The 60,948-nt window shown below is 36.9% G+C and overlaps 1 protein-coding gene across 1 annotated transcript; it reads right to left on the bottom strand.

Moving 5' to 3' along the window:
- Positions 1-228: 228 nt before the first annotated feature.
- On the bottom strand, positions 229-48,391 carry SHOC1 (shortage in chiasmata 1). Its single transcript, XM_085213854.1, has 28 exons — positions 48,347-48,391; positions 43,450-43,579; positions 42,794-42,875; positions 40,852-41,033; positions 37,808-37,970; positions 37,300-37,399; positions 36,422-36,578; positions 35,321-35,425; positions 31,968-32,097; positions 31,001-31,095; positions 30,087-30,329; positions 27,795-28,247; positions 25,227-25,352; positions 22,598-22,774; positions 21,014-21,121; positions 19,239-19,426; positions 14,768-14,840; positions 13,510-13,579; positions 12,804-12,988; positions 12,188-12,293; positions 9,276-9,387; positions 8,183-8,304; positions 7,130-7,223; positions 6,003-6,134; positions 4,515-4,664; positions 3,407-3,578; positions 2,638-3,192; positions 229-329 (listed from the first exon to the last, which is right to left on the bottom strand). Exons 1-28 carry the CDS (start codon positions 48,389-48,391, stop codon positions 229-231), a joined length of 4,356 nt encoding a protein of 1,451 aa, XP_085069980.1.
- Positions 48,392-60,948: the final 12,557 nt, after the last annotated feature.

Below are 60,948 nucleotides of genomic sequence, written 5' to 3'. Positions count from 1 at the left end.
TGAACAAACAGTGAATTGCTCACATCAGTAATTCTCCCGCTTAGAGGAACTGGTTTGTTTAGTGAGAACTAAAAAAAGAAATCCTTACTTAGCCAGAAATCCCAAACACTATTTTCTCTTTAAAAATGAACAACAACAACAACAAAAATGTAATAAATTTCCACTCAAATGGTTTAAGGACTGGGAAGGAAACACAAAAAGAAAAGATGTGGCAAGTCACTATTCAATTCAAAAGAACTTAAGACGTGTTTGTCCATCTGCTCTTCCAGGTACTCTTTCATACATCAATCTCCTTTTTTTAATTCTCGGTACTTCTTCAGATCCCAAATCTGGCAAAGAAGTGGAAATTAAGTATCGGCATAACAAGGTAAAAATAAAACTCAGCTACATATTTCTCAGAAGCAGTAACATGCTTCAGTTTTAACAAGTATAGTTTGTATGAATAATATTAAGTACTGTAAAATTAAATACGTGCAGATATTAACTGCTGTTTACAATTACTGATCAGTTTGATGCATTTTACCCCATAATAATAGAACAGGACCTCATATATAAAATCAGCCTGCACTGTGCTTAACCAGAATATTTCAGTATAAGTTTTCAAACTTATTTCTATTTCATTAATACTACACCCAGTACAATTCAGTAATTACAAAAGCTAATTATTTTAAAACAGAGGCAGAAGTTGTTCAATTGTTTCTAAGTCAGTTTAAGAAAGTTTTTTATATTCTCAAGTATTTTTTACAATACAATATTTGAGAAGTCATTTTACAGTACACTTTAATGGAAAAAAATTCTGTTTAGGCCTTACAAAATCTACTACAATAGAACTTTAACACTTATTAGATAATTTCATCTGTGTCAATAAAAATAGCAGTTTAGTGTACAACCATTAATTGTTTGAGGTTTAATTAATATTTTTTTCTGAAAAGTACAGAAATCCTTGAAGGTTCCCAATGTGTCTTTCTAACTCGGTTCTGCATACATTTCCGAAATTTGAGATTTCAGAAAGCTTTCACTGTATTGAAGTGTTTTTTGCATTTTTTACACAGCTTAATTGGTTCTTCCCTTGGCTTATGGATGATAAAGTAAAACATGCCAGTTGTTCCAAAATATCTGGCAAATTCACTTACCCTTTTCTGATTTGATTCAGTTCTAAGTATACCTTTGCCATATCAGGCAAGAGTATCACAGAAAATTGAAAACACTGTGGTTAGAATTTTCTGCTGTCAGTGTCAATTACAGGTTACTGAAATACTGTTAACTATCCAGCTGCAGGTCACAATTGTTATTCCAATGGAGATGCAAAAGGTCTACTCATAATTTCACTTGAGTATTTTAATTTTCATAGGCTGAAAATTAAAAGCAGTTCACCATATGCAATTAACTTTTCCTCTATTTAGTGCCAGAATTGCCTTAAGCAGCCCATTAAGCACAATGGTATCAATTAGTTACATATGCTTTACATCAATGAGCCTGATCTAATTAGTGGAAGTATTTAATACTGCACTGACTTTGCTCTGTCACCATCAGTTTTAACTACAGATAGTAACAGAGAAAACACAAATTAAATTATCTATACTAGGGGTTAGGAGGTTTAGTTAAGAAGCTTAGCCTTACATTTTTTAAGAACTTGGCGTCTTGCTTTTTAAGATGTAGCAGATTTAAAAAATATGAAACAAAAACCTATAACATACAATAAAACAATATTTAGTCTAATAGGGACTAATGGTATTTTCTTACTTTCAAGGCTCCATGGATTCATACCATGCCTTGTAAAAAAAGCCTTAAGCTGTGTTTAGGATGGATAAGGAATTGTCTTTAGCCATGGATAAGAAAACAAAATAAACAAGCAAACAAAAACACTGCAAAAAAAAGAAAAAAGAAAAAAGAAAAAAGAAAAAAGAAAAAAATAAAAAAGAAGAAAGAAAAAAGAAAAAAGAAAAAAGAAAAAAAGAAAAAACCCAAACACAAAACCAAGCTTGAATTTTATATGTAAAAGCACACTAAGCTTTCTATTAGATGAAATATGCCTTGTAATAATTTCAGGATTCATAGTTTAGCCCTGTGAAGAAAATGCAAGGGAGACCTCGGTGCAGCCTTTCAGTGTTTAAAGGTAGCCTATTCTAAGAAAGACTGAGAGAGACATTTTACAAGGGCAAGTAGTGATTGGACTAGGAGTAATGATTTCAAAAAAGGAAGATTTAGATTAGATAGAAGGAAGAAATTTTTTACCCAGAGAGCACTGAGGCTGCCCAGAGAAGCTGTGGGTGCCCCATTTCTGAAGGCATTCACTGCCAGTTGGGATAGGGTGTTGGGCAGTCTGATCTAGTGGATGGCAACACTGTCCAGGGAAGGAGGTTTGAGCTGGGTGGGCTTTAAAGTCCCTTCCAATCCAAGCCATTCCATGATTTATATTTTAATTTCCTATTGCTCCAAACTGAACATAAATACTTAGAAATCTTATATTACACAGGAAAAATAAGTGCAAGTGTTTTGTATAAGAGGAAACTGAATATTGTTAGATTGGATTAAATAATTACTTAAAGAAAATATGAAACTGAGTTTTACAGATAATACTTTTTCCAATGAAGTTACAAATAAAATTTCAGCGAATTCGCCTCGCTTTGTACATACCTGATATTTTTTTTCCTTTTGCCCATAAGAGTAGTGGACTTCGCTTTCTCTTTCCTGAAAGTTCTTGACCTTGGTTTTGGAAAAACAGAGTTTGAATTTCATCTGGATCAACAGGGGAATCAGAGTGAATTAAGTTAGGTGCAAATGAACTCTGTGTCGAAGTGGATGAAAAGTCATTCCATGGAATCTCATAAACCTGAATTTCTGGGCTCTTAAATGCTGTGCCTCTAAATTCTTCCAGAAAAGCTGTAGAGCTGTCAGGAGGTACACAGTCACTGAAAGTTGTAAAGAAATCTTTTTCAGAATTCTTGGAGGAATGATCAGAGATACAGTGTGTCCTGAAAGCCTGACCTTTAACATAAAAAGAATTTGTAGCATTTAGATAAGCAAAATCTTCACAGCCCTTTGATACGACAAAGAAATTCTGTTTCCTCTCCGGAGCTACTTCTGAAAAACATGGTCTCTCATGCATATAGCTTGAAAGGTCGGAGTTGATAAAACCTTGATTATGTTTCAATGGAAGAAATGTGGCTTCAGAATTCACATGAAATGGCCCTGGTGGAGGAAAATTTGAATCATTCTCTTTGAAAAACGAAAAATTTGCATGTCTCTCTAAATTTTTCAGTAAAAAGAGGAAATCCATTGAGCATTAAAATACAGTCTGCCTGTCATAACAATTCATCTTTCAGTGGTTAGAAAATAAATATTCTAATATACTTAGACTTTCACCTGGTTTCAGAGATGATACTTTGACAGTAATTCAAATTACCTGTGCTGGTTTGTGCCTTAGGTAGCAACTCTAAAGACTGAGAATTTTGCTTATAATTTGGATAGAGTCTTTTAAAGGTATTCCAGTTTTCTGCAGGTGATGAACGTTTCACTGTTGTTTTCAGCGGCGCAGCAGCATTTGTGCAGTACGAAGAGGTAATGTCACTAAAATGCTGAAACCAAATAAAAGGATTTCAGCAGTGTTTATAGTGCAGGTCTACACTCTCAAATATGAAAGTCAAATCACTAGTAAGAATTCTGAAGTTTATACATAAATTTTTGTTTACTGTAAATAAAAATAGAAGACTTGGTAATATAAAGTCACTTATAGTAGACAATGTGCTGCCAGTCTTACATCTATAAACTGACTAAGTAATAAACAGCACATTACTTGAACCACGAGAAACCAGTATCGTAGTATATTCTCTATCATGAGATAGGACAGAAAAAAAGTGGCATCTGCAGTGCCTCCTCTTCCCCAGACTGAACAGACCCAGTTCCTTCAGTTGTTCCTTCTAGGGCATATTCTTCAAGCCGAGCTGACTATAATGAATCAGCAATTTTCTTGGACTGGGCCCAACTGAAAACAGTAGCAGCAAACAATTGCAGCTGCAGACAGAATTTCAAACACTTTAGCTGACAAAATTATTCCTCTTAAACTCAAGGGCTCCTTCAAATGATTCATGTGGTGAGTTTACAAGTGGTGGGTTATACTACAGTGCAAGCAGGAGGGAAGGGGAGGAAGACAGGAAAACAACTGGAAAACAATTCTTGTTTTATAGAGATGTATGTACACATATGCTCATAGAATACTTGATATGATAGAGCTTAGACCTTTTTCAATTTAATTTTTCAGAGTATTTTCCCAGTTAAGAAATTTTTCCAGTACTAATAATCTTCACAAAAACATAATGACGGCTCAACAAGAACTGCTGAGGATTAACAAGGACAATAATTTAAATATGAACAATACATTGAAGTTCTGAAAGTAATAAAACATTAATTCATTTTTAGATGACACTAGAAAATAGCCATGTAGTACCAGATTAAAAAAAAGAGGAAGAATGACAACTGTGCAAATAGTCCGAGATAAATTACTTTTGACTGACCTTTAGAACTTTTTTTGGAACCTCTGGTAATAATTCCTGAAGTTGATCAAAACTTGCCAGAAAGAGCTTGTTCAAAGAAGATTCCTTCTTTAACATCAGCTGAGCAACCAGAGGGTTGATACAAGGAAAAGCAAGCAAGCGTTTCTCCATCTGGAAATGGAAATAATTTTGTCAGACGTTTATTTTTCTTTCTTCAGTGACATTCCTATCAATAGGTCACATCACATAATTAGATCTATGAATCTGTGCAGTTTTGGGTAGGTGTTTTACGCCGGTCTCATGAATTTTATTTTTACTACTTTTTTAGCAGTGTACAATCCTTGTTAAAGAGTAAAATTTTGAAAATTAATTTGATAAAAAGGAAGTACATTAAAAAGATATTTCTGTACTATTTTTATAAAAAACAGTGAATCATTCAAACTTGATTTCTAAACACACTACCAGGTTTACTTTTATTCTCTGATAAGAATTTGATAAGATTTGATAAGATTACTTACGTCAAGATAAACCAGCAAAACTATTTTACTTTACAGAAGCTACATTTGTAAACAGCAATGAGACAAGTGCCAGAAAGAGGAATTACTAGGTGGAGACTGAGTGTCACACAAGGGGCAGTAACTTGAAAACTGTGGTATCTAAAGAACATCAGCTTCCAGTTCTTGACTTTCATAAAGCTCTGCATTCAACACATCAGGACCTAATGCCTTTATAACACAGATAAAATACAACCAATTACTTTTCTCAGTCTTTCCTTTTTTTTTTAAACAGTATCTTTAATCTCTAATTTGGAAGAGTTATAATCCAGTATTTTACATTTGAAAGACCACACCAAGGACTTATTCAAAATGCTTTTGAATTTTCAAGCTCTAAAAAGTATCCTGACTTTTTAATATTTCAGGCTTTTCATGTGAGATGACTAAATCTCCATTAGGTTTAATTTGGAAATCTCAACACACTAGATAACATCAATATTTAAACATAATTGATGGATGTGGTCCAGTAATATCTATTTCCAAATACTGCATGAGGAATTAAGCAAATTTTTATCAGCTTGTGGTAAAACAACTCTGTAAGCAACTTCACTGACTTCAGTAATGGATGATTATCAGTGAATTTGGCTTACTGCCCAAGTGAGCCACTATATCTTTATCTTTTACAGTGTGGATAGTTCTTCAAATGTAGTGCTGAAAGGATGTCAGTCACACATAACAGCCTAGAGGTGTGAAAGATAAATTTCTTTGACCTTTCTTTCTTTCACAAAAGAAATTTTCTTTCTTTTGTGAAAGCGTAGGGAAAATCCTAATTCTGCTAACAAAGATGACTGATGTCAGAAGCTTTCCATACACGTGTGTTTATGTATCTACAACATATATACATACATACACATATATGAAATGTATAAACTAATTAATATAACAACATAATGAAAAAATCACATAGAACTTGTCTGAGAAACAGGAAGAAAACAGTGTAATAAAGTTAAATAACCTCAGATGGCAAGACAGAAAGCCAAGATTTGTCCAGCCATTCATGAGGACTGAAACTAGATGCCATCAAAATGTTGTCAGCTATTTGACGAACTAGCAGTGCTGCCTCTTCAATCCCTGGTGTAAGAACTACCTGGAAGTAATAATAATAATTTTGGTTAAAGCTTATACTAAGGAATAAAACTCCAAATGTCTTAAGTATCATTAGTAGTTAGCAGATGGAAAAGTTTAACTGTGACCCTGAGCACAGTAGCTAGTAAGGTGGACTAACTAATCCAGATCTATGCTCATCATGAACTTCAACAACTGACCACAAATCTGGCTCCAAATTACACTACATATTTATACAAATAAATTTATACAAATCCAATGTAGGCAAAATTTAGTTTCTTCTACAGATCTCTTACATGTTATCAGATTTATTGGTATGAATTCGAAACAGGCAATTCTGAAATGTCCAGATTAGTTTAAGAAGATAGAGATGTGCAATCCTTTGAAAAGGCAGGCAATTTCCAAACAAGCTGTCAACTAAATTGCTGTATAAACAGGTTGAAAAAATCTTTAACTTAACCAGAAAATTTTGAAATAAGTATTATTTCAAAAAGTAAAAAAAAAAAGTTTTTTAAAATTGCCTAAAAAGGCTACTTCTTGCAAAAGGAAGACAGACAAAATTTTTGCCCCATTTTTAAAATGTGAATTATTCCAGATACCGCAATTTTTTTATTTATAAAGAATAAAAACATAATATTTATAATCATACAATAAAAATGCGGCACTTTCTTTTCCTCTACGTTAACAACAACAGTAACTCAGAACTTCAAATTAAGGCATTAATAGGGTAACAAGATTAATACACGCTCTAGTATTCATAAAATTAAAGGTATGAACTCATTCCACTTGTAAAATACTGTCTAGCCTCTGCACAAATCTGATCCAGCTTGTACTAGAGTCCATCAGTTTTTACTGACTTCAGAAGTACTGAACTGAAGTCCTTTATCTTATATTCTGAATTTTGAATTGTTTTGTTTCTGCTGTTCAGTGTGCACTTTAATACTTTAGAAATATCACATAGAAAAAATTAAAATAGAAGAACTGTTACAAAAAAAAAATAAAAAAGTAAAAAATTACCTTCACTTCAAAGTCTTCTGACTTCTTTGTAAATTCTATCAAAGTGGCATAAATTAAGACAAGGCTGAGAAGAGTATCTCCCCTGAGACTGTACCTGTAAGAACAGTTTGATTAGACCATTAATATTTTATATGCATGTAATAAACGTGATTTGTCTGTTCTCTGTGTTAATAAATTTCTGTTCCATTTCCTGGAATGCAGAACATTAGTACATTTTCTTGAACATTATTATCTGTGAAAAGATAACTAGGGTGTGTGAAATGACTGACTACTGAAGAAGACATTGTAAAGAAGAAAATGGAGCCAGCTTGCAGCAAAGAAAGCCTGGCCTGAAGCAAAAACGCTGAATCAGGGTCAGTCACTGGAGAAAAATTATACACAAAGGAAAAGTGAAGCATGAAAGATTAACCACTTCCTTAGAGAAAAAACCTTGCAATATGTAATGAAGGATTGCTTGAGAGCTATATCAATAAAAGTAGTACTTCCAGAGCAAAAAAGCCTACAGATATACTGGAAGAACACTTGAAGAATATCTCCCTCTTGGAAATGATATACAGTAATGCTAACATAAAAATAATTCATAACCATGTAATTATAGAGATTAATTTACTTCAAACACTTCAAAAGTATAGTTGCTGTTGGTAATATCTTTAATACCGTGAATGTTCTAGACCTACTGATTTGAAATATTTAATAAAACTTGCCCTGTACTAGAGTTACCTGCCTCAAAGACTCCTATTTTATTACAACAATTTCTTCAATTTTTTGTCTTGTGGAAGACTGGAAACAACATAACATATGGAAATCAACCTTGCTAGGTTTGAGGGGCTTCCACTGAGTTTTTTAGTGGAGCTCATGACAACAACGTAACAAGGTGAAAAGATTAGAGCATGTAAGAAATACAAGCCTAGAATATTCATATTCTTTGAAGAGAAATGTGTCCCTACAGAGAAATTAAAATAACAGAATTTTAGCTTGATCTGGCATGCAGCTTCCTTTAGCAATAGCTTTCTTTTAAAAATAATGAGACAGCAAAAGATTTTATTCACTTACTCCAAACTCAGTCTTTCTCTGGAGCAGAAAACAACCCAACAGCATGTATACTGGAGCGATAATGCTATCAGCTTTGATATTACACTGTCGCAGGACTTCTCATGATTTAATTCATCCATATTCTACCATGAAATTAATATAAAAAGTAAAAACTAGATAAACATATTACCATGGCTGTCACAACCTTTTCATATGCATTGCTGTATTATTACATGAGTTATATCAAACATGATCATGAGTTAGATCAAACATGTTTATAGGTAAATAATATAAATAACAAATCTGAGAATCATAAAGACTCTAATTAATTTCTTCATACCTTTTTATTTTTCCTATGGAACAGAGACATTACTTTTTAAGATGTTCTAAGATTTTTAGAAGTTTTAACAATGCAAAATACTGTTGCAAACCCCCACAGTAGTTAACATAACCTATATAAATCACATTATAATGAATTTATAAAGTACAGCACTGCTAATTGCATAAGCACTTGCAGTAAATAGCATGTAGGAATATCTATCTGCATTGAGCTTGCAGTCCTATTTGATTATTTTATTCCTTATCAGTAACTGCTCTTCTACACAATGAGGCATTTGTCTTGCTATGTAACAGAATTTACATACCATCCCATCACTTAAAGTATTTCTTAATTTTATAAAAAGCGGAATGAATTATTTTCTAAATTAATTCTAAATTAATAAATTTATTTTCTAAATTATTAACTATATGAAATGGGAAGAATTAACATGCAGAGTGGTACGGGAATATAACCACACTTAACTATGTTGGTTATTACAACATTCATGTATACAATCTTATCCTCAGCTACATATTTTAACCATATTTACACAATCAATTTGAAGTGAAATGTAATACTTCTGTGAAAAACGTCAGCAGGGAGAGGAGAACACTTTCAGCAAGTCAAGCTGGCATAGGCTTAATTTTGGAGTTACCAAATTTGGAAATAATTTGCGTCATGAGAAAATGCATGATTTTGATATTATTAAGGACAAAAGATACATTAGAAATGTGCAGACATGGTCAAGAAGAGATACATCCCACTGTAGAATTTGAACATAATTTCATTTTGTACCTGCAAGAAGATAGCAGTACGTTCATCTACTGTCAACACAACATATCGGTCTGTATCTCCAAGTAGCCTTAAGGAGTAACTGCAGCTTCTTTCAACAAAAGTAATGCTGTAGCTGAGTAAGTCAAATTCTGTTATTGAAGCTCAGTTAAATGAAATACTTAACTTTCTTAAAGGAAATGAATAGCATTCATCTCTTAATACAATTTTTACGGTTATGTGTTGTTTTAATATTGGGATCTTTTTCAAATGATCAGGGTAACTTTGAGGCACATTCACAGAATAAACAAAATTGTAGAAGTAACATATTGAAATACTACTAGGCTAAAACCTGTTGGACTCTTGAGCCAAGGGGCACAAGTTGGAATAAATGATCTCTGAGGTCTTTTCCAACATAGGTGATTCTAATTCAATTACACTGTTAGCCTCGAGGCATTGACCTTGACATTTGACAGTTGATGGCCCTGCATGTGGCAGGGGGTTGGAGATTCGTGATCCTTGAGGTTCCTTCCAACCCTGGCCATTCTGTGATTGTGTGATTCTGTGATTCTGTGACATACACTCTTTGAGATTATAAACAATGATATATTAAAGAACTAAGATAAATAAGTAAAGCAAATACTTACACTGGTGTTTATGGGACAATAATTAAAATCTCAACTTCTTTTGGAGTAATGGCATGTATATTGCATTTATTTCCTTCCTTTCACAATTGTGCAGCACAGGGAAAGCAAACTGGGTGAAAAATTACTGATTGCTCTTTGCATGATGCTAATTTTTTTCGACTGAAAGAAAACTGCCATTAGCATAATGTTGTTTTACAAGCAATGCCAGCAAAAATTCACTGAATGAGCACTGCGTGTTTAGAAATTTAGAGGAGTCTTGGCTGTCTGAGTTGGGAACAAGAGGAGAAACGATAGTCACATTAATTGGCCTCATCCCCAGGAAACACAAGGGACCAGAATCTGCTAGGAAAACTTGTATGGACAGTATATTATCCATGAGCTGAAAGGGGAACTGTAAGCATCCCTGAAACTACTTATTTATTTAGGTGAATGTGAAGAGGATCTGCTGGGAAACTACTGAAAATCATCTCTGAATATTTAGCTAGTGGCCAAGCTGAATAGTGAACTTGAACAGGTCCGTCTTCAAAAGTGTATTGCAAACTGAATGTTAAAATTTTGAACTTAAAGCATTATTTTTTCCTGTTAAACTGCAATTAGACAGATATCAAAAACTGGAAAGTCTCTTCAACAGCATGGTGAAATTAATGGCATGCATCCCTGGCACTAGGTTTAATAGATGACACTGTTATTTCTCTTCTTTCTTTCATTTTTTCTAATTTTCTGGGTAGAAGACTGTCTTAGTGTGTATTTATTACTAGGAAAATGAAAAGCAAGAAAATTATGTCAAAGAAAACAATACAAATGAGCAATGTTTTACAAATATGCAAATGTTCGTACAAGCTGAAGAGGTATTCAAAACCAAGAAAATATTAAATCTTAAATAAAAAATGAAAGTATTTACCTGTTCATTTTTAACTTAGCTTCTTCCAAAAGCTGTGATACATCAGAAAATGAAACTTTTACTTTATCTGCAGTATTTAGGTACTTAAAAATCCAAAAATACAAAGCAATTACTATGAAGAATTAATACTAACACTTTTCAAAGCATAAAAAAGTGTGGAAGCAAAAAATGTGTTTTGTTGTTGCCATTGTTATTTTCAGGAAAACAGACAACTAAAATAGTTGTTTTCATAAAAAGTTCCAGCTCATCTTAAAAATTAAAATGTCAACATATCCTTTGGTTGACATATGCATGAATCTATAGAACAAATGCTCTGACTTCAGTGGAAAAGCTATCTTATTGTCTCTTGCAGTGCTGATTCTCTAAATTTGATAATGTACCTTACACCTTTATCGATGATCCAGACAGTGGGATTGAGAGCACATTTGCTGATGACACTGAACTGAGTAGTGCAGTTGACACAATAGAAGAGAGAGCTGCAATCCAAAGGGACTTGGAGAAGCTTGAAAAGTGGGCCAGTGTGAACATAGGCCTAGAAGATGTGAACATCTCAAATATGATTCAAGAAGGCCAAGTGCAAAGCGTGGCATTTGAATTGGGGCAATTGCAGATATGAGTACAGACTGGGAGAACTCACTGGGAACAGCCCTGCTGAGAAGGCCTTTAGATATCTGTTAGCTGAAGAGCTGTTTGTGAGCCAGCAGTGTGTGCTTGGAGACCAGAAGGCCGACTAGATCCTGGGCTGCATTAAAAGAGGGTTGGCCGGCAGGGTAAGGGAAGTGATTGTCCCCTTCTGCTTTGCCCTCACAAGGTCCTTCCTGGAGTACTGTGTACACACCTGAGGTGCCCAACACAAAAAACATAAGGAGCTATTGGAGTGGGTCCAGAGGAGACCACAAGGATCACCAGAGGGCTGAAGCACCGCTCCTATGAAGACAAGCTGGGGGAGCTAGGCTTGTTTGGACAGATGATAACACTCTGAGGGAGACCTTACTGCAGCCCTCAAGTACTAAAAAGGAGTTTATAAACAGCAAGGAGAGCTACTTTTTGATGGTCTGATAATGATAGGACAAGGGGAAATGGTTTTAAAATAAAAGAGGACAGGTTTGGATTAGATGCTAGGAAGAACTTCTCTCAGAATGGAAGGGCACACACACAGGCTGAGGATGGCCCATCTGTGGAGGCATCCAAGGACAGATTGAATGGGTCCTGGGCAGCCTGATCCAGTGCCTTATTTAGTGGATGGCAACCCTGCCCATACCAGAGGGACTGATCCATAAGGTCCCTTCCAACCCAAAGAAGGGATCTATATCCTAGAAAACTGGTTCTCTACCCTGGAAAGCTGAAAGTAATTAGTCAGTAAGATTAAACAGGTCATTTTCACTCACTGAGATTCCAAAATCTGAAGAAAATCTGGCATATTAAGAAGACCTTCAGTGGTGAGAAACACGTAAGGAATCTGTACCTCCAGAAGAGAAGAAACACAGTGATTTCCTGAAACATTTTGCATACGTAAGATAATAGTTTAGTGAGCAAAAATTTCAATATATATTTCAGTATTTGAATTGATGTATGTTCAAAATATGCAGCTTTTATTCATCCCCATTATAATGCTTCTATTATATGCTATTTTTTCCCCCCAAAATTAAACTCTTCTGAACCCCTTCCAAACTAAGCTCTAGCTTAGATTTGTTCTTTTAGATTCACAGCAATATTCCATCAGCATGAGGAAGGCTAGATACAGCTTTTATCAACTGTCAACAAACTGTAAACTTGGCAGAAGTATTTTATAAGAGATCACCAACACTTACTACGACATTCTGTCCAAACATAATATCATATACCCAAGAAAAACATCTTCGTATCTTTCTGTATTATATAATCAGCAGTATTTGCCTAGTTTTATCCTGCATAATTTATGATTCATTCTCAGCCCACATATAAATGTAGCATTTCATAGAATAGAAAATACTTTTCTCAGTCAGTCCAATTGTTTGCACTTACCCATTTGTATTGTTTCAGGGAGGATGGTTTTAAAAGTCATGTATGTAATATTTAGATTTTCACACAGTTTTTTCCAGCAAGAGTTTTCAGAATAATCATATTCTATCACTAATGAGAAGAGTCTCCAGGGAAACTCAGCTCCAATGTTCTGATTTTGTATAATAACACAGGCATATCTACTGAGGATATTAAAAAAAAATAAATTAAAAATATGTTCAGGTACAACTACACTCAGAACAAAATAAACAAACACACTTCTACTTTGAAGAATTACAGCTGTTTGAGGTCTGTTCAAAAAAAGAACCTACCCTTCCTAAATTTAAAAACTGAAATTGCTTTAAAAAGTCATTTTAAAAGTTAAAGCTGCACTCCCCAATACTCCAATTATCTACTTAAACAATACCTATCTTCCTGCATACTCATACTTTGTCATTATTTCAGCCTTACACCTTTTATTTTACACACTGGAGAATTTTTCTAAAACACTTATGTGCAATTGCAAGGGGAGTTCCTCTGAGCCTTGCAACTAAGCATTTTGCTGAAGTTTGGACAAAATTCTCTCTTCTCAGAATGAAGCTGTAAATCCATATTCTGAAAATGTATCCAGAACAAGACACTACAGTGAAAATGAACAAAAGTTTTACTGAAGAAAACCATGAGAAAGGACTTTCTGGCTCCACTTTTTAAAATCTAGATTTTAACTTACTTGCTGATGATATCTTTATATCCCAGAATGTTTCCTTTTTTCTCAGAACTCAAATCAATGGCTTTTAAACCTGCATTAAAAATATTGTAATCTTAATCAAATAAATTGTCTTCTGCTAGTACAAAGCTAGTACAGAATGAAGCATTTTTTGCCATTAAGTTTTAAATTCCTGTATGCTTTTTGTATGCTCTAGGTTTTGCAAACATGACTGGAAGATGCAGTTAAGAAAACTGTTATTTGTGTAACATGAAGGCTTCTTTTGAAAAGTTTAAGTTAGTTGTATTGTCTTGTGTTTGAAATCAAGTCTTAAGAAGTGGAAACAAATCAAACACTTAAAAGTAAACATTATTATAATTAGTAAAAACATTGTGAATGTCTCCCTCCTTTAAAATATTCTGAAAGATAAGCTGTCATTTTTTTAAAGAGCAAAGGAAATTCAACTTTATTTTAAAAAGCAGAAGAATGGTACAATACATGACATTGTTAACATTTAAGCAAAAAGTCACAAAAGTATGTTTTAAGAAACAACATGAAAAGAATCAGTAGCTTGCCCTATGCATAAGTACAGGCTTGAATATCAATCTTCTGAAACATTTTTTTCTATCAAATGAATCTCCTATGTTGAAAAAGCTTGTATAATGATTACACAAAAGTAAAATGATGACAGTGTTGCTTTATCAGTGGGACTGGGAGAGAGGAAATCCATGTTTTTTTCTTGATCGTAATAGTTTGTTATTGATGATGCTCATGTATTTAGCCAATTAACATACAAGGTCAGTAACAGGTGGTGAACAGAATTCATGACCTACACCAAAATACTCATTTAAAGTCTTACGTTAGAAAGTTTACTTAAGATTTCTAAATTATCCTTAAACGTGGCATAGAAGGAAGAATACTTCTGACCCACAACCAACTACAGATAATCTGAGCAACTGATACAATTATATTAGGCAATGGGTGTCACATATACTTTGTGTTCTGTTAATTACATTTTTGACCTGACACATGAACTCTCATTCTTTTGTAACAAGGCATTATATCAGAAGTCTCAAAGAGGTGAAAATAAACATTAGAAATGGGGGGGGGGAGGGGAAAGGAAGATTTATAGAAGAATTTGGAAACAGAACGAAGTGAGAAAAGTACATAAAAATGTTTCAATGAAGAGAAGACGAGAGACATCTGAAAACAAAGAGGAAAATAACTAAGCACAGAATGCACAAACTTTATCTTTCAAAAATAGATTAAAATAATTATTTACCTTCTAGTCTAGATACAGTGTGAATGAGAGCTGCTTTTTCTCTCTCAGAGTCCATTCTTAATATGATTAGTATCTGGAAGATAAGTTAGACAAGTTAAAGAAGTAAAAACAAACCTTTTAGTCTACTTAGTATCTTTCTTTCTCTTTTGGGAAAAGAAAAAAAAAAAGGAAGAGATTGACTAAATGTGGAAAAAATGGAAATATCAGAATTTTCCAAAATTATAAGTACATGCAAATATTACTACCATATTTGAAAAATGACACTATGGAGGACGCCAGTACTGTAATTCAGTTTTATGGACTGATCTCTTCCAATAGAAGTCTGAAATCTGAATTTTTGAATCGAAGTTAAAAAAAAGGTAGTAAGACTAACTACATTATTACTGTTGCACTAGACAGAGTATTACTGTCACATTAGAGATGTTATCCCTACGAAGGCAAAGCTTAAACTGAAGATATTTAGAATTAAGGTGGCGATGTACTGGAGGGAGGCACTACATTCTGCCATAACAATTAGAAAGATTTTCAAGACTGTAAGGAGTGCTTTGAAGTATTACTTCTAAAGCCAGATTACCTTTGGTAGTTGCTAAGCACTGCTGAAGATGGAAACACTGAAAAGATTAGAATCCAGCAAATAACCATACTCTGGTCACTACTGGAAAATATGTTTACCTTATCCAAAATTTTGGAAGGTACAAACTGAATTTGTATTAAATAATCAAAACATTTAAATAAGAATGTGTAACCAGCATTACTTGCCTAGTTTTATCCTGTATAATGTATGATTCATTCTCAGGACTTACACCAGACCTTCAGCTTCAGAGAGGATGATATCTGAACTGGTATGAAATTTTGTATGCACTTTTCTTGGGACAAACAAGATAAGACTTTAAAGAAGGCTCATCACTAGTCTAACTCTAAGACCTAAGGTGCACAAGATAATTATATACGTAAATGTCAAAACTCTATCAGACCTTTTTAGAAAATAACTTCTGGACATCTATCCACTGGACAACCTTAAAAAAGACAAATTTCCACATGCTGCTGAAGAGAACAGCCACCTGACAACTCAGTGGTTCCTTTCAAAACAGATTTGAATATCTGCACCTTAAAATGCAGATCTGCTTTTTAACTACACCATCGAACAACATACTCAGGACATCCTGTTTGAGCTAGATTAGATATTTTTAGTGATATCCTACATAATCATGAGTAGAAATGAAACAAAGTGAAACAGAAAGATCAGAAATTCATTTCAAATTTGTTACTTTTCTTTTGTTAGTATCTTATTTTTACAGAGATTTCCTGTTCTGTAACCACCAATAATAAATTTGGCTCATTAAAGGCTAACTAGATTATCATGTTTCATACTGTACTAACAGAGTGACTAACTGATGTGATATGACAGAATAGGAAATGGCTTATGTAATACAGCTTTCACTTTGCATTAAAGCCAGAATACTTCTGTCTCTTCTGTTTGACTGAGACCTGTCACTGAATGTCAGTGAAGCATAAATGATAATTGTGAATAAAGTCATGTATACTCTGAAATTCTGCAGACATAAATTTAAGTCAAACTGGCAAGTCATTACTCAGTTATATTTCAAAACTTTAAAAATCTAGTGGAGTTCATCAGAAAAGCAAAATTGTCAATGAGCTGACATTAAGATGACAAAGTTGTCATATGTCTCCCAGTACAGCATGATCTTAGTAACAGAAAGCAAAATGCATTATGATTAACAATAAAATGATAATGAAATCAACATACAGTTACTACTGAAAGATGAGCACCAAAACAATTAATAATATTTTGTTTTAGGTGCTTCATATCCAATTTAAATTCTAATAAAACAGCTTGTTGGACTTAGCACACCTATGGTGGGGGCAATCCCAAGAGCAAGTCAAGTGCAGGTTGGGCAATAAGTGCATTGAGAGCAGCTGAAGGGGCCTATAGAAAAGGTGGAGGGATTATTAGGGATTGTGGAAGCAGGACAAGGGGGATTGGTTTTAAATTAAAAGAAGTAAATTTTGGTAAGATATTTGAAAGAAATTCTTCATTGTGAAGATGCTGAAGCAGAGACCCTGTCACAGCTCGCCCAGAGAAGCTGTGGAAGCCCTAGAGACATTAAGGCCAGGATGGGCAGGGCTCCAGGAAATCTGATCTGCTGGGTGGCATTCTTGTCCACAGCATTGGGTTTGGAACTGAATGGGCTTTAATACTCCTTCCAACCCACTCCGTGATTCCATGATTCTATACTTTTCTTTTCATGAAAGTTAAATCGTGACATGTTCTCTTAACAGAGTCAAAAGAAGAAGTGAAGCATGAGAAAGAACTAAAATAAATGAAAATAAGCTTAAAGATTTGGGGATTTTTTCAGCTGTGTCTTCAGTAGCATAAATTTTATTGCAAAATGTCAAGATTTTTAAGTATATATATAGTATATATGTATTTTTTTTTCATTTCTGTTTTATTATGTGAGAAGTGTTCTGTAAGTAAATAATAAATAATATATAAATAAAAATGGTATTATTCCCTGCATGGAATCACTCAGAATATTCAGATTTCCAGAAAACAAACAAACAAGAACCCTAAAACTAATTTATTCCACAGTTCTATTATCAGTGCTATAACCATGCCTCACAGGTATTTACTCATATAAATGCAATATGAGGAGTTTGGGCAGATACATTTGTCAAGCAGAGACTATGGATAACAACCATACATTCCATAGCGTCTGTGCTCTGAGCACCATTGCACAAATAACAGCTCTGACTTGTGCCGTGAGTTTCTGCTCCAGAAGAAGATAAGAAGATTGAAGCTGCCAAGTAAAAGGTTATGATGCAATTTACAGTAATTGATATGACACAATATATTTATCAGAGGAACAAATACCATCTGCAAAAAACCAAAGCTCTTATAATTTTAAAACTTCTATGCATGTTGTTTTACTCTTGCAGAAGGGGAGATCCAAAGAAACACAAACCTGCATTACTCCTGATAGATGTCTTAAACTTTATGTTATCCTTAATTTTATGTTATGCCTCTCTCCATTGTACTTCAAAAGTCATGGCTGTCAGGCAAAGTCCCTGGTGATAAGAAAAAGGGAAACATCCCAGCCATTTTTAAGAAATGGAAAAAGGAACATCTGAGACAGCCAGCACAGCTTCACGAAGGATAGATCGTGCCCAACAATTCTGGTGGCCTTCTATGATGCAGTGGAGGATCTGTCTACCATCAGTAGACAATAGAAGGCAACTGCTGCCATTTACCTGGATTTCTGCAAGCTCTTTGATATAGTCCCACACCCCTTATCTCTAAATTGAACATATTGATATGGCTTTGAATTCCAGATTATTCAGTGGATAAAGAATTGGTTGGATGATTGCAGACAGAGGGATGTGGTAAATGGCTCTAAGTCCAGCTGGAATCTGGTCACAAATGGAGTCCCCCAGGGATGCATCTCGGAACTGCTGCTCAACATTTTTATCAATGACATGACAGTAGGATTGAGTGTATCTTCAGCAAGTTTGATGATGACACCAAGCTGAGTAGAGTAGTTGACACAAGAGAAGGAAGACATGCCATTCAAAGTGATCTGGAGAAGCTTGAAAACTGGACCAACATGAACCTAAAGAGATTCAACAAGGACAAGTGCAAGGTGTTGTGCTTGTGTTGGGGCAACTCCTGTGGAGCCCTGCAGAGAATGACTTCTGGTGGATGAAAAGCTATATATGAGCCAGCAGTGCATGCTACAAGCCCAGAAGGCCAAATTTATCCCAGACTGCATCAAGAGGGCCAGTAGGGTGAAGGAGGAGATTGATTCCTTCTGTTTTGCCCTCATTCCCCCACCCTGAATACTGAGTCCAAGTCTGAGGCCCCCAGCACAAGGACTTGGAGATGCTGGGGTGAATCCAGATGAGGGCTACACATGTGGTCAGGGGGCTGGAGCATCTCTCCTACAAAGAAAGATTTAAGAAGCTGGGCTTGTTCATCTTGGAGAAGAGAAGACTCTAGGGAGTCCTCATTACAACCTTTCAGTACTTGAGGAGAATATAAAAGTAAGAGGGAGGCTGACTTTTTACAGGGGCAGAAAGTGATGAACAAAGGAAAATGGCTTCAACCTAAATGAGAGAACATTTAGACTGGATATTAGGAAGTAATTCCTTAATCGAAGGGGGTTGAGACACTGCAACATGTTTCCCATAGAAGCTACAGATTCCTCATCCCTGGAGGAATTCAAAGTCAGACTGGCTGGGGCCTTGGGCAGACTGACCTAGGGGATGGAACTCTGCCTAAGGCAAGGATTTGGAATTGGATGATACTTACGCTCCATTCTAATCTAAGCCATTCTGTGATTCTGCGGTTTTCCTTATTTAACAGATACCATTTCTCATTTGAAGATGGTTTTACAATTATTAATATATTTTGGATGAATTTCATTTGCTTAGAGAGATAGTTTATATCGCTAACCTTAACACTCTGTTCCTCTGTGTAAGTCTGCATCCAATCGAACATTCGACACTGAAACTCTGCTAATCTGGGACTGGATTCATGCTTTTTCTGGCTGGTGTACTGTACAATCTTCATCTGCCTCCAGATATTATTCAAACAGGATTCTAAGATGTTTTTATAGATATCCTTTGCTTTAGACAAATATCCTGTTAACAAAAAAAGTAATTGCAGAGATGAAAGATATTTATTAATATTTGGATGTCTAATCTACATGTACACTAAAACATGTGAGACTATCTTGCACAAAAAAAGCTGAACATTTAATGGGTGAACAATAAGGAAGAATACTACAATCACTAAGACTGTATGTAACTGCCATTTATAAAATAACTATACCTCCTGTAATATCTATTACATGATTCCAGCTAGAGTTGGAACTTTGTTATATTTAATTGATCTGTATGGTTTATACTAAAGAAGTTCCACTGTTGAAAGCTTTACTTGTTCTGTGTTTTCACTATTCTGTTCCCTATTATAATTATTGCTCAGCTCTCGATGATGTCTTTTATACAAATGGTGAGCAATGCCAGGGTTACTAAAAAATGCACACAAAAAAAAAAGATCTAAGACACTTGTGCGATTAATCACACATCACTGCATAAGGTCATTACAGTAAGTGAGAACTACAGGGCCTATACAGAACTCAGTTTTCTAGTATCACTTTTACATGTGCAGTATCCTGAGGGAGGTGTTGCTGGGATAAGTGCTGATCAACATAACAGGGAGAAACTTCCCTTTTCTCTCCCTCCCATCCTCCTACTTTCGTCTACAATAACAACAGAAAACAACCTTTTTTTAGAACTGATATGTTCATTCTGAATTTTTCTCCCCATTTTTTATTGCTAAGAAATGGTTAGGCAAATACAAATTAATTATTTTTCCAACAGTTCAGTTTATGGCAGATATTTTCCATTTTACGTCATCTTTGAAGAAACAGTCTCCATGAAGGGATACTTGGGAATAACTGAAGTTTGAAACTCAACACTTTTTTCTCTCCTATAAACACAGAGGGAGTCTGATCTTAGGGCATCCAAAAAACCATTAATTAATTTATTCTGGTAGATCTTTCTGAAAATCACAGTACAATGGGAACTTGAGAAGCATGGCATTGTGACTTTAGGCATAAAATAAGATTATAATGAATTTTTCAGATCCCAAATCTGATCAGACTAACAGCAGAAAAACACAAAATTGTCACTGTGAGTCCAGTGCTAAGATCTGGATGGTAAATTCAAAACCCCAGCCTTATGATATGTTTGTTAAACAAAATCTTGTACTTAAGATTTTGTTTCAAATAGCCTTACTTTTAAGTACTTCATTTTCAATGAACCTAAGACTATTTAAGTGGAAATTGTTTCATTTCAGAATGTGAATTGTATACGAGAAAGAACCTGGCACTTTTGCATGTTCCTCAACTTTAACACAGATATTCGAATTAAAACTTGTTGTTTGGAAAGAAGTAAACACATTATGTATGTAGATGCTCATATCCACCTAATGACACAAACAATGGAACATTATTCAGGAACTGAGCACATGTAGCACCAAAGTACAGTCATTCATATCTAATAATGTAACAAAACAAGCAAGCAAAGGGATAAGAAAATGACATGGAAACTACGCTGGAGTTTACTGGTTGCCCGCTTACACAGTTTACAGACATGGAAGACTGTAGAACAAACACAAAAAAGCATGAAGATTCTAGGTATCATTGTTCACTATCAAAAACAGACCTAGTGCTGTGTCCAAGCCACATGTTAACAGAAGGTCTCGACATGTCACCAGTAGATGCACCAGAGCAGCATGCCTGAACAGCATGATCTCTTTCTCATCTAATTTACCTTTACAAAAAGAAGACACAGGTGTTATCGGTATAACATTTCAGAAATTACACAATACATATGCAAGCAATTTAAAAGAACTCAACATCTCAAAATTTTCCTTAAAACAGTTAAATAAGTACAAACTTGAAAAGCTGTTCAAGAAACAAAAGTCTTTGATATAGTCTAACTTTTTCATGTTATCTCATCCACAGCAAGCATCACATGAGAAAGCATTTCTGAAAGCTTTGTAGGCATAGACGGTATTTGCTGGAGGATGGGATAACAGTTCCTTAAGTCTGACATTAAATTCACACTGCCTTATTGGTTTTAGTAAGACAATTTTCAAACAGACACAGAAACATATAAATTTCCTATCTTTTGATCCTTCATATTATTGCCTCATCTGACAAATCAACAGCACGCTTTTGTATACTCTTCTCAGAAACGTCTTCCTTTCTGCAATTCACTGACATGGGTATAGATTTCAGTTTCTCCCTCATATACTGGTGAAGCTGATTGCTTTTCTTTTTGAAATTCCCTCAAATTAAGAGAACTCTGCTGATTATACTTTAATATGGTAATCCTATAAATCACAGGCTGTCATCTTGCAGAGACCACTAAAATAATTTTTATTTATCTTCTTGTTCATTTGCAATTTCATTGTCATTGCTTTTATTCTGAGAAAGATACATTAAGCCCAGAAAGCAATAAAGTTTGAACACTTGAAGTTTGTCACAGAGCTTGTGACATAGTATGCAGACTAGACAGGCAGTAGACTGCTTGCTGTATTATTCTACAGTTATAACCAGTAAAAGAAGTAAAAAACAAAAACAAACAACCACCCCCCCCAGAACAAAACAAAACAAAACAAAAAAAGCAGAATATTCAAAAGCTTTCTATATCTTTCTCAGTCCTTATTTTGCTGTGAAGTGTGCTGTCCCTCTTGTATCTGTAGCATAAAGATCTTCCTTGGTTGTTACAGATTTTTCTGGTTTTTTTTTTTGTTTTTTCTTTTTTTTTTTCTCCTGGTTCTTTGCACATACCAGAAATGAAGTTAGAAAGAAATGAAATCAATAAGATCTTTTTTTCCTTCTAATTTCTAGAATAGGCTTAGCATTATTCTTTTATTTTCCCTGTAGTCATGCAGATGTGAAAAAAAAAAAGCTACCAAGCTACCAAAAGAAACAACAAACACATACAGACAGCTTTTCACATTAAAATATCTAAAATGAAACAAATGACCGTTTGATATAGAAGCAACATTCTTTAATCATATCTAAAATATTTTAAAATGAAATTCAATTAGAATACTTTTTGTGTTACAATGTTCAAGTTAATAAATATAAGGCTAGGAAAGTAGGAAATATTTTAGAAATAAAATCATACAAGACGAACTGCTGAAACTTTGTTACTTAACAGCAACCTTGAGCTGTGTGTCACCAAATAAACCTATATTAGTACCGCAGAGAGAACACAGACTTTTAAAAAACATACCTTCTTTAAAATGATCACATATCACCTTCTTCTGTTGTTTTAGGAAAAATCTTGTGTGATCAAACTTAATGCTGTCAAAGCTCCAACTTACAGAAGCAAGTACACCCAGATGAGTCAAATCTTTTAAAACAGAAGTAGCTGCTCCCTTCAGCAGACAGTATGACTGGCACTGGCTTTCTGAATAAAAGAAAACACAATGGTAAAGTTTGGCTTCATGTACCAGACTATAATATTCAGAACACCTACCAAACACAAAGCTCTAACTTTAACAGAAAAACAAGTGTTCACTAAAGAGGCTGCTGGGTCATAGAATTAAGCTACTCCTCACAACAGGCAACTGCATTATTTCATCCATCTCATAAAGCGACCAAAATACATGATAGATAGGTAGGATTTTATGACTCCCACTAAGATTGAACTATTACTCCATTGTTTAATTATTTTCTTCTACTCTGTACTCTAAGCTTAGACTTAGCTGATTTAATTTCATTTGTTATGATAACTTCAATTTAAACAGCATTTCTCCTTACCTGGTATTCAACTTCTGATGTCTTTGCCTAGTGAAGCCAAAGAAACCAAGCTCTTAATGCTTTCATATTTTTATACTAATAGTCCTTAATAGCTTCTATGTGGCTGTTCTACAATTTCTTGTAAGTCATAACCACATTTTTGCAATTAGAATCCTTGATGGAGCTGATAATTGCTGACTGAGCTCAAAGGAATGAACTTTTTCACAGGAAAGATAGTGAAATTCTTTAATACCTATTATTTCAATATGTTCATCGTAATAGTTGAGTTGATCTTGTTAAGAAGATGAGAACTTAGTGAGTCTTCCAAGAATTTGAATTACTTTTCAAAGTATTTTCAGCTGACCTATACAAATCATGTAATTAAGCTAGCTGATGACCGACCTTTATTTGATCAGAGCATTATTTCCTAGCAATTAAGAACTCACTAAACATACTAAAAAGTACTATGAAGTCCAATTTTTCATTATGTGTGAAAACAGGCCAGATACTACAGAATTTTGGATGCTCATTGTATAATTTAATACAGATATTCCTGCACTGATGTATCATTTTATTCTTAAAGTATAATTCTAGTCATCTATCTTCATTGTTTCACTGTTAAAAAAAAAAAAAAAAAAAAAAAAAAGTGTAAGTGAATCTTTCTAACATCTATTTTGGCTATAGCTTATTTTTGAGAATGATTCCTTTCCATCGTATGCAAGGCCATCACAGAATGGATTGGGTTGGAAGGATTCCATCTGCGTGCTATGAACAGGGCTGCCACTCACTCGACTAGGCTGCTCAGGGCCCCACTCAACCTGTCCTTGAATGCCTCCAGGCACAGGGCATCCACAGCTTCATCACTCTCTGAGTAAGGAATTTCCTTTAAATATTTAATCTAAATCAAGATTTAGATTTACAGTTTAGAATTCTTATCCCTTGTTCTATCACTGCATGTGCTTGTAAATGTGTTTCTTCCTTATAAGCACCCTTTAAACACTGGAAGGCCATAATGAGGTCTCCTCTGAGCCCTCTCTTCTCCAGACAGAAAAAACTCAGCACTTTCGGTCTTCCTTCATAGGAGAAAGACTTCAGGTCTCTGCTCATTTTGTGATCCCTTCCAAATTTGCTCTTACCATGTCCTTCTTGTACTGGGAGCTTCAGAGTTAGATGCAGTACTGTAGGTAGGGCTTCACAAGAGCAGAGGAGGACATTTACTTCCCTCAATCTGCTGGTCATGCTTCTTTTGACACAGTCTGGTGTAGCATAGGGTTTCTGGACTGCATATGCACACTACCAGCTCATGTCCAATTTTTCATCCACCATTACCCACAAATCCTTCTTTGCAGGGCTGATCTCAATCCTTTAATCCCCAAATTTGTGACATTGTTTAGAATTGCCCCAATCCAGGTGCAGCATCCTGCACTTGGGTTTGTTGAAGCACAATGAAACACTCTCCATTTCAAGGACTGTGATGGAGTTGGACATGCTTTGAATGTGTTTACTTTGAGGCTGTAAAATATCTTGGATAAATATCCTTTTAATATTTATCTACCAGGAATGGCTCCTATCTACAACTCCTACTGTACGGCAAAAATGTAGTTCTCAGTGCATGTAGTTTTCATGCTCTTAAAAAAATAAAGAGCAGGAGTTCACTGAATAAGGCTCAGTTATGTACTAGATAAACTCAGGGCAAACTGCTATTGTGTGGATGTAGCACAGCTACTTTGTTGAACTGTATTTTATTAAAGACATTTTCACAGCTAATCCATCCTGCCTCCCATTCTCTCATTTACTTTATGGAAAAATTCACATTTGTAATTTGAGAATACTGATTAATCTGAAGAGATTTCATTTCAGCTGAGGGGTCAGACATAACTAAAAACCTGTATTTTTTTGTTTGCATGGGATTTGTCTTTGTCTTAAGTCGTAATTACATAGACTGTGCTCACACCAACGTACACAAATGCCCATCTCTTTCGCATGTCATCAATCACAAGGATGATAGCAAGCTTAATCATTTCCATATTTATCCAACTGGAATTTTTTAATAAAAAATGATAATATGCTGCAATGCTATGCATCTGTAGTGCTATAAAGTATATTAGAAATCAGTATACCTGATGCTTGAATTTTGACTATGACACTGCTGTAATTCTCTTGCTCTTTTTTCTCTGTTCTTGCAGGCTCACAAACAGAACTGTCTTCTTTGTGATCAGGTAAATGTAGTTCTTCAGGCTGTAGCACTGGGTCATTGAATCAGGGATAAAAATTTTTATACAAATGTAACAAAATCCTCTCAATGGTTAAGAAAATTGTTTTGTAAATGACTTTACATGCAAAAAGCTTTTCAAATTAAGTAGCTTGTATGATATATACGATGTTTTCTTTTCACAAACATCTCATTTACTACCGAAAAAAGCGTTGAGACACACCAAGATGTGGCAGTCTCAGGCTACACTTCCTAGGAATTGAGGTGCTAACAAGTTCTCAGCCATTGTGAGTGGAGATGCTAGATAATGAGCAAGTATGAGTAGAAAGGATTAGATAATAAAAGCAAACCAGAAAGAACATGGAAACAGCAAATGGCAGAAGAAAAATTTTCTTTGAACAATCACTTACATAAGATAACAATTTCTTCCTATCTTACAGCTATCTATTGCAAGTTACTAGTATTTAAATTTTTTGTTTTTGCTTTGCTCTTTATAGATGCTGATGCATGATCTCCATGCACTTCTGTTCACAAAGCTTCCTTTGTCAGTGCTATCTCTTATTTCAGAAATGGGTTCTGATTGGTTGTCTCCTACACACTGCCAATTATTTTCAGTTAAAAACTTCAGTCAACTCAAAAAACAAACTGATCAAAGAGAAATGAAAATATAATTAAAAAACCCTAAACTTCAAATTAAGTTTAAAAGCCTCCTTGTTTTAAAGAGCCAAATGTGAGTTAAATTGAATCAACAAATTGGTTTTACTTATTTTCTCTTGTATATTTTCTAAACTAAGTATTATGCAAAGTGGAATCTTTAAAAAGTAAGCTAAACAAGAAAAACAAAGGTGGAATAACCCTATGAATAGTGCAAGTATTTATTAAGCTAAATTTAGAATGACTTTTAATAAGGCTTTAATTATTACAAAAACATATACATTTACATCCACATTAATAACTATATATTTTTATGCATTGCTTTTACATCAGACATAACAGATCTGTTACACTGGGGTCTACCTGCTAGCACATATCTTTCTACAGTTTCATTAACCTAAACTTTCACAAGCTTACTACTCCCTGCTTAAAAGTGTAGAATTGACTGCTCGTCTTTCAAAACATTTTTATTTGTCTTCCCAGGAGATGCAGTTGTAGTCAGAATTCACTAGATGGTAGCATAAAGCTACACTTCTGATAACTTGCTCTAGTAGTTTTAAAAGTAAGATTGCTTCTAAATAAGGCCATGAAAGTTCAGTGTTTTTTGTTTGTTTGTTTGTTTGTTTTTTTGGGGGGGTGGGGGGCAGGGGGTGAGATGTTTACCAGAAACTGCAAAAAATGAATTTCACCCTGAATTAATTTGCCCTATAAGATTAAAAATAACTTGTAGTTAAACAAACATCCTAATTCAATTCCACAAGAATTACTGCTTAAAATTTTTATTTAACATTTTTTCAATGGTAAGACTTAACTGAAACACAATAAAAAGTTGGTGTCAAAAACTCTGGTACACAAGTCCAAAAAATGAAAAAAAAATATTTTTTTTGTATGATCGTCATGAAAATGAGCTTGGAAATATGTCACTGCCTCACAAACTACCCCACTTCTTTATTTTTTAAAACAGATAAGGACTTCCTCCTATTCTTTTTCCTCTTTTTTCAGTCCTGCAGTGCTCACTCTATAGCCTGAGCTTCTCTCATAAGCACTGTGAGAACAAAGCTGACAATAACTTCTTGTTTTCTCTGACACCTGTACTGTCTCATTATTTTCTGTGGCTTATAGAAACAAGAACAGTTCCAGCAGTTCTTTTGAGAGAACTTTATCTCTTGCTGATTGTCTAGGCTATGCTAACTCTACAAAGGCAAAAATAAAAGTAACTGATTTCTCCAAGGAACTTACTCAGGACATACAGAAAAAAAAGAGAATCCCAGTATGGCTGAGATATGCAGAAATCTCTGCATTTGCCTGTTCTAACACCTGTCCCAGCAGGAAGGCCCAGAGCAGGATGCCTAGGACCACATCCAGACCACTACAGGAATCTTCAGGCAGAAACTCCACAGCATCTGGGCAGCCTGTGCCAGGGCTCTAGCACTTACACAGTAAATAAGTGCTGCCTGATATTCAAATCTTCTGGAGTAAGTACAATTTAAAGTCACTCTTCAGCACAGGAATAAACTCATATATATTATAATAAAAACCAACCAACCAACCAGCAACAACAACAACAATAAAAAACAAACCAAAACAAAAAACCTCCAACAAAACTGAAAACAAACAAACAAACCAACCCAAAGAAATCTAAAGAACCAATGAAGTCAAGAATCTTAGATGAAAATTTAACTAAAGATTTTAAAAATTTTACCACTGAGCTGAGATTTTCCCCCCATAATTCTACAAACATGAAATACCAGCATCCATGGTAACTGGCATTAGAAAACAGTACTGCAAATGGAATAACAGCAGAATAAAATGATTCACATACCTTTCCCAGGATGATCTACACCATTTTTTTCCTGTCTTTGAGTGATTGTGTGTTTACATCTTAGCATTATAAAGTTGTTCAGATCAGAATCATCATTGTCCCATTTTGAATCAAGTGTGAACGATGTGAGCTTTTGACCCTCAGAAGAGTTGTGTTGTTTAAAGGGCATATCTTTACAACTGACAGACACAAGTGAAATGTCTGTCTTCTCTTCTCGATTTAAGGAATAAACAGGTTCTTCTATCTTTCTCTTTTGTATATTTCCTCCAGTAACATTTTCCAGAGATATATTTGTTTTGTCTATTTTGAGAGAAGATGCAGCATTTATAGGTAGGCCAAAGTGCTGCATCTTGGTCTGAGGTGACATGCAAAGATCAGTTACTTCATCTGTCTGATGTCTTTCACTAGAAAGCAATTCTTGATCTGTCATGGAATTCTTTTCTTCAGGCCATCCTAAAAAATAAAATTTGATTTCTCTGCTATAATGCAGATTTTTTTTTTTAATTGCTCCTAGTTGAAGTAAATTACTTTGGATTGAAAGCATTTTTGAATTTCTTCTTTCTGTCTTCCCAGATTGCTAGAATTTGATTTTAGAAAATTTGTACTGATTACTCCTCAGTCAAAATGTTCAATTCTGAGAATCAGAAGGCCATGCTACTGTTTTTGTTAAGTTTTCAAAAGTGATGCCTCCTGCTGTTAGGTTTCTAAGAAGTGGGATAACAACACATTTGATTGGGAAAATCCCTTACATCCAATCTAAATCTCTTTTAGTTTGAAGCCATTTCCCCTTACTCTATCACAACAGACCCTACTCAAGTGTCTGTCTCCTTTCTCATAGCTGCTCTTTAGGTACTCAAAGGCCACTATCAGGTCTCCCTGAAGCCTACTCTTCTCCAGGCTGAACAACTCCAGCTCTCTCAGCCTGTCCTCAGAGGAGAGGTGTTCCATCCCTCGGATCATTTCTGTATCCCTACTGTGGACACGCTCTATCAGGTCCAGGTCTCTCTTGTACTGAGGACTCCCCATTTGGATGCAGTACTCCAGGTGAGGTCACTACAGTGCAGAGCAGGGGAGCAAGATTACCTCCTTCACCCTGCTGGCCATGCCTCTTCTAATGTAGGGTACAGGATACAGACGGCCTGGGCAGTGAAGAAGGCACACTGCTGGCTCATGTCCAGCCTGCCATTTACCAGTACCTCTAACTTCTTTTTAGTAGGACTGTTCTCTATCCTAGTGTTTCACAGCTTATACTAGTGAGGGTTGCATGACTGAGGTGCAAGACTTTGCACTTGGATATGTTGAACCTGGGGTTCACCTGGGTCCATTGCTCATGCCTGTCTAGGCCTCTGTGAATGGCATGCCAAGTCTCAGGTGTGTCAACCACACCACACAGCTTGGTGTCATCCACAGACTTGTTGATGACAAAAAAGAAAAAAAAAATAATCAAAATATTCTAAACCAAAACTACTATTTCCAAAGGAATTCTTCCTTGTGAAATCATGGAATAATTATCTTAATGGAAAAGATCTCTAAGATCACCTAGTCCAACCACTACCCCATCACCAAAATGCCCACTAAACTATGTCCTTAAGTGCTATGTCTACAAATTCCTTGAGTACCTCCAGTGATGGTGACACTACTACTTCCCTGGGCAGTCTGTTCCAATATCTCAACACTCTTTCAGAGAAGAAATTTTTCCTAATATCCAAGCTGTACCTTCACTGGTGCAACTTGAGACTATTACTACTCATCCAATCTATCACTGACTATCACTGTCATCCAGGAGCAAAAGTCAACTCCCACCTTGCTACAACCTCCTTTCAACAAGTTGTAGAGTGCAATAAAGTCACTCCTGAGCATCCTCTTCTCCTGACTGAACAACCCGAGCTCCCTCAGCCACACCTCAAAGACTTGTGCTCCAGGCCCCTCCATTCTCTGAGCACACTCCAGTATCTGTTTTGAACCCAGCAAAGAGTACACTTGTTCAAGCAATGGGCTGCGATGTATGAAACCACTTAATTTAAAAGAACTATGGTTGACATTTCATCTGCATACTTTTAGAAAATATAACTGTGTATTTAAACATTTTTGTTACTGCAAGATGTTTTAAGTTTCTGAAAGTACGTCTTAACTACAGCAGTGTTTCTGCTTCACAGTGTTACAAAACTTGTTGAAAACAAAAAATCTTCCATTTCTGTCCTTGTTGGAAACATAATAATCATCCCTTTCTTTCACTTTCTCTGTATCTATCTTTGCCTTTTACCACTGATTTATTTTGAAGAAGATACTTACTTTCTAATTGATGTATAGAAAATTGTGTGAATGTTTCTACTTCTGTAGAAAGCAAACTGTTTGTATTACTGGAATCCCTGTTAAACTGCTCCAAAGGACCAACACAGACCAGATATAATCCCACATGAAGCCACCAGTCCTCCTCTAGTGAAATAAGCACTGGTGTTTCTACATCAACTGAGAGCATTTTCTTTAGTTCTGTGAGAGAATGGCGCCGATATTCAAGTTTAAAACTTTGATACTCTATAAAAACAGAAATCAACATATAATATCAATAATTTAGAAACGAAAATAAGCAGAATGTCATTTTGGAAATACCAAGTACTCATGACCCGTGTAGTACGCGTTTCCCTTGGTTTTATTTTTGTTTGTAAGCCAGTGCCCATTATGAGACTTAAAAGCAAAGCAGTAATGAGTATTCTGGTGCTGTCAGAAATCACCTGCAGCTTTTTGTTGTTGTTGTTGTTTTTTCTTAACATGAATTCAGCTCTTGTCAAGTTAAAAAATTATTTTCCATTTTCAGTACTTTTCCTACTGCCTGATAAACATTACTTTAGGTAAAATAGCATCCAAAATAGAATTACTTCAATAGATTTTAGTTTTATGCTCAGATTACCTCACTTCTTGAATACAGTTAGTAGTACTGAACAGAACATTTTGTAATGAAGTGAAACTCTTCATTCAAATTATCTCCACAGAAGAATACATGACATACTAAATTCTTTGTTGCCGTACTGATATTATTTATGCTTACTTTAAAAAGTCAGGTTATCCAAACCAGAGAGTTACATTAACAGGGTCAGCCTCAGTGGCTCAAAAGACATGCTCTGTATTACAACTTTATTTTTTCCACCTCATTTTCTCCATGTATGTAGAAGTGTTCAAAATCAGTTAGAAGTTCAGTATTTCCTTACCGACAAGTAAAAGAGAGCTCACATTATCCCAGTACTTCTCTGAATGCCATACCAAAGAGTCTAAGTATTCCCTAGAGGGCTCTGCAATCAAAATACTAAGAATATAAAAGAAGACTTAGAAGTGTGAAGTTTAACAGTATCATCTGTTGAATTTTAAAACTGGTTGATTTATTCAAAATTACTTCTAAAGATACACCATCTCTTCAAATTTCATGTTCATACAATCATTCATTAAAAATATTTTCTTGTGCATATAGGACATAATTTCATGCAACATCACTGTAAGAAGGAAGATGTGAGAGAAGATATCAAGTCTTTTTCCTGAAGCAAATTGGTGCTGCATGAGAATTCTCTCTAGATTGTGTTCTCTTCCAAAAAAGGTATTTAAAGCCTTTCTGCATATGCAGAAGAGACAGCAAAACAAAAAATGCTAGTCTTCCAGCAGAATAAAAAGGAAAGGATGAAGCCATCCTGATTCTATGTCAGTATGAAAAGGCTCGAATTCCACTGCTGTGTACCCCCACACCACAGAAAACACTTTCTTACTTTCTCCAGGAATCTCTTCTGGTAGGTGATACGTGGTAAATGTATATATTTGATATATATACATGCTATTATATACATATTTACTGTTGCCTATTCAAAAAATGAGAATGGATTTTTCAGTCTATCAAGTCTCCCAGGAGACTTTCTGGTTTACAATAGAAACTGTGGTTTCTTTTTTCAAGCTCTGTTAAAAAAGGCCACACATAGAGATTATTCACATTGCAAACCTTTTTGTTTCACATTGTAAACCTTTTTCACTTACAATAGAAACTGTGGTTTCTTTTATACCATGAGATTATACGTATAACTGTCTCAGTCATCACCAATTCACAAACACACCAAAGCAATTTTTCCACTAATTTTAAGTATTTATGATTTAGAGTATTTATGACATAATTTATTACTATAAAGTGTTCATTACCTGTTACCAAAAAGAGGATTAAGTTCTTCTTGAAGTCCTACGCAGAGAAAATTCACCTGTGATCTTTGTTGTTTGCATGAAGGAGTTAAAGGTACTTCCATTTCATCTTTCAGATATGAGATGTGATGGGCTAGAAAATGTATAAAACCCCACCCCACCCAAACAAAAATCTAATACAGTTCACAAGGCTTCATGTGAATGAAGCATAAAAACTTACAAATTTTATAATGATGATGTTCTTCACTAACATTCCTGATGTCTTAATGGGATAATCCACCACTTCAGCAATAAAAAACAAATAGGCTTCATATTTAATTCCCAGACAGTTTGGAGATAAAAGAGATTACATTTCCTTATTCATTCTGTAACGTAATTCACGCTACCTATTCTCCCATGTAAAGTTATGCTTAGAATTAAATCACCACGTATTATGAGTTAGGTCTGATATTAGCTGATGACCACTGTTGGCTTTCTTAGTTCATACATAAATGAAACTATTCGGATTAGAGAGATGAGACAATTTTTGTGGAGACTTTAACAGTGCTCGTGCAACTGTATAGAACTGGAAAATTCAGGAACAAAGTTCAGACTTATAAAGATGGAATTATATTCCCAAATAGAGTTAGTTCTCGTTTCAATTTATAGGTGTGAACACTGAAGTGAATCACAGTTTTAAAGTTGTATTAAAGTATATGGACAAACATGCTTGTTACTATTACATGTCAGTCATTTTTCACAACCTTTTTTTGCTAATCACATTAAATGTGAATATTTTAATGGATTATTTCTTTCCATTAAAATCTTATGCAGAATTTGCAACTTGGTGGGTTTTTGGTATAATTCCATAAAAACTGCAAGTCTATATGATTGGCCTGGTGTTCATCTCTCCAGTACTCTTCCAATAGTCTTGAAAGTTAAGTTTGACGAGAAAGCAGAGGTCACAAAAAACAAATAAACAGTTCTTCCATGTTCTCAGAAAACTAACAGCCAGAAAAATTAGAATTAAATTAGTGCCTCCATAAGGAAAAACATTTGTAACAAATTCCCTATTCATTTTAACAGGCTGTAAGCAGCTGCAATCACCATAAGCACATTGTTAGGCCAACTGGCACTCAGTAAGCTCAGACACCTGCCCAGCTGCTTGCAGCTGCTCCTTGTCCAAACTAACAAGCAGATTTTAGGGCAGGAAGGATACAGGAGAGTGTTAGGAAGCCAGAGAATAAACCGTATATGTGGAAAAACAAGAAATTAAAATTGTACAAAAGAAAAGAGCACATTTCCAAATAGTAAAATTTCTTTCTCACTTAGAACTAAAAAATGCTCAGTGAACTTCAGCTGTGAACTTCAGATTCCCTAATATGTTTTTCATGTCAAGAAACAAATTTCATGATTTTTTTTGGACAAGATCAGAGCTTATCTCAGGACCGCAAAATTCCGGAATAAAGAACAATTATTTCTCCTTTAGTAATGTTGTTCATATTCATTCACATCTAATTATTCTGTCCTTGAGACTGGAACATTTTGACCCACTACAGTAGCTAAACATTGCCTCCACTTAGAGAATTATTCACTTCCTAATTACATAAAAACCTGAGTGGCTTCTCTTGACTCTCCTTTATCAAAAAATAACCCCCATAGCTAGCAGGAAAGGTTGGTAAACAACGAATGTTGATTAAAAATGCCATTATTTTCAGACTGATTCTTCTTGGAGTCTCAGCAAATATGTTGTGCTTCTGTTAACTCACACACAGCAAAATTAAGAAAGAGATGGAGAATACTAAGGTTCCCTGTTGAAATTCGATTCGATATAGGAACTTCCATTAGAAACCGTGTCTTAGTAACATAGTTGGGTTTGCAGATGTCAAGCCTACAGATCTGTGAACATCTTTAGAAGAAAGAAAAAAATAAAAGAAAGATATGTAAGCTGTCTGTGCCCTAGTGACTGAATCTTATTCAGTTCAATAGCAGATCTCAGCCAGAAAATTCACAACAGAGATTAATGATGTCACTTTCTTTTAAAAAATAATTCAAGATGTCTTGCCTACTCATCTGTATTGGAAGAATGGACAAGATCCTAGGTAAGGCCATAGCCAACTTGTATACATAAGAGTCCCAAATTTCTCAAACAAACTGTACTTCAACTCCTCCTGCTTATCATAAGTATTTCAAGTAAAGAGCAGGCAGCTAGTTTAGTGGATTCAGATTAAAGTTAATCTTGTGAGGCAATAATCTCCAGAGGGAAATTAGGTTTAACTTTCTCTTCAGGGGAAAACACAAAGCTTAAGGCAAACTGAACATACACCAGACACTTTGAGAAGGTATGATTGCTCCCATCAAAATTCCACTACAGCTCAATGTCAGGAACATGATACTATTAGTCTGAAAGAGAAAGACATCAGTCTTCTTTAAATCATATTAAAACTGAGATTAAAAAAGGGTTTTTGATCTGAAAAAAACACAGTATTACTCTATAATTTTTAGAAATGCTGGATGGAAAATTATCAAGTGAACATGTGCTGTAGGAGAACACTGCTATTGCCCAATACAAAAATGGGTAGACTTTCTGCAAGATAGAACATACATTAGAGGGAGAAATTACAGAATCATGGAATCACTAGCGTTGGAAAAGACTTCTGAGATCATCTAGTCCAACTGGCCTAATAGTTATTCATCTAAATGCTGTTTAATAAAGTATTGCCACTTTTCCCAGGAAACAATGAATTTCAAATGTAGCTTTCTGTCCAGGCTTTTCAGAATGAAATTTCCTGATTTCAGCATAGGAAAAGGAAGGATTTAACTCACATGTTTCAGCACCTCAACATTTTCAGTTTATTTCTGCGGAAAACAGATTCGATGGCTGTTTGAATTCATTCCACACAGCGTTACTGAACCCCTTGCAAGCCAAAATGATTGTGCAGTAGTTTTGTACCTCTGGAAGACCTGATCTTGGTACTTCTCCCAGAATAGTCCTCCAACACCATTCTTTGAAAGTATTTGCATAAGTACTTAAACTTTAAACTGCACTCTTTCACTCCAAAACCATCATCAGCTTGACTTCACTTTCCTCTGCCCTCCGTGAGTAGAGAGGTTGCAAGATTAAAAAAAACAAACAAACAAAAACTAAATATGAAAGTTACAGGCACCATCTTTAGCCGAAAGAAATGTAAAGAACCTAAAGCTGTTTGCTGTTAGCTTTCAGCACTCTTGAAAGGAGCATGGCACTTCTACCCATCTATGGTGAAAGTACAAAATAGATTACCCAAGCCAAATGCTCTCAAGTAAATGAGGCACATAAGGGACAAACATCTGAAGAATTTATTTGAAGTATCAGTATTGGGTGTAGGTCTTCTTACCTGAGTCAGAGATTCCCAACATACTTATGCTGTTACTGGAGCTAACCACTGAAGTAGGACAGTATTTGGCAACTTCCATTTTGTTCGCAAGTTTTTCTTTGAGAGCTGAAAATGGGTTTTAAAGGATGCCATAAATTAACCATTTACTGAACGTTCCTGTCAAAACAATTAAAAAAAATCTCCTTGGTGGATCTCCATAATTTATCAGTATGAAAAATTTTTGTTATGCTTAGTAACACAAAGTGCCATAAATCAGTGATTTACAGACCAGAACAGTGTCCAGTCTTGTCCCTTGGACTTGCTGGAAAACAACTGAAATGCACTGTAGTTGCCATTTGAACCACTCAGCCTTTTTACGTCTACAGTGATGTGATTTCTGCAATAAGTGGGTAGCCAAAATGAAGTTTACTAAGTGCTTGTGCATGCAGGTTCTCTTTCTACTGAAGAGGATTAAAATAAATGTCAATTTATTCCTTTTTATTCTATATACAAAATCCTCAAACATCTGCACTGGAGGCCAGGTCATTTTACTTGATACCGGAATATGACATGTATAATTTAATATACTAAATGTATCAGAGAAGTGAATATTAAACTGCCCTGTGCAAATGTTGTTTTAAAGTCTTGCTCCTACCTTCAATAAGCAACAGTTTTACTCTAATTTGCATCTCCCCAAAAGAAGCAGTTTTCCTCACTTGTTTGATAAAACTAATGCAAGTTAATTTATAATTTATTTTTGAGCTCAAAGTAAAGAGTCCCAGGCAGTATCTTTTTCTTTTAACTACACAAAATAATTCCACATAGTAACAGAAAACCAGATATGGTTATGAATAAACCTCCTGTTTATTTTCAAGTTTACAGCATAACTGGGGACTAAACCAAATGGCAGACCAGCCATTTCCCCTTGGCCATTTAATGATACATTTCTAATACTCTGAAATTTGTGTATGGCATAGTTCATGGTTTCATGTACAGAAATTCTAGTTTGATACAGTCTGAAATAAATTCTAAGTGAATTGAATGTAAAAGAGCTAGATCATGTTAAGCCTGTAAAAACAAAAAGGAAAACTGGGTAAAGCATTTAAGGAAACCAGCTCTCACCTTCTTTGATTACCTCTTCACACGTATTTTCATAAGCCATATTTTCTAGAGCTAAATTTAATAACTCCTTTAATTCCAAATATGATGGAATCTTACTGGAATTTGATTTGCTGTTGCTGCTTTTGCAGAATTCTAACTCAAAAGGCAACATGAAATACTGAAAAATATTAATCATCACAGAATGTTTAGTAAACTTTAAATTTTCTTTGACAATACTGTACAGTCTTAACTTGGAAAAAATTAAGTAGTTAATTAAGTTAAATGAATTCTAACCTGATCTCAGAGCTTTTAAGAAAGAAGACACATGAAATATACATGGCAGACACAAAGTTTAGTTCAATACATAGAAAAATGACAGTGTACAATATTTCAAAATGAACCAGTGCAATAAAAAGAGTGGATCTAAACAGATATTTCTGAACCAAGTAAAATCTCCATTTGTTTAACTGAATGTTTGCTTTTTATAGAACATTAAAATATGGAGAAAGAGACAAATTTGATTTTCATTTTGTTCCCTCAGAAAAGAAGCCTGGTTCCAGAGCATGCATTAGAACTTTCTCTTTTCCATAGACACACCATGGCTTTCTATTCCAATTCATTTTTACTCTTAGTGCAACATTATCTACATAAATATGCCAACATGTCAGGTTTCAGAGGAACAATATAACAGAGTGAAGATTCTTACCAGCTTTATTGAAAAATTAAAAATAGGCAAATAATACCAGTGTTTTTCTAACCACAGAAACAAGAAGCTTTAAATATTTACAAAATATATATTAAAAAAAAAACCTCCATAAAATGACCTGCATATGAACAAGCATTAATGCACATAAAACAATCACTAATAAAATAACTGGGTAGAAACAACATCATGATACCTCTTTATCTTCTAATGTTGTTTTACAGAAGTCCTCAATTCCTTGAAATTCATTTTTACTCTCCTGCATTTCTATTTCATTTCGGAAAGTCAAACATTCCCTTTAAAAGACCAGAAAATAAAGCAAGTGATTACTTCATATCTAAGACTGAAAATCTTAGTAGTAGATTTGACAGCTACATACGTGGAAAAAGGTTTTTTTTTTTCTAAGTAATAGAAATTCATACTTGGCAGTTCCAAGGGATGTTTTAACGAAACATAACAATTATAAGCAATTGTTTTTCAAGAAACAGTACATTAGGTGCAGAGTAGTATCTCTTATTTGGATCATTTATGCATCTGTTTTAAACAGCATCTGTAAATTTCATCCTGATTTTTTTTCTACTGGAGAAGCTGAAATCTTTACCCGTTGAATTTGTTAAAAAGTTAATATATAAAATCTGTTAACCTGTTGAAAGCTTTACTCATAAGTTATTATTTATTCTTAATGTTATTCAATTTGTAGATACCTAAAAATGTTCTCTTCTGTTAAATTCTTTCCTTCAGAAACTAAAAAAGGATCTCTCACACAAAAAAATTTAAGTCTGCTCAGAAGTATAGATAAATTAGGAAGTTTTTTATGATAGTTTTTCAGATTATCAACAAAAACAAATTCATCTTCAACGTGTAGATCTGAAGAAAAATAAGAAAAAGAATGATCAGAAGAATTATCAAGTGATATTCCATGCTACAAACAAGTGATATTCCACATGCTACAAACATCAGTAAAACAATAATTATTTCTTAGTTTAAAGATTTTATGGTTTTAAAGTTTTAAATGTAACTTAGTCTAGAATTCCAGAGGTCTAACCAATAAGCTCTCTTTTTCTTTAGCTTTTTTCTTTTCTTTCACGTAACACTTGTTAGAAGGAAAAGCTGCTTTCATTCCCTTCTTTGCATTATCAAGTAGCATAAGGACCTTTTGCAGTAAGTTTAGGCTGAATAACTTAGCCAAACGCAATTTGTAACAGGCTCATACATTTCAGCAGGTAGTAATGAAGAAATGTGTGTATTACATCTAAAAGTAAAATGTGGATTCACTAATTCTGCAACAATGATAAACTTTCTGGAAAAAGACAAAAATAGAGGAGTTGACAAATGATGATGATTTCAATAAAAAAGAAATACTTTGATACACACAGGCTAGTAGAAAAAAAAACCAACAACAATATATAGCAATATATCTAGAATTAAATTTTAATCTTCTTCTATTTGAAATACAGTTAAAAAATATCATTTCAAATTCTCTAGCATGCTCTTTCTTAATTTGGCATTATTCACTTTTTCAAATCACATTGTACAACTTTTAACATTCCAGTTCTGATAACATTTACCTATCAAGTAAATGTCTATGTTTCGTCATTCACTATTCACATCTTCATGCTTTTTCTGAAAGTTGGTTTTATGCTGCCAACAGATTAGTCAGAGTCAACTACCAAGTCTTCAGCGACACTAAATAGCTTTACAATCTTTCAAAATAAGAGACATAAAAAATGTTCGAATCAATACTTCCCTCTAAGGTCAGCCTTTTGCTAAGATTTCCTTCTTTAATGCAACAGCACTTAAGAGAAATGGCTTGAAGTAACCGTGTTTGTGCTGATCAACAACTATTGATCTGTTAATTCAATAAGTTTGTCAAAAGACTAATGAATAGCTTGACGACTGTCATGATTTTAAGATTTTTGTTATCAGTATTCCACATCCTAACATCATGTAGAGCACTGGGACTTATAGAGTTAATGCTCCAGTTCTATGGATCGCCGACAATTCAGGTATACCTATCTCAGAAGAAAAGGAGAACTGCACATCTCAGAGGACTGTTCACTGTTCTGTTTCCATTTTCCGTTCAGAGAGAAAGATAAAACTGCTTGCAGGTCACAAGACTGTCCCTCTTCTGCTGCCCATGTCTGCATTGTGTGCTCTTTAGCCATCTCAGCTTCAGCATTAGACCAAGGCCTTTGGGTTTTGGACGCCCTCTCTCTTTTATTTGATTAGCTTCAATTACAATTACATTGTATTATATTGTGTTATCTTGCATTCTGATATCTCATATTTAGTACATTAGTTTTCCTCCTCAGACTGCTGCTGCTGTTTTGTTTTAGGCCTATCTCCTTACCCTTTCCCCTTTCCTGGGCTGTGGGTCCATGGGTTCCCCACCCCATTAGTCACAGAAAAGGGCTGAACCGACCCATAAACTATTGACAGTGTCCTCCCATAAAAAGAAAATCCAGTATTTTTAGCTTGCCTACTTACTTTTGTTTAAGTACAATAACTGTCTGTAAGTTCTCAAAAAACCAAAAACAAACAAAAAAAAAAAACCAAAAAAAACCCCACCTTCTCCTGCCCATGGAGGTTTACCTGTTTTGAGAGGTTGTTTCTAAAAAGGTATGAGCTATAGCATGGGAAAGCACACAAATTCTTTTTATTCTTTTTGTAAGTAAATATGAGGGCTGCTCTGAAAGTAATATCTCCTTTTTTACTACGTTGGCTCATGAGGTCAGAGGTGGATGATGGTGACACAGCAGTACATACAGGCTGAACCTTCTCGCCAATATTCTGTTACATTTTGTTTTCATGCACAGATAGCAGCAGAGGGGCACTCTGACAAAACGCTGCTTTGTAGCTCAGAGTTTTCTCTATTAAGCAGTGCTATTGCACTCTTTGTAGCTGTTTTAATTTCCATGGAAATTACAGGATATTTTGGGAGCAAACTACACAATATAGAGGACTTGACTAATGATTAAAACATTCAGCTATATTCTACATATGTGGATAAAAATCAGGTAATTGCTTTGGGAAATGAACTAAGACTACTTTCAATTACTAACTGTAGAACAGTTGTATTGTTGATAGTATGTTCCTAGTAAATATTATCTTGTACAGCCTCACAACAAGAACCACTTGTGCCCCCTACATTGCTGTTGAGCAGTCTGAACAAACGATTAAGTTACTTTGCTTGCCTAATGTAATCTAATTTACTGACAGACGAATAAACAACAATAACAAAAAAATAGTTCAGAATATTATGTCATAATTCAGTAAAATAAAAATTTTCTCTACATATTGTTCCTCAATCAGAATGAATTATACCCATTAGGGCTGTACTTTCCAAAACATTTTTGAAAACACAAACGAATGCTACCCAATTCAAAATACCTCAATCCCAGGAACAAAGTAGAAACTGCTTACCTTTTTTCCATCTTGATATGTTAAAAAACATATCAGGAATCTAACTTTATTGAAGTACAAAGGATTGTTAGCATTTTGACCAATGCCTAGCAAAATCTATTTACTGTGATCCTTTGGGTTCACTTTCTACCATATGCTACTACAACCCATTAAACCCTACTTCTCCATGGAAAAAAAATATCTCTTAAAATGGTTGTAACTTCTGCAATTGCAAGTAATGTGATCATACAAATGATCTCTTCAAAGATCCTTCAGTCATAAACAAAAAAATGTGGAAGTTTACAAGTTAAATTTTGTAAAATTTAGAAAAGAGTAAACATCTTACCTTGCCACTGTTCCTTAAGCTCAATAGCACAGTCGATCTTCAAATATTTCTCTTGAGTTGATGCTTCCTCACAAACAACTTTCTCAAGTAAATAATATGTTTCTGTGTCAATCTGAGAGATGGGATTTGAACTTGCTATTACTTCATTATTGACATAGAACCCTACAGAATTGATAGGTTTCCTAAAAAGCAGAAAAAACATTTGGATAGTTGAACAGCTGTAAGAAATTTTAATAACTTCTGTAACTCCTGAGTATATCAATGGCACACAAAAAGACAGCCTAAGAACTTTCATAGTCACTGTATTTGGTCAGAACAATTTGAAATTACAGACTTGTCTTCATTATTCAAATATAAACCCAAAATTCAACCTCTACTGCCAATTTACATATTTAATTTCCCAAGAGAAAACTCCTTAAATTTAATCTCAGCATTATGTTTAACAGAGGGCAATAGCTGGAAAAAAGCATCAAAATTATTGGTGTCATAACACTTCTCATCAAAAAAGCTGCTGGGTTAAATGTATACGTATCTTTCACATATCATGCAGAAATTATACGCAAAAAAAGGTGAAATATACTATAAACAAAGAAGCAAACACATTTCATTTTCTTGACACTTTTTGTGCTAATGTCAGTATTAGTAATATTTGCCAGGGAGAAAACCTGGTTACCAAATAAATAGCAAAGTCATTTGACAACAGATTTTTTTTAAGAAGTCATAGTTTTGGGTTAACCATACATTTGGATAAAATACTCATAATTTCTAATTAAAATATGGCCATTTTAATGCTACATTATCTATATAAATTGAACGAACAACAAACTGACATTTCTGAAGAACCAGTGTTTTCTGCTTATACATAATAACTGTTTCTAATATTCTAATTTCTGAGAACAGACTTCTCAATTGTTCATCCTATTGATTTATTCAGTATTCTAATAATATGTTGCACTACACAGTCCTGGTATTTGCCAACCATCTGGAGGTCAACCACATAAATGGCATCAGTATAGAGAACAGAGTGCATCTCTTAATTTCAACATAAACCTTCATGTTTAGTCAGTGATACTGGGGAATAACAGCTGCAATTTTTTAATAAAATATTTTACAAAGCAGCATAGCCTTAAAGTTGTTTTGCAACTACAAGTAGCATAGCTCATGAGCGAAAACTGTCTGGTATTGACAACAATAAATGCCCAAGGTTCAACAAGATGTGAGCCTTTGAAAATCCATAAAACTTCGAACACCGTGATAAATGAGAGCCGCATTTTGTTAAATCACAGCTAAGTGAGCTGTCGAGATGTGGTCATGGCTCTGTGTCCAGGTACAGGCCAGTCGCAAGTGGCACCCCACAGGGGTCCATCTTGGGACTACTGCTCTTCAATACTTTTATCAGTAATTTGAATAGTGGGATTGAGCGCACTCTCAGCAAGTTTGCTGATGAAATATACCAGCCACCCCTCACTGTGCTCATGCTCACATCCTCTGTTGGTCTCCATAAACATTCAGCAAGAGTGAAGGATACTGGTGGGTGCCATTTTTTTCTGCATGAAGGAAATCAGTTCCACACCTTCGCTTCATGCACACTTCCATCCCAGAAACCTTTCTGTCAGTGTCCCTCAGCTGCCATCTGTCACATAGCAACAACACATAGCAGAATGTTGGCAGAGGGTTCAGACTCTACTGTGATACCACCAACATCTATGCTATCCTGGGCCAAAATCATAAAACAGGAGGCATTACTTTCAGAGCTGCTCTCGTAGTACTACTTTTAGAAAAGAAGATATCTTTAAGCTGTCTCCTCAATCAGCTCCACAGCACTGTCCACTTTATACCATCAGAAGACATTTCCATATTCTATCATCACTAACTTATCACTCACGAAGTAGCTGAATGATATTAAAGGAATCGTATATACTTTAAAGATAAGGTCACTGACTTTTCCAGGAAATCCTCCACAGATAAACTTTTCTTCCATTGATCTAACACTGAAACAGCAATCATGTCCTGTGTTGAAGTAACTGAGATAGAAATGGACGAAAAAGAATCACATAAAAAATAATAAAATCATTTTTAAGTATAGATCAATCACTGCAGAAGTTAAACTGCAGCTAACATGTATAGAAGAGGCAAAGATTGTTGCTTCTACTGTTTTCAAGTGAATGAAAGTAAACCAGAAACATGCAAATATTTTTATCCATATTCACGTATCTTTACACCAATTTTTTCAAAAATTTCAGCATCACCTCCCAACTAAACAGATCTATTTTCATAACTTATATAGACCACTAGTTTTCTTGCACAATAGCATGTCTCCTGCCATGTTATACTGCATTTGACTAATTCAGCATGAAGTTTTACAGAGATGCCAACGACCTAATCAAATATTGCCCTAATTTGTGGTGCCAAACACAAATACCCAGTACTCATCTGTTTATGCTTAGGCAATGAATAAATCCTACCTTCACATGCTATAAGACTGCTACTTCTGGAAATACATTTTTTCCTATTAGACTACATCATATTATCAAACAGAATACTTTTCTGTCAATCCACAGTGAATTTAAACTAAACCTTAGGGACCAGACTACTCACTTTTTGTCCAGGGCCTCCTATACTTATCATGAGCAAAAAGTCCAGTCAGATGATACTTTTCATGTTGTCGTAAACAGGGAGGAAAGCAAAGTGATAGTCTGTGGATGGAATACTTTTGCCTTGCCATGCTCTGCACAAAAAAAAAAAAAAAAAAGGCATGTGATAGGATTATGAGACTTACAAAGACTTACATTTGTCTTTTTTTTTGTGCACTATGTCTTTTTATATTTAAGTTTTATATTTCTGTGAAATTAAGACACAGTCCAATCTAAGATAAGATACTCATGCTTGCCAAATTTGATATTTAACTTTTAATTTACAGTTCTGCACATGCAAAACTTGGCATACACTTAGCTATACCCACCTAAACTTAGTTTGCGCAGTCAGGGTGCTTATCATCATACTTGCACGGTTACATGTGTGCATAAGCTAAATAAAAAGAATTGAATGTGACTCCAACTACGGTTGCTTTCAGTGCTCAATTCGAAGTTTCTCAGTTTCTAAGCCTCTCAGTTTTCATGCGCCATTATGAAGTAACAAAAGGCCATTATGGCTTCATTAAATATAGCAGGGGGAACATGGTTGCAATCGACTAATTCTAGAATTTAACATGGCAACTCCACTGACATTTCATTTAGGACCACCTTCAATAAAATGTCCAGCAGTTATTTTGTCACAAATTTCTACATGTGTTACTACATAAATAGCACAAACTCCAGAAAAATCAATGATTTTAGGAAGCTGAGAAAAATAATACTTATGTAGGGGATTTGGATTTGACACATTAATAGTGTAGGAAGAAGTTACAACCCAAAATTCTGTGCTGTAAAAGGCATATTGGAAAGGACATCTAACTACAGAAGTGTGGAAAGTGTTGTGTGGGGGAAACCAGAAATCTCCGTCTATCTCATTAGTCATGGCCTGACTTCACTTCTGTTGCTTCAGGTCCAAGAGATGTTCACTGACTTGGATTCCCATCACAACTGTGCTGTCAGCCACACTTTTGGAAACTTTCCTGAACTGGCTAAGATAGATTGGAAGAAAAGAAAGTGAGAGGGAAAAGGAGGGGAAAAGACCTGGAACACAACATGAACACTCAATTATTCAGAGAACATAAAACTCAGTTATTCTGTCAAAGGTCATAATTATCAATTACACAGAATCACAGAATCACAGAATTGTAGGGGTTGGAAGGGACCTCTAGAGATCATCGAGACCAACCCCCCTGCCAAAGCAGGTTCCCTACACCAGGTCGCACAGGTAGGCGTCCAGGCGAGACTTGAATATCTCCAGAGAAGGAGACTCCACAACCTCCCTGGGCAGCCTGTTCCAGTGCTCCGTCACCCTCACCGTGAAGAAGTTCTTACGCACATTCGTGCCAAACTTCCTATGCTGCAGCTTATGTCCGTTTCCCCTCGTCCTGTCTCCACGTACCACTGAAAAGAGACTGGCCTCACCGCTATGGCCGCCACACCTCAGATATTTATGAACCTGGATCAGGTCCCCTCTCAGTCGTCTTTTCTCAAGGCTAAACAGAGCCAGTTCACTTAGCCTTTCTTCATAGGGGAGATGCTCCAGGCCCTTCACCATCTTTGTGGCCCTCTGCTGGACTCTTCCCAAGAGATGCCTGTCTTTTTTGTACTGGGGAGCCCAGAACTGGACACAGTACTCCAGATGAGGCCTTACCAGGGCAGAGTAGAGGGGGAGGATCACCTCCCTCGACCTGCTGGACACGCTCTTCTTAATGCACCTCAGAATGCCATTGGCCTTTTTGGCCACGAGGGCACACTGCTGGCTCATGGCCAACCTGTCGTCCACCAGGACGCCCAGGTCCCTCTCTGCAGAGCTCCTCTCCAGCAGCTCATCCCCCAGCCTGTATTGGTGCATGCAATTATTCCTCCCTAGGTGTAAGACCCTACACTTGCTTTTGTTGAACCTCATCCGGTTTCTTACTGCCCAGCTCTCCAGCCTGTCCAGGTCTCGCTGAATGGCAGCACAGCCTTCAGGCGTGTCAGCCAATCCTCCCAACTTCGTATCATCAGCAAACTTGCTGAGGGTGGCCGCTATCCCCTCATCAAGGTCATTGATGAAGATGTTGAACAAAACCGGACCCAGCACAGACCCCTGGGGGACACCACTGCTTACAGGTCTCCAGCCAGACTCTGCACCACCAACGATGACCCTCTGCGCTCTGCCAGTCAGCCAGTTCTCAACCCACCTCACTGTCCACTCGTCTATCCCACACTTCCTCAGCTTTGTTATAAGGATGTCGTGGGAGACAGTATCAAATGCCTTTCTAAAATCAAGGTAGATTACATCTACCGCTCTTCCCCCATCCACCCAGCATGTGACAGCATCATAGAAGGCCACCAAGTTGGTCGAGCACGACCTCCCCTTGGTGAACTCATGCTGACTAAATTCTTTTTCCTTTTTGGTTTAATCTTCTGTCAGATATTTAAAACTATCAGAATTGTTAATGACAGTTAATTTTAAGAAAAAGGAGACAAAAAAATTGCCATTATGCCATCTTCTTTAGAAAACCCTTGCAAAAATTGATAAGAGCCATATTGATGTAATAACAATTTTTTGTCTAAGGCAAAATACTATGTTTAGACAGGGATCTTCTCTACTAATCCTGATTATAACCTTTCTTGTCATTATAACAAGTTATAACAACCGTGACTGTGCTCTTGCAGTACTCTGAGTTTAAAAATAAATGGGCTGCAGAGTTCAGAAACTGCTGAACAAGTAAATGCAAGCAATAACATGCCAGGGATCGGAAGGACAATGTTAACACCAGTATGCAGTTTTGCAGCTAGTAGCTCAGTAGCCTAGAATTAAGCGTACTTTCAATCACTGATGTTTGTAAAGTGGAGCAAACGTGTCCTAGGGTTGTGCATACATATGGTGGCCTTTTAACAGGCAAGCTATACATTTTACAAAACATTTTAGACTGACTTGTTCTGAGTATAAAGGCTATAGTGAATTAGTTGAATTTATGAAGTCTGCTACAACATAACCTTTCTTGTCTTTCTCATATATATAAATGTTTTTTAAAAAGAGTATTAATGTTTAAATCATTTAGCCAATGAATATTTCCTACTATTTCTCAAGGAAGTTAGAGGTCTCTATAAATTTCTATTTTAAACAAAAGACATTATTTTTTTTTTACAGTCCTGTATGGCTTGCCTATATTGCCAGTTTATGATATACGAGAATACCAAACTTCTAAGATGACTCTGTAATCACACCTGCAATGCTCAGTAGCTTGAGGAACCTACCTGAAAGGCACCTTTCTTCAAGTATTTATTTAAACTGGGCAGTTGGAAGAACTATATCTGGGCTTTATAAAAAGAAAAGAACATCCAGAGAAGGATTCCTTACTGAGCTCAGCTAAACACTTGCAGGAATTAGAGTATAAGTCTCTCATCAAATTCCAGCATTTCCTACAACTGGAAGTATTAAGCAAGTGCATTCGATAAAACAAATCCCTGAAAAGTTCACTGAACTATTACATGCTCTCTAGCAGGATGGTAGAAACAAGAAACTGCAGTTTTAAGACAGTGTAACCTTCATACAGACAGATCCAGAATACCTTCACTTTTGTGACCACATCCACTAACTACTTCTGCTGATATTACAGAGCCAGCAGCCAGTCAGCAAGTTACCAAACACTAAACTTCTGCTTCTTTTCATTTATCCCACTATCAGGACTGCTTGACTCCTCAAAATTTAGGCAAGAAAAGGCACAAATCTAGTTATTTTCCTTTTCAAAATGGCCCTGTACATGTTTTGCCAACATACCTTATTTTTTTTATTCATAAATGCTACAGAATCATCTGAAGATCAAACTGAATAGAATTGCTGCTGGAAGGCTGAAATACAGATTGCATGCTGCTGGAATTACAACAGAAAAAGGTTTTCAGATGGTACATTCTAAGAAAGAAAGCACAAACAGAGATACTATGGAAAACACCTCCTGCACTATGAGGAAAGGGACATGAACAAGATGTTTCACAGTGTGGATTGTAGTTCCCCTGCAAATTTCTGTACAATCTTAGACTATCTCAGAGTTACATTTCTCCAGATATGTGCCAGGACTACTTGCGAGTGTATTTGCACTCCTCCTGAATCCTTGAAGGCAGCATGTCTCACTATCTCATTCTTCTACTTGTTCACTAGGAATATCCCCACTAGACAAAGCACCACCCTGCCAGAAAATTATTTAATATAGTTGTATCTTTTCTTTGAAAATGTGAATAAGTAAATCCTCAATTGGAAAAGACACTGCACCAAATGATAAGCAATGGATAACATGACACAGGTGTAGACAGGAAAGAAAGCGGAACTTTGTTAAGTTTTCCATGTTGTAACAGATCAACATCAATAAAGCCAGGAGATTCGTTGTAGACGACAAAAATATCTGCTTTGCAAAAATTTTAAATTTTAAATTTCATTCATAACAAAGAAATAACACTTCCCCATCGTTAGTAGGAATACAACGATTTGTAGTATTACCTAATGCATAATAAAGAAATCAGAAACTAAAACTAGTTCTTCAAAAAGGTAATTAATTGAATTGTATGCAATAGAAAGCACAGTACACACTCCAAAGGAAGCTCTGAGTAACAGGTTATGAAACACCTGTTTCACAATCATAAATGCAACAAACAATCAAAAAATAAATGCTCTTCTGTTTTGGTAAAATTGCACTTTAATTTTCTATAAAAAAAAGGTAATCAATAACCTTGTTGTTATACCAGCATCAGTGCAGTACAACAACCTCACACAAATATAATTTCTTAGAAATCAGTTCTCTACTTTTTAACATATACTGAATCTTTTAAATTACTGACATAGTTCGTTCAGAATAATAAGCGAAATAATAAAACTATACCTCATATAAATAGTCTGTTGAGTGATACTTTAAAGCTGCAAACATCTTTTTTGTTTTGTGATGTTTCCGACACTTGTCTAAAAGAAATTCAGAGAAAGGATAAGTTAAAAGTTTTTGTATAAAGGAGTTGAAAGCGCAGACTGAAATAAAGGCTAAACAAGAAAAATTTCTGAACTTCTTCTAACATATGCACTTTGAACTGAACTTTGTTTAGAAGTGTTTAGTATTCCTCCTTTGAAAGGATGTAACAAATGAACTAGAGACCACAGACATCTGATTACGCAAAAATGTCCTTTTCTCTCTTCTCCCTTTCCTCCCCTCTTCTGCCCCTTCCCTTTTCCCCTCCTCCTCCTCCTCTCCCCCTCCCTTCCCTCTGTGCCTCTTGCAGTTCACAGAAATCTTTCAATCCTTTTAAGTGAATGTAAGCAATCTGAGTTACCTCCCCTAAGCAATAATTCTCACAATTTAACAGATCTAATCGTTGAACTGATCGAACCGATTATTTCTCCTGGATTCTGATTCAAAAATTGTAGTTCAACTACTTAAGCCTAATCTTTCACTGACTAATGCATATATTAGGGCTTCTTTTTTTTTTTTTCCCACTCCTTCAGTTTTACAAGCAAAAAACAATTGTATGAGCTAGTTATAAGCAAGAGGTCCTGTTAGAACACCAAGTCTCTAAATTAATTAGGGACTCTGATGGAGTCAGGTGAGTAATGTACAAGACCGACGCTGCTCTGCCATCCAGCAGCTACCACAGACGGGGCCGCAGCGCATACCTCAGAAGTAACCCCAAGGCGGGAAGCGCGTCTGGCGCCTCTGATTGGCTGCCGCCGGCCCGCCGGCAGAGAGGCCCCGCCCCTCCCCCACCATTGGTCTCCACGCTGCGGCGGTGCCCCCATAGAGAGCTCTGACACGGCCCTGGTGGGACTGGGCGGTCAGGGAACCCCGGAATTGGATGCAGTACACCAGGTGGGGTATCACCTGAGAGCAGAATAGAGCAGAATCACCTCCCTTGACCTGCTGGTTACGCTTCTCTTGATGCATCCCAAGATTTGATTGGCTGCCTGGGCTGCAAGTGCATGTTGCCAGCTCATGTCTTTCATCAGCCAAGTCCTTCTCCTCAGGGCTGCTCTCAAGCCATTCTCCACGCAAGCTGTATCTGTGCTTGCGACTGCCCTGATCCAGGTGCAGGACCTGGCCCTTGGCCACGTTGAACTTCATGAGGATTAAGTGGGCATGGGCCCACTTCTTGGGCCTGTCCAGGTCCCTCTGGATAGCAACCCTTCCCTCTGGCATGTCAACTGCACCACTGAACTTGGTGTCATCTGCAAAATTTCTGAGCATGCACTCAGTCCCACTGTCCTTGTTGCCTACAAAGATGTTAAATACCATTGGCCCCAGAACTGATCCCGGCGGAGCACCACTTGCCATAACTTTCCTGTTCAAGCACTGGACAGACTGTCCAGAGGTGAAGCATTGCTGAATCTGGTGCTCACCAATGTGGAAGAGATGATTGAAGATAGGAAGATCGAAGACACTGTGGGCTGCAGCAGCCGTGCCCTGGTTGAGCTCATTATCTCAAGAAATGCAGGCTTGGCAAACAATGGAATCCGGATTCTGAACATCAGGAGAGCAAACTTCAAGTTGTAGAAGGAATTGTTGGGTGAGATCTCCAGGGAAGGAGTCTTAAGAGACAACTGAGTGAAACAAAGCTGGCTACTCTTTAAAGATGACCTTCTGAGTCTGAGCAGGAGCTCTCTGTCCTCCAGAATAAGAAAGCAGGCAGGGGATACAGGAAAACTGACGTGGCTTGGCAAGTACCTGCTGGTCAAACTGAGGGAAAAGAAGGGCAAGCACAGGCAGTGAAAAAAAGGACGTTTCTGTGACAGAATCATAGAATTGTAGGGGTTAGAAGGGACCTCAAGGGATTGAATCCAACCTCCCTGCTAAAGCAGGTGCCCTACAATAGATCACACATGTAGGTGTCCAGACAGGTCTTGAATATCTCCAGAGGAGACTCCACAACCTGTCTGCGCAATCTATTTCAGTTCTCAGTCATCCTCAGCATGAAAGTTCTTTTGCATATTGGTGCAGAGCTTCCTATGCTCTAGCTTATGGCCATTTCCCCCTGTGGTCCCCACAGACCACTAAAAAGAGGTTGACCATGTCCCTCTGTCTCCCATGCTTATGATACTTATAAACATTAATAAGATCCCCTTTCAGTCTTCTTTTGTCAAGTCTGAACAGGTGCAGATTGGTCAGCCTTTCCTCACTGGGGAGGTACTCCAGGCCCTTTATCATCTTTGTGGCCCTCTGCTGAACTCCTTCCAGGAGATCTTTGTCTTTTTTGTTCCAGCGAGCCTGGAACTGGACACAGTACAGTATCAGGTGTGGCTTGACCGGGACACAGTAGAGAGTGAGGATCACCTCCCTTGCTCTGCTGGCCACATTCCTTTTAGTGCACTTAAGGACTCCATTGGCCTTTTTGGCCACCAGGGCACACTGTTGGCTCATGGCCAACCCGCCATCCATCAGGACTGCCTGGTCCTTCTTTACAGAGCTCTTCTCCAGCAGGTCATCCCCCAGCCTGTACTGATACATGCGGTTATGCTTCCCCAGCTGCAAGACTCTACACTTGCTCTTGTTAAACCTCATCAAATTCCCCCCTGCCCAACTCTCCAGTCTGTCGAGATCTTGATGAATGGTAGCATAGCCTTCGTGCAGCCGCTCCTCCTGGTATAGCAGGTCCATAGGCCCACCAGCCCAGAAGAGAGAAGGAGAGGGGAGGGTATCAGCAGTTTATGGGCTGATTCAGCCCACTTCTGCAATTAATGGGGTGGGGGACCCATGTACCCACCCCCCGGGAAAGGAGAAAGGGGAGAAGGGGAAACGGTAGAGCGATGGGAGATGGGCCTATAAACAGAACAGTGGCAACGATCTGACGAGGAAAGTTAATTTACTAAGTATGATATCGAAATGCAAGAGCACCCAACATATAGTTGGAATTGAGGCTAATATATCAGATAAAGTGGGAGAGAGAAAGTATCTGAAACCGAAGCCCTTACTCTAAAATTGAAGGTGAGATGACTGGGGAGCACACATGCTGCCAGGCAGTGAGAAAATAAGAGAGTCCCATGACTTAGCAGGAACTTTATCTTCCCTTCTGAGCACAAAGTCCACTGGGGTATGTAGTTCTTCTCTTCTGAGAGCCAGGTATTCAGGAAATTGGCAGTCCATGGAACTGGAGTATTAACTCTTTAACTCCCAATGCTTTACATGATATTATGATGTGGAATACCAATAACAAAAATCATAAAACCATGGCACCAGCAAAACTTGCTGAGAGTGGACAGTATCCTTTCATCTGGGTCGCTGATGAAGATGCTGAACAAGACCAGAACCAGCACCAACCCCTGGGGAACACCACTAGTTACATGCCTCCAAACAGACTCTGTGCTGCTGATGAGCTCTGCCTGCCTGAGCTCTGCCAGTCTGCCAGTTCTCAATCCACTTCACCATCCACTCATCTATGCCACACTTCCTAAGTTTCATCACAAAGGGGGATAATGTGGGAGATGGTGTCAAATGCCTTGCTGAGTCAAGGTACACAACACCCACTGCCCTCCCCTCACCTACCCAGGCAGTGATGACATGGTTGAAGGCTACTTGGTTGGTCGAGCATGATTTCCCCTTAGCATGTTGACTATTGCTGATAACCTTCTCTTCCACTTGTTTGGAGATGGCACCTGGAAGAAGTTGTTCCATCACCTTTCCAGGGAAGGAGGTGAGGCTGACTGTCCCGTAGTTTCCTGGATCCTCTTTCTTGCCCTTTTTGAGTCCTGGAGTGACACCGGATTTGTATTCTTTGATTTTGGCTTGACACTCTCTGATCATCTCCTCCTCAACACTAGTGAAGCCTTCCATTCCCCAAACTCTCTCTTACCTCCAGGATCTGAGTTTCCCAAGGGACAGACATTGTAGTAAAGACTGAGCAAAGAAAGTATTCAGTATCTCTGTCTTCCCAGTATTCCCTGTTACCCGGGTTGTAATAAATAATAAAGCTTACATCTCTTGTGTTTCAGTGACGTTTTTTTGCAATACTGAGTTTTTAACAAGTGAGTCATAGTGATTCTGCTGTTTAATGAGTAGTTCTGAGGGTGCTTTATGGTTAGTATGTCTTCTAACTGAAAGAAAGAAGATCATTAAAAAGGTTTTATGCATGAAGTATATTATGAATGCATAATGAGATTGAAATACAACTAGAAGTAGAAGGTGGTGATTGCATCTAAGTGTTTTTATCCATTTCCTGCAGTAAAAGTTTTAGGATTCAACTTAAATTGGCTGAGGAAGACAAAAATAATACAATCTGCCAAGACCTGCACCTTCTGAAGGTCACTCAGAATGGCTTTTCATGAGCCTTCAACACATCTGAAGACTGCATTGCCTGAACTTGTTATTTTGTAGGCATGCTGTATTTCAACAACTCATTATTCAGCTGACAGTCCATTTCTCCTGATTTTACACTGAGCATATTTTATGCTTTTCCACAATTTCCTTTCTGACTTACAGATACGCAAGCACCCCTATGAGAGATCATTACATGGTAGCTACATTTCCACATGCATGTCTTACTTTTATTTTTAGTTTAGATTTATTTGCAGTTAGGTTAAAAGATGAACATAAGACAAGGAATGACATGTCCTTCTTCCAGAATGCGTACTGCACAATCCATCTATGTGCAAAACCAAACCAGTTTATTCTCTTCTAGGATATGTTATTGTGTGTCTATGTATTAGTCTGTATGTTTATGTCATTCTCCTTTCAAGAACAGGGAGGAGAGGCATGAATAGGTTGGTCTAAGTGCTGGATCATTTGATTTTAAAGATAGCAAGGAAAATTCCATGCAACATAGAGGCTCAAAAATGCTTCATTTTAACTGAGGAATCAATTAAGTGGATGGTCTGGTTTGTACAAGGTTATACCATCATTTCCCTAATGAAGAAGCGTTTTTTTGGCTCTGAAAAATCACTGTTTTAACTCATTGTCCAAACAAAAAAGAACAGCAATTTTTAAGCATCACTTTGCCTTATACCAAGAGAAATGTAGTTATTTTTGAGTTGTGATTCACTGAGGAAATTGGAAGAGTTTAGCTGGTAAACAAGAACTATGGAGCCTTTGGATTTTTAGTGGCACAGCTGCAGGGATTATATAAAGTACCTCTAAAGCTGATACCTCAATATGAAGAAATGCAGCTTAGTAAGATAATATTTATCCCACAGGTAATCATATTCTCTATTTTAAAATTTGTCATGGTTTGTTAAATTGGCATTTGTTTTGCAGCACTGCTCATGAGTGCAGTAGTATTTCAGTGTGTGCTTTTTAATTGGTACTTTGATTCAGATAATATCAATATCGATCTTATCATACACTTAATCATTTTAGTCACAAAGACACTGCCTCTTGTCATAACATCTCACCGAAAAGCCACATTTCTCCATAATGATGGTAATAATCTTCTCATGAAGATTAAAATTCCTGCTGATTGGCAAGAAGTCGTGTTACATTGGCAAAAAGCTTCATGAGTGAGAGAAAGACAAAATTGCTTTTATCTGCAGATGGTAAATGGAGAAAAATGTTAGCATCTTGATTAACCAGGACATGAAGTCGACATCTGTTTAAGGAGCATGAAAAATAAAGTAAGTTGGTCATTTCCATTCATCAGCAGTGTGTGTAGAGAAATACACATCCAAGTAAAGTAAATTCTGCAGTATTTGCTGAAGAGGTTTTGTGAACAGCTGCTGTGAACATATTCATGTTCCACTAGGGGTTGTTGTTGTCACATATCTTGGTAAACAGTTTCCACTTGCAAGTAGGCATGCCAATCTCTCAGGGAGTGAAACAGAAGAGTATTAGTTCTCTAGCTGTCTGTAATGCTAAGAATCTTTCCAGGAACCTAAGGGATCAGCTCTCCTGTGAGAATAAGGGAATCTTTAAAGGAGAAATGGCTTTGGTGATATATCCTGAAATAAAAATAGAATGGTTTCTTACAGTTTTGATGCATTTTTTTTTTTTTTTTTTTGCTTTTCCTTTAATTTGCTTCCAAATGAATAAGAAATGGAAGTCAGAGGCACCAAATATTTCATGAATACTGAAAATTAGTATTGTCTTTGAAAACTGTTGGTAGCATATATGGTATTTTTCATAACACTAAAGTTGGTTTTGCAAGCATTGTTGGGGAGAAAGTATCAGATGATGCTTTTAAGCAATTTTTTGGGGGGAGGGGGGTAGAAAAAATATTTCAATTACGGATGTCTCAACTAAGCAGTAAAAGAAGTTCAAATAACTGAATACTGCCATTCTCATATTAACAATAGTTTCTGAAGCACATTTGTAAACCCTGCCTTGTAGTGGACAAAGCAGATGTCGATATGGCAGTAGAAGTTGACTCCAATCCTGAGCCAGCAGCATGAAGGAGGTCACCCACTGGAAAGTGCGTAATCCTCTGAACACGTGCTAAGGCTGGACATCCCCAGAGACACAAAATCTTGAGCAAGGTGGAAGAAATGGTGTTGTTTCACTGATTTCTTCAAAACTGGAGTTTCACTATGGTTCATTTTAGAGATGGGACTAGGGCATTCTGTGGCATGGTAATGAAGAGTTACGCCGCAGTTAAGCTTGCCGTGGAACCTTGGTGCCAACACAGCATGCTTCCTCAGAAAATGTTTCTGCAGGCACAGATGTGTTTCCAGAGAACACTACAAAAGGAACAGCTGGATTTGCTTGCAATTCTCAGTGAAATCATGTGGAAGGAATAAATGGAAGGTTTGAAATTTGCGGCTAAGGATGGCCATTCATTAAATGCTGGAGCTCTCTCTTTAATCTAACTAATGAAACATAGAAGATGTTATCAACAGCTTTAGCGGTGCCTCTCCCAAAGTTCAAAGACTACCTTAGGAACATACATTTTTGGGCATTGACTGGAATACATACTCTTAGAATCTGTACCCCCAGAGAGTTCTGTTATTTATCTCTATTGGAGGCCTGCAAGTCCTTAAAGTCTGGGCTTACTGCCAACGTTCTGGGAACTTTCTAAACTCTTTTGAGTGCTGTGCCAGTATTTTGTTGTTGTTGTTGTTGTTTGTTTTGGCACCATGCCAACTTGTTTTTGTAAAGAAACATAGTGTTTGCTTTCTCATGTAAAACTGTTCTTCAAGGGACTACATTTCATCGTGTTCCTCCTTTTAATATTTAGAACGTAGTGGACTTCTTTAAGTCTGCCATTCTGCTCTACGGAGCTATATGTGTATATAATAAATTAAATATACTTGCCGCGGATAACGTCCTAATCAGGTTGTTCTCAAGCGGGCAAGCATGACAGTTACTCAATATGAGTGATCAAGCTTCACTTTATTGTTGCACACACAGAGTTTATATATGATTCTAATACACGTGTGTTCACCTACTATTGGAGCACAAGGTGGGTGTCTAGATGGGCTGCCTATCTTCAACCAATGCTCAGCCAGCATTCACACTTGCCACTGAGCTCATCCGCTTGTCGGCCTCCCACATATCCACAGAGCACAGCTGTGGATGTAGGCCTGCTGTTTATGGCCTGCTGTTTACAGGCTGCCCAAGGATGTTGTGCCTCCTATCTTAACTCCTAATGCTTTCTCATGAGAATGCACCCTGTGCTGCTGCACTAGTTATGCTCATACACAGCCTCATGTCCGCCCTGCTCTCGCAGCCATTCCCCAACACACTGATGGAGATATCTATCTGTTGTCTGCATGCAGTGTGGCATGAATTGGGCGTTGAAAGTTACATCTCAGAGAGAGTTGCTAATTATACAGAACATGTGATCTTTTAACAGGCTTGCAGTCTCTCCCCTGAATCCCTTGTGCATTTTTGAAATGCTCATCCAGTGATCATGTTGAGAATCTCCCTGAGATCAACCACCAAGCTGAACTTCTCCATGAAGGTGGTTGCTCCAGTTGCTGCGGGACATGGCAAAAGCCATAAGGACCCTGATCTGACTCACAGAACAATAAAGGTAACAGTTAGAGGGGCCCTGCCCCCAGCCAAGGTGTGGAAAAGGATAATAGAGTGTATTGGACTGTGCAAATTTGATGGCCTGGCACATCAGAACCACAGAAATATGAGACAGTGGTGAACATAGGTGCACAGTGCACTCCAATGCCCTGAAGTCACAAAGGGACAAAATCAGTTTATATTTCTGGGGTGGCTGGGGGTTCCCAAGAGTTGACTCTGTTGGAGGCCAAAATAAGCCTCACTGGTAAAGACTGGCAAAAGCACCTTATTGTGACTGGCCCAGGGGCTCCATGGAGACATTAAGCATTAATCAACAGACAACATTAAGCAGCTGTCTGTTTTGCCTGGCCTGTCAGAAGATCCGTCTGAGTGGAAGAACAGCAAGTACAAAAACGGTGCACAGATGGCAATACCGCACCAACAGGAATTCCTTGCTCCCCATTCACAAGTTAATTTGTCAACTAGAGAGTCAGGGAGTCATAAGCAAAACTCACTCACCTTTTAACAGCCCCATATGGCCAGTGCATAAAGCCAATGGAGAATAGAGGCTGACGGTGGACTAACGTGGCCTGAATGAAGTCACACCCACACTCAGTGCTGCTGTGCCGGACATGTTAGAGCTCCAATGTGAACTGGAGTCAAAAGCAGACAAGTGGTGTGCCACAACTCACATTGCTAATGCCTTTTCTTCATTCCTTTGGCCACAAAATGTAGGCTTTCACTTGGAGTGGCATTCAGTACACCTGGAATCATTTGCCCCAGGGATAGAAACACAGCCCTAGAATTTGCTGTGAGTTGATCCAAACTGCACTGGAACATTGCATTGCTTCCAAGCACCTGCAGTACCTTGCTAATATTATGATGTGGGGCAATACAGCAGAGGAAGTTTTCAAGAAAAGAGAGAGAATAATCCAGATCCTTCTGTAAGCTGCTTTCACTATTAAGTGGAGCAAAATGAAAGGACCTGCACAGGAAATAAAGATCCTAGGTGTAAAATGGCAAGATGGGCATTGTCACATTCCAGTGGATGTGATTAACAAAATTACTGCTGTGTCTCCACCCCCTAGTGTCCCGGTTCTGGACCAGTTCATCCTGGATCTGTGATGACCAGTGGGTGGGGGGACCCAGAGTCCCACACCCTGGTAAAAGGGGAAGGGGTTTAGGGAAAAAGGTAGGGAGGTGGGCCTAGAAACAAAATAGTGGCAAAGAGCTAAGGGAGAAAACTAATTTCCAAAAATGATAGCGGAATGCAAGAAAACACAATGTAATACGATATAATTGGAATTGAAGCTAATAAATAAAATGAGAGTCTCCAAAACCCAAAGGCCTTACTCTGATTCTGAAGGTGAGATGGCCAGGGAGCATACACTGCAAAGATGAACAGAAAAAAGAACTGTCTCATGACTCCCAAGTTAAATCTTTCCCCTCTGAATGGAAAATGGAAAAAGAACAAGTGAAGTCTTCTGGGAGGTGTAGTTCTTTTCTTCTGAAACACGTACCCAGAACTATCAACAATCCATGGGACTGCAGCATTAACTCTTTAACTCCTAGTGTGCTGCATGATGTTATGATGTGGAATATCGATAACAAAAATTATAAAACCATGACAACTAGTAAGAAAGAGATACAGTCTTTTCTGAACGTAGTGGATTTTTGGAGAATGCATATTCTGAACTATAGCCTCATTGTAAGCCCTCTTCATTGGGTGATGCAGAAGAAGAATAATTTTATGTGGAGCCCTGAGCAGCAGCAGGCTTTTGAACAAATTAAACAGGAGATGGCCTGTGCCGAGGCCCTGGAGTCAGTACGTATGGGACATAATGTAAAAAGCATCCTCCAGACTGCTGCTGGAGAGAAGCTCTTTCCCACTTGGAGTCTATGGCAAAGAGCCTCAGGAGAAATCTGAGGCCAACCCCCAGGATTCTGGAGTTGAGCATACAAAGGTCCAAAGGGTGCTACACTCCAGTTGAAAAGGAGATCTTAGCTGTGTATGAGGGGGTTTGGGCTTCCGAAGTAATTGGTACTGAAAAGCAGCTCCTTCTGGTACCTCGACTGCTGGTGCTCAACTGTATGTTTAAGGGAAAGGTTCCCTCCACCCGTCATGCCACTGATGTCACTTGGAGTAAGTGATTCTGTTGATTACTCAGCAAACTTGGATGGGAAACCTCAGCCATCCAGGAATGTTAGAAGTAATCATGGGCTGGCCTGAAGCTAAAAAGTTTGGAACAGAGAGGGTGATGGCAAAACTATAAATATGGAAAGATATGGCAGGTTTTTTATATCACCTTGACAAAAACCTGCAATGGTAGGTGTTATGTACTTAGCAAGATAGAGGAAACCACCGGGTGGCTGGAAACATACACAGTACCCCATGCTACCGAAACACCATATTAGGTCTCAAGATACAAGTCCTGTAGTGACATAGCACTCCAGGGAGAGTTGAGTCAGATAATGGGACTCATTTCAAAAATTCTCTTGTAAATACTTAGGCCAAAGGTCATGACATTGAGTGGATTTATCATATCCCCTATCATGCAGCAGCTTCTGGTACAATCAAATGATACAATGGACTGTTAAAAACTGTTTTGAAAGCAATGGGTGGTGGAACGTTTGAGCACTGAGAGAAGCGTTTGGCAGAAGCCACCTTGTTGGTCAATACCCAGGATCTATCAGTTGAGATTCACCTAACCTGGTCTAACTCCCTACATATTGTAGAGGGAGATAAGGTCCCTGTGGTACATGTAAAAAGCAAGCTGAAAAAAGCAGTTTGGGTCTTCGTGGCTTCAGGCAAGGGCAGATCTCTGTGGAATTATTTTTGCTCAGGGACATGGGTTCACTTGATAGGTAATGCAGAAAAATGGGAATGTTCAATGTGTACAACAAGGAAATCTGTGGCAAGCTGTTGGAGTCAGCTGAACTTTTAAGGTCCCTTCCAACCCAAGTCTTTCCATGGTTCTTCAGTAACCAACTCTCCTGTGGTATCCTTGTCAGGACATATGCACTAGAGCCTGTAGTAGTCATGGCTGACACGCTTGTGATCCTGTTGAGTCTGCAGGTATGTACAAATCTCCCCTAACCCATCAAGAACTTATTTTAAATTTTTGTCTCATTTGCACAACTCCTCCAATCTAATGTTGTGTTGTGGATTCTAGGAAAAATGTAAACAATGTGCATCATTCCATATTTACAAAGTTTTCCTTATTTTCTTCCATGCTCACAGACCGCTATGTGATTGACTATGAAGCTTACTTGAAATAATAGAAAGAAAAATTCATAACTTTTTGTTTATGATCTGTGGACTACTCATCTGCATTCCATTTTCATCCAGCATGGCTTGAGCTTCCATGACTCTAGACAATTATTTGTTAATCTTCCTCTTCTGTCCTTTTTGTAGGTCTGACAGAAAACAACTTTTCAGTCAGAGTCCTAGTCAGTCTGAGGTTTTCCATGCTAAGATAGCAATCCTCTCTATGTATTAGTTTGTCAATCTGTAGCATAGTAAGGGATAGCCTAACTGTGGTACCCTTCATTCTGAATCATCTTAATCATTTTTGCATTTTCAGCAGCTTAAACAAAAATTATAGTGGTGTTCATCCATCTTTACTTAGAAGGGAATTAGACTCATTATTTAATTTCTGGTATTTAGAATCAGGCTCCCTATATACTCAGTGATAGAGCTCTATACTTCAGTGCTCCAAATCATCTTGGGGAAGAGTACCACTCTTCCTTTCAGCTGCCATAGCTATCTCCTAGATATGTGCGAAGTACAAAGAGGGGTGGTGCAGGGCTGATACTCCTGGCACTGGTGAGTTAACTTTCCGTCTTAGAAACACCATTCTGCAGTGAGCATCTACCATCAGAAGCATTGTTCAAATGCATGTCTGCCTGGTTGTACTGCCTTGCTCATGTCATGCTGCTATTCGTGTCTTCACCGTCTTCAAAGCAGCCTCCGAAGGTTTTACCAGGCTACAGTTGATACAGAGAAATGACGAAGTATTATGCTCCAGGAAAAGCTGCAGTTCTCACTCCTGACTGTTGGAATATCTGTCCTCAATTCTTGATTATGCAGAGCATCTCCATGTCTGGCTTGTTGTTGGGAAACACCTTCTGTTTCCTACATTTGCTGACTGCTGGGAATGATTGCAACTTTCCAGGAGTACATTTTGTCACTGAAGTGAGAGGTTTGTCTTTATACTGTGCATCCAAAGTTATGGAAAGTGATACATTAATGAAATTTCTCCATAAAAGAAAGGCAACAGTTGAGCTAGTTCTGATAAGCCAGCTTTAATTCTGACCTAAGTGCTGCTGCAGTTTTTATTCTCTTGACTTCAGTGGATGTTTGTAAAGAGCTTGAGTACTGCCTCTTCCAGATGTTTCTGTGATTTCATGAAATTGCTGTACCGTCTTGGGCAGCCAGTCTCAACTGTCTTGGGAGTTAGGTATGGAGAAGTTAAATGCTTCAGCACTGGCTGCAATATTAATTAATGACGTAGCCAAGTTTTTCATGAATAGAAAAATAAGTTTTGAGAAATGCAGCTGAAAAGATCAGT

Source organism: Meleagris gallopavo, chromosome Z (genome assembly GCF_905368555.1).
Source record: "Meleagris gallopavo chromosome Z, MGAL_WU_HG_1.1, whole genome shotgun sequence".
Lineage (NCBI taxonomy): Eukaryota > Metazoa > Chordata > Aves > Galliformes > Phasianidae > Meleagris > Meleagris gallopavo.
The sequence above is the reverse complement of the archived record's forward strand: the minus strand, read 5'-3'. Positions and strand labels throughout refer to the sequence as shown.

Bases quoted from the DNA above. Each gene is read 5' to 3' on its own strand.
- SHOC1 (XM_085213854.1), bottom strand. From the start codon at position 48,391: ATGTTTGCAGCTTTAAAGTATCACTCAACAGACTATTTATATGAG. The intron at 13,580-14,767 runs GTAAATAATTAT...TTTTTAATGCAG, and splicing joins CACTGTATCTAGACTAGAAG to GTTTAAAAGCCATTGATTTG. The intron at 3,579-4,514 runs GTCAGTCAAAAG...ATTTGGTTTCAG, and splicing joins TTCCAAAAAAAGTTCTAAAG to CATTTTAGTGACATTACCTC.